The following is a 72,089-nucleotide window of genomic DNA, read 5'->3' as shown; positions in this document are numbered from 1 at the left end:
CGCTGTGAAACTGCCATGAGCCTATTGTTTGTTATGTTAGGCCTTTGATAGCCTGTCTGCGGTCCCTACTTTAAATACTCCTCCACTGACCAGACCACTGCTGCCCGTGTACCCCTGGAACCAATTATAAAGTGCCTACAGCCAGCCCATTTTCTTATGTTAGGCCTTTGAAGCCTGTCTGCGGTCCCTACTTTAAATACTCCTCCACTCACCACCACCAAGCTGCCTGCCCGTGTATCCATGTAACCGCTGTGAAACTGCCATGAGCCTATTGTTTGTTATTTTAGGCCTTTGATAGCCTGTCTGCGGTCCCTACTTTAAATACTCCTCCACTGACCACCAAGCTGCCTGCCCGTGTATCCATGTAACCGCTGTGAAACTGCCATGAGCCTATTGTTTGTTATGTTAGGCCTTTGATAGCCTGTCTGCGGTCCCTACTTTAAATACTCCTCCACTCACCACCACCAAGCTGCCTGCCCGTGTATCCATGTAACCGCTGTAAAACTGCCATGAGCCTATTGTTTGTTATTTTAGGCCTTTGATAGCCTGTCTGCGGCCCCTACTTGCAATACTCCTCCACTGACCACAATGCTGCCTGGAGTGCCTGCCTGTGTATCCATGTAACCGATGTAAAACTGCCATGACTGCCTACTGTTTGTTATTTTAGGCCTTTGATAGCCTGTCTGCAGCCCCTACTTGCAATACTCCTCCACTGACCACACCAATGCTGCCCGTGTACCCCTGGAACCTATTTAAAAGTTCATAGAGCCTAGTTATATATTTTATTTACTATTAATAAGGCCATGATGGACTACGCTGTACCACGCTACAAGCTAACCAGTCGACACTTCTTTTGCGAGAAAAGCCATCCCAACCCTCCACCAGCATGTAGAAGACCGCATTGTCCATGCACTCTGGCAATCTGTGAGTACAAAGGTGCACCTGACAACAGACGCATGGACCTGTAGGCATGGCCACGGAAGATTACGTGTCCATTACGGCGCAATGGGTTAATGTGGTGGATGCATGGTCCACAGGGGACAGCCTACTAAGTCTGTCTGCAGTCCCTAATTCAAATTGTCCTCCACTGTCTAAATCGGAACTTCCACCTTCTGGCTTTCGGCCTATAGTATCAGAAATTAAACTGCATTTGGCCTTCAACTTTGGTTAGGGCCTACTAACGGCTTCTGCCCCTCCCTGGTGTTGCCCTCAACTAAATAAAGCTGAGCTTCAACCTTCTGCTCCAAATTACCATTTTGAAAAATGCAATAGGCTTTTCAGGCCTACTAAAGGAGTCTGTCTGTGTGCCCCTGCCTGGTGTTGTCCTCAACTAAATAAAGCTGAGCTTCAACCTTCCGGCTCTCATTAAGTGGTTTTAAAAAAAAAATGGTGGTTAGGGCCTACTAACGGCTTCTGCCCCTCCCTGGTGTTGCCCTCAACTAAATAAAGCTGAGCTTCAACCTTCTGCTCCAAATTACCATTTTGAAAAATGCAATAGGCTTTTCAGGCCTACTAAAGGTGTCTGTCTGTGTGCCCCTCCCTGGTGTTGTCCTCAACTAAATAAAGCTGAGCTTCAACCTTCCGGCTCTCATTAAGTGGTTTTAAAAAAAAAAAATGGTGGTTAGGGCCTACTAACGGCTTCTGCCCCTCCCTGGTGTTGCCCTCAACTAAATAAAGCTGAGCTTCAACCTTCTGCTCCAAATTACCATTTTGAAAAATGCAATAGGCTTTTCAGGCCTACAAAAGGTGTCTGTCTGTGTGCCCCTCCCTGGTGTTGTCCTCAACTAAATAAAGCTGAGCTTCAACCTTCCGGCTCTCATTATGTGGTTTTAAAAAAAAAAATGGTGGTTAGGGCCTACTAACGGCTTCTGCCCCTCCCTGGTGTTGTCCTCAACTAAATAAAGCTGAGCTTCAACCTTCCGGCTCTCATTATGTGGTTTTAAAAAAAAAAATGGTGGTTAGGGCCTACTAACGGCTTCTGCCCCTCCCTGGTGTTGTCCTCAACTAAATAAAGCTGAGCTTCAACCTTCCGGCTCTCATTAAGTGGTTTTAAAAAAAAAATGGTGGTTAGGGCCTACTAACGGCTTCTGCCCCTCCCTGGTGTTGTCCTCAACTAAATAAAGCTGAGCTTCAACCTTCCGGCTCTCATTAAGTGGTTTTAAAAAAAAAATGGTGGTTAGGGCCTACTAACGGCTTCTGCCCCTCCCTGGTGTTGTCCTCAACTAAATAAAGCTGAGCTTCAACCTTCCGGCTCTCATTATGTGGTTTTAAAAAAAAAAATGGTGGTTAGGGCCTACTAACGGCTTCTGCCCCTCCCTGGTGTTGTCCTCAACTAAATAAAGCTGAGCTTCAACCTTCCGGCTCTCATTATGTGGTTTTAAAAAAAAAAATGGTGGTTAGGGCCTACTAACGGCTTCTGCCCCTCCCTGGTGTTGTCCTCAACTAAATAAAGCTGAGCTTCAACCTTCCGGCTCTCATTAAGTGGTTTTAAAAAAAAAATGGTGGTTAGGGCCTACTAACGGCTTCTGCCCCTCCCTGGTGTTGCCCTCAACTAAATAAAGCTGAGCTTCAACCTTCCGGCTCTCATTAAGTGGTTTTAAAAAAAAAATGGTGGTTAGGGCCTACTAACGGCTTCTGCCCCTCCCTGGTGTTGCCCTCAACTAAATAAAGCTGAGCTTCAACCTTCTGCTCCAAATTACCATTTTAAAAAATGCAATAGGCTTTTCCGGCCTACTAAAGGTGTCTGCCCCTCCCTGGTGTTGTCCTCAACTGAACAAAGCTGAGCTTCCACATTCTGGCTTTCGCCCTATACTATCAGATATTAAACTGCATTTGGCCTACTAGTGTGGTTAGGCCCTTGAAACAGTGTCTGCTGCTCTTGGGTTTGCTACTCCACTGAACAAAGCAATGCCGCCTGTTTAGTCCTGTTACCAATTTTGAACTGCATGTAGCCTACTTTATTCTTTGGCCCTATATCTGTTTCCTCCTCATCCTGCCCATTGCCCAGCCACTGCTAAATGAGTCTGCTGGTACATTGACCTAGACCACTACATTCCCCTTGTACTCTACACAGCCAGAATCTGTCCCTGCTGAAAGTAAGGTTCCCCTTCCCGCATGTTATACCACCTTACACAGGGACAAAGAGGAAGGTGCAGATGAAAGTGCAGGTTCCTTCATCAGGTGGGGGGGCATACTCGTTGGCGACGTCACTGGCACAGGGCCCCTCAGAGTACGCAAAAGTGTCGCTGCTGGTGGGAGGTGCCCCCGCCATGCAAACACACCGCCGTACTTTGAGGGGCCCTGTGCCAGTGGCAATGCGAACGAGTGGGCCCCCCCCCTGCTTGCTCAGGATCACAGCACTTGCAACTTTTAAATACTTACCTTTCCCTGCAACACCGCCGTGACGTAGTCCGCATTTCCTGGGCCCACGAAAAACTTGAGCCAGCCCTACTCCCCCCACAACTTTCCCCCAATTCCCTATGCCCAACTATTATTATACAGTTAATTAAGATTGGCAAGCTTCAGAAACAAGAATGGATGTTTTTGGCATTAAAATGGGCACTGTAGGTGTTTTCCTGGCCTCCACTCACTGCCGACTATGCTTCCCCATTGACTTGCATTGGGTTTCGTGTTTCGGTCGATCCCCGACTTTTAGCGATAATCGGCCGACTGCACTCGACTCGACTCTGGACAAAATCGGGTTTCCCAAAACCCTACTCGATCTTAAAAAAATGAAAGTCGCTCAACCCTAGTCTTTAGTGCTGCAGGTGGTGTACTAACTGACCGTCGCATGCGACTATCCCCCGATAACGTTGACCGGCTTACTTTTCTGAAAATGAACAAGGCCTGGATCTCGCAGGAATTTGCCACTCCTCCTCCTGATTAAATAATTAGGTCACTGTATACGTTATCCAGGTCTCCTGTTGTGTTCATCTTTCTACCACCTGAACTTAAATTCCTGGGCTCCAACACCGCCAGTTGAGGCTCAGACGTGCCGTCTGCACAGTCAAAACATACGACCCAGTGTTATTGGGTTTCAGTAACGTCAGCTGATCCCCAGCTGTGTAGCCGGCAATGTGTCATGCGACCGCCACGCTGACACAACAACTGAAATGTAAGGGAATCTGTCCCCCCCCCCCCAAGGCGTTTGTTACTGAAAGAGCCACCTTGTGCAGCAGTAATGCTGCACAAGGAAAAAGGTAGCTATTTTGGTTTTGCTCCTTGCACACGCAAAACTTAACACTTATAAAATGTGTCCACTGATACCGTAAAACCGTCCCGGAGGTGGGACTTTCCTTCGTAATATGACGCAGCACAGCCGTCATTCCTACCCCCCCGGCGCCGCGCCCCGGCTCCTCAGCGTTGTTTGATTCCGTCCCGGAGCCTGCGCTGTTATGTTATCCCGTGGCCAGGCACACTTAGCGCTGCCCGTCTTCTGGCATCATTTGGTGTCAGGCTGGCTGCGCCTGTGCGGCCACGCTGGCCGAGAGCCCGCCTCGCAGTGTCTTCTGATTTAATCCCACTGGGGGCCTGGGATCTATGGACATGCGCAGTGCATATCTGAACCTCCACCTCTCACTCATCTCCCTATGGCTTCTTCAGACTGTTCGGTGTCAGCTGGTCCCTAATAGCATGCCACGGCCGTGACACCGCACAGTCTGAAAAAGAAGCCGTAGGGAGGGGAGTGAGAGGCGAGGATATGCACTGCGCATGGCCATGGATCCCAGGCCCCCAGTGGGATTACATCAGAAGACACTGCGAGGCGGGCTCTCGGCCAGCGCGGCCGCACAGGCGCAGCCAGCCTGACACCAAATGATGTCAGAAGATGGGCAGCGCTAAGTGTGCCTGGCCACGGGATAACATAACAGCGCAGGCTCCGGGACGGAATCAAACAACGCTGAGGAGCCGGGGCACGGCGGCGGGGGGGTAGTAATGATGGCCGTGCTGCGTCATATTACGAAGGAAAGTCCCACCTCCGGGACGGTTTCACCGCTTCAGGGGACACATTTTATAAGTGTTTAGTTCTGTGTTTGCAAGGAGCATGATGAAAAGAGCCACCTTTTCCTTTTGCATCTTTTGTGCTGCACAAGCTGGCTCTTTCAGCTACAAACGCCTTGGGGGGGGGGGTTAAAGGTTCCCTTTCGACTTTCTCAGGCTTCGGCCTACATTGTGTTCCTCTGCTTTTCCACCTGCCCCTGGGCTCCAACACCGCTAGTTGCCGTCCAGAAGTGCTGTACGCACAGTCAACAGTCGCTCCTCTGTTATTGGGGTTCAGTAACGTCAGCTGTTCCCCTGCTGTGTGTGTGGCAATCCCTCCTACCTCCTCCAACCTCCTCCAACCTCCTCCTCCTCCACCTGTCCCTGGGCTCCAACACCGCCAGTTGCCGTCCAGAAGTGCTGTACGCACAGTCAACAGTCCCTCCTCTGTTATTGGGGTTCAGTAACGTCAGCTGTTCCCCTGCTGTGTGTGTGGCAATCCCTCCTACCTCCTCCAACCTCCTCCTCCTCCACCTGTCCCTGGGCTCCAACACTGCCAGTTGCCGTCCAGAAGTGCTGTACGCACAGTCAACAGTCCCTCCTCTGTTATTGGGGTTCAGTAACGTCAGCTGTTCCCCTGCTGTGTGTGTGGCAATCCCTCCTACCTCCTCCAACCTCCTCCTCCTCCACCTGTCCCTGGGCTCCAACACTGCCAGTTGCCGTCCAGAAGTGCTGTACGCACAGTCAACAGTCCCTCCTCTGTTATTGGGGTTCAGTAACGTCAGCTGTTCCCCTGCTGTGTGTGTGGCAATCCCTCCTACCTCCTCCAACCTCCTCCAACCTCCTCCTCCTCCACCTGTCCCTGGGCTCCAACACCGCCAGTTGCCGTCCAGAAGTGCTGTACGCACAGTCAACAGTCCCTCCTCTGTTATTGGGGTTCAGTAACGTCAGCTGTTCCCCTGCTGTGTGTGTGGCAATCCCTCCTACCTCCTCCAACCTCCTCCTCCTCCACCTGTCCCTGGGCTCCAACACCGCCAGTTGCCGTCCAGAAGTGCTGTACGCACAGTCAACAGTCCCTCCTCTGTTATTGGGGTTCAGTAACGTCAGCTGTTCCCCTGCTGTGTGTGTGGCAATCCCTCCTACCTCCTCCAACCTCCTCCTCCTCCACCTGTCCCTGGGCTCCAACACTGCCAGTTGCCGTCCAGAAGTGCTGTACGCACAGTCAACAGTCCCTCCTCTGTTATTGGGGTTCAGTAACGTCAGCTGTTCCCCTGCTGTGTGTGTGGCAATCCCTCCTACCTCCTCCAACCTCCTCCAACCTCCTCCTCCTCCACCTGTCCCTGGGCTCCAACACCGCCAGTTGCCGTCCAGAAGTGCTGTACGCACAGTCAACAGTCCCTCCTCTGTTATTGGGGTTCAGTAACGTCAGCTGTTCCCCTGCTGTGTGTGTGGCAATCCCTCCTACCTCCTCCAACCTCCTCCTCCTCCACCTGTCCCTGGGCTCCAACACTGCCAGTTGCCGTCCAGAAGTGCTGTACGCACAGTCAACAGTCCCTCCTCTGTTATTGGGGTTCAGTAACGTCAGCTGTTCCCCTGCTGTGTGTGTGGCAATCCCTCCTACCTCCTCCAACCTCCTCCACCTGTCCCTGGGCTCCAACACCGCCAGTTGCCGTCCAGAAGTGCTGTACGCACAGTCAACAGTCCCTCCTCTGTTATTGGGGTTCAGTAACGTCAGCTGTTCCCCTGCTGTGTGTGTGGCAATCCCTCCTACCTCCTCCAACCTCCTCCTCCTCCACCTGTCCCTGGGCTCCAACACTGCCAGTTGCCGTCCAGAAGTGCTGTACGCACAGTCAACAGTCCCTCCTCTGTTATTGGGGTTCAGTAACGTCAGCTGTTCCCCTGCTGTGTGTGTGGCAATCCCTCCTACCTCCTCCAACCTCCTCCAACCTCCTCCTCCTCCACCTGTCCCTGGGCTCCAACACCGCCAGTTGCCGTCCAGAAGTGCTGTACGCACAGTCAACAGTCCCTCCTCTGTTATTGGGGTTCAGTAACGTCAGCTGTTCCCCTGCTGTGTGTGTGGCAATCCCTCCTACCTCCTCCAACCTCCTCCTCCTCCACCTGTCCCTGGGCTCCAACACTGCCAGTTGCCGTCCAGAAGTGCTGTACGCACAGTCAACAGTCCCTCCTCTGTTATTGGGGTTCAGTAACGTCAGCTGTTCCCCTGCTGTGTGTGTGTGGCAATCCCTCCTACCTCCTCCAACCTCCTCCTCCTCCACCTGTCCCTGGGCTCCAACACTGCCAGTTGCCGTCCAGAAGTGCTGTACGCACAGTCAACAGTCCCTCCTCTGTTATTGGGGTTCAGTAACGTCAGCTGTTCCCCTGCTGTGTGTGTGGCAATCCCTCCTACCTCCTCCAACCTCCTCCAACCTCCTCCTCCTCCACCTGTCCCTGGGCTCCAACACTGCCAGTTGCCGTCCAGAAGTGCTGTACGCACAGTCAACAGTCCCTCCTCTGTTATTGGGGTTCAGTAACGTCAGCTGTTCCCCTGCTGTGTGTGTGGCAATCCCTCCTACCTCCTCCAACCTCCTCCTCCTCCACCTGTCCCTGGGCTCCAACACCGCCAGTTGCCGTCCAGAAGTGCTGTACGCACAGAGCCAAACACCTCGCCTATGTGTTAGTGGGGTTCAGCACCGCCAGCTGTTCCCCTGCTGTGTATACGGCAACGTGTACTGCGACCACCACGCAGGCACAACAAGTTAAATTTAAGGGAACCTGTCCCCCCCCCCCCCATGCGTTTGTTACTGAAGGAGCCACCTTGTGCAGCAGTAATGATGCAAAGGGAAAAAGTGCCTCTTTTCGTGGTGCTCCTTGCATATGCTGAACCTAACACTTATGAAATGTGTCCCCTCACAGCGTTCAACCGTCCGGTCGGTGGAACTTTCCTTTGTCATGTGACGCAGCACAGCCGTCATTTTTACCCCCTTGTCGCCGTGCGACGCCTCCTCAGCGTTGTTTGAATCTGTCCCGGAGCCTGCGCTGTTAGGTTACCCCTTGGCCATGCACACATTTTGCGCTGCCCGTCTTCTGACATCATTTGCTGTCAGGCTGGCTGCGCCTGTGCGGGTGCGCTGTCCGAGATTCAGCCTCGCGGTGTCGTCTAATGTAATCCCACCGCGGGCCTGGGATCCGTGTCCATGCGCAGTGCATATCCTCGCCTCTCACTCCCCTCCCTACGGCTTCTAAAGACTGTTCGGTGTCAGCTGGTCCCTAATAGCATGCCACGGCCGTGACACCGCACAGTCTTTAGAAGCCGTAGGGAGGGGAGTGAGAGGCGAGGATATGCACTGCGCATGGACACGGATCCCAGGCCCGCGGTGGGATTACATTAGACGACACCGCGAGGCTGAATCTCGGACAGCGCACCCGCACAGGCGCAGCCAGCCTGACAGCAAATGATGTCAGAAGACGGGCAGCGCAAAATGTGTGCATGGCCAAGGGGTAACCTAACAGCGCAGGCTCCGGGACAGATTCAAACAACGCTGAGGAGGCGGCGCACGGCGACAAGGGGGTAAAAATGACGGCTGTGCTGCGTCACATGACAAAGGAAAGTTCCACCGACCGGACGGTTGAACGCTGTGAGGGGACACATTTCATAAGTGTTAGGTTCAGCATCTGCAAGGACCATAATTAAAAGAGCTAAGTTTACCTTTTCCAGCATTAGTGCTGTACACGATGGCTCTTCCAGCTACAAACGCCTGGGGGGGGGGGTTAAAGGTTTCCTTTCAACTTGCTCCAGTGCAGGCTTCGGCCTACACTCCGCTCCCCCTGCTCCTCCTGCTGACCCTGGGCTCTAACACCGCCAGTTGGGGCCCAGATGTGCTGGCTGCACAGAGCCAAACACCTCGCCAATGTGTCAGTGGGGTCCAGCACCGCCAGCTGTTCCCCTGCTGTGTAGCCGGCAACGTGTCCTGCAAAAGCCACGCAGACACAACAGACCCAAAGCTGCCGCCAGTGCAGGCTTCGGCCTACACTCCCCTCCCCCTGCTCCTCCTCCTCCTGCTCCTCCTCCTGCTGACCCTGGGCTCTAACACACCGCCAGTTGGGGCCCAGATGTGCTAGCTGCACAGAGAAAAACACCAGCCAATGTGTCAGTGGGGTCCAGCACCGCCAGCTGTTCCCCTGCTGTGCAGCCGGCAACGTGTCCTGCAAAAGCCACGCAGACACAAGAACTGAAATTGAAGGGAACCTGTCCCCCCTCCCCCAGGCGTTTTTACGTTATCCAGCCACCTTGTACAGCGGTAATGCTGCATGTGTGCAAGGTGGCTCAGAAACGTATTCTCCTCGCACATGTGGAACTGAAAACACGTCTGAAATGTGTCCTCTGTGTGACCATTTAACCGTCCCGGTGGTGTGACTTTCCTTTGTAATGACACGCTGCAACCCCCTTGGTAGCGCTGCCCGTCTTCTGGCATCATTGTTTGGCTGGCTGCGCCTCTGCGGCCGCCCTGACCCACACAACGCCCCTCGGTGTCTTATTTATTGGGACTGCGAGGGTGTGATTCATGGGCAGGATCAGTGCATCAGTTCGCCTGTCCCTCCTCTCCTTCCGCCTTCTTCGGACTGTGCGGCTTCATGGCCGTGGCATGCGATAAGGGATCAGATGACGCCGCACAGTCTGAAGCGGGTGTAAGGACCCGAGTGTGAGAGGCCAACATATGTGCTGCGCCAGGCCCTGAATCCCAGCCCCGCAGTGTTTTAACAATGTTAAGACACTGCGGGGCTGGGATTCATGGTCATCGCGAACCGCACCGGCCGACATTACATGATGCCAGAAGATGGGCAGCGCTAACGGCGCTAGGCCAGGGGATAACACGACAGCGCAGACTCCTGTACAGCAAATAACAACGCTCGGGAGGCTGCACCCAGCACCAAGGTGGGATTCTTGACACCTGTGCTGCGTCTCATTACAAAGGGAACTCGCGCCTCCATTACACAGTTTGACTGTATAAAGGGCTGAATGTTATACGTGTTCCATTCAGCGTGTGCAAGGAGAAAAATTACAAGAGCAACCTTTGACTTGCGCAGCACTGCTGCTGCATAAGCTGTGGCTCTTCTACTTTGTAACCCCTGAGGGGGGGTTAAAGGTGACTTTTGAAATCGGTTCAATTAGGCTTCGGCCTACACTCTGCTCCACCTGCAGAGCCCGGGCTCCAACAACGCTAGTTGCTGTCCGGAAGTGCTGGCTGCACAGAGCCAAACACCTCGCCAATGTGTCAGTGGGGTCCAGCACCGCCAGCTGTTCCCCTGCTGTGTAGCCGGCAACGTGTCCTGCAAAAGCCACGCAGACACAACAGACCCAAAGCTGCCGCCAGTGCAGGCTTCGGCCTACACTCCCCTCCCCCTGCTCCTCCTCCTCCTGCTCCTCCTCCTGCTGACCCTGGGCTCTAACACACCGCCAGTTGGGGCCCAGATGTGCTAGCTGCACAGAGAAAAACACCAGCCAATGTGTCAGTGGGGTCCAGCACCGCCAGCTGTTCCCCTGCTGTGCAGCCGGCAACGTGTCCTGCAAAAGCCACGCAGACACAAGAACTGAAATTGAAGGGAACCTGTCCCCCCTCCCCCAGGCGTTTTTACGTTATCCAGCCACCTTGTACAGCGGTAATGCTGCATGTGTGCAAGGTGGCTCAGAAACGTATTCTCCTCGCACATGTGGAACTGAAAACACGTCTGAAATGTGTCCTCTGTGTGACCATTTAACCGTCCCGGTGGTGTGACTTTCCTTTGTAATGACACGCTGCAACCCCCTTGGTAGCGCTGCCCGTCTTCTGGCATCATTGTTTGGCTGGCTGCGCCTCTGCGGCCGCCCTGACCCACACAACGCCCCTCGGTGTCTTATTTATTGGGACTGCGAGGGTGTGATTCATGGGCAGGATCAGTGCATCAGTTCGCCTGTCCCTCCTCTCCTTCCGCCTTCTTCGGACTGTGCGGCTTCATGGCCGTGGCATGCGATAAGGGATCAGATGACGCCGCACAGTCTGAAGCGGGTGTAAGGACCCGAGTGTGAGAGGCCAACATATGTGCTGCGCCAGGCCCTGAATCCCAGCCCCGCAGTGTTTTAACAATGTTAAGACACTGCGGGGCTGGGATTCATGGTCATCGCGAACCGCACCGGCCGACATTACATGATGCCAGAAGATGGGCAGCGCTAACGGCGCTAGGCCAGGGGATAACACGACAGCGCAGACTCCTGTACAGCAAATAACAACGCTCGGGAGGCTGCACCCAGCACCAAGGTGGGATTCTTGACACCTGTGCTGCGTCTCATTACAAAGGGAACTCGCGCCTCCATTACACAGTTTGACTGTATAAAGGGCTGAATGTTATACGTGTTCCATTCAGCGTGTGCAAGGAGAAAAATTACAAGAGCAACCTTTGACTTGCGCAGCACTGCTGCTGCATAAGCTGTGGCTCTTCTACTTTGTAACCCCTGAGGGGGGGTTAAAGGTGACTTTTGAAATCGGTTCAATTAGGCTTCGGCCTACACTCTGCTCCACCTGCAGAGCCCGGGCTCCAACAACGCTAGTTGCTGTCCGGAAGTGCTGGCTGCACAGAGCCAAACACCTCGCCAATGTGTCAGTGGGGTCCAGCACCGCCAGCTGTTCCCCTGCTGTGTAGCCGGCAACGTGTCCTGCAAAAGCCACGCAGACACAACAGACCCAAAGCTGCCGCCAGTGCAGGCTTCGGCCTACACTCCCCTCCCCCTGCTCCTCCTCCTCCTGCTCCTCCTCCTGCTGACCCTGGGCTCTAACACACCGCCAGTTGGGGCCCAGATGTGCTAGCTGCACAGAGAAAAACACCAGCCAATGTGTCAGTGGGGTCCAGCACCGCCAGCTGTTCCCCTGCTGTGCAGCCGGCAACGTGTCCTGCAAAAGCCACGCAGACACAAGAACTGAAATTGAAGGGAACCTGTCCCCCCTCCCCCAGGCGTTTTTACGTTATCCAGCCACCTTGTACAGCGGTAATGCTGCATGTGTGCAAGGTGGCTCAGAAACGTATTCTCCTCGCACATGTGGAACTGAAAACACGTCTGAAATGTGTCCTCTGTGTGACCATTTAACCGTCCCGGTGGTGTGACTTTCCTTTGTAATGACACGCTGCAACCCCCTTGGTAGCGCTGCCCGTCTTCTGGCATCATTGTTTGGCTGGCTGCGCCTCTGCGGCCGCCCTGACCCACACAACGCCCCTCGGTGTCTTATTTATTGGGACTGCGAGGGTGTGATTCATGGGCAGGATCAGTGCATCAGTTCGCCTGTCCCTCCTCTCCTTCCGCCTTCTTCGGACTGTGCGGCTTCATGGCCGTGGCATGCGATAAGGGATCAGATGACGCCGCACAGTCTGAAGCGGGTGTAAGGACCCGAGTGTGAGAGGCCAACATATGTGCTGCGCCAGGCCCTGAATCCCAGCCCCGCAGTGTTTTAACAATGTTAAGACACTGCGGGGCTGGGATTCATGGTCATCGCGAACCGCACCGGCCGACATTACATGATGCCAGAAGATGGGCAGCGCTAACGGCGCTAGGCCAGGGGATAACACGACAGCGCAGACTCCTGTACAGCAAATAACAACGCTCGGGAGGCTGCACCCAGCACCAAGGTGGGATTCTTGACACCTGTGCTGCGTCTCATTACAAAGGGAACTCGCGCCTCCATTACACAGTTTGACTGTATAAAGGGCTGAATGTTATACGTGTTCCATTCAGCGTGTGCAAGGAGAAAAATTACAAGAGCAACCTTTGACTTGCGCAGCACTGCTGCTGCATAAGCTGTGGCTCTTCTACTTTGTAACCCCTGAGGGGGGGTTAAAGGTGACTTTTGAAATCGGTTCAATTAGGCTTCGGCCTACACTCTGCTCCACCTGCAGAGCCCGGGCTCCAACAACGCTAGTTGCTGTCCGGAAGTGCTGGCTGCACAGAGCCAAACACCTCGCCAATGTGTCAGTGGGGTCCAGCACCGCCAGCTGTTCCCCTGCTGTGTAGCCGGCAACGTGTCCTGCAAAAGCCACGCAGACACAACAGACCCAAAGCTGCCGCCAGTGCAGGCTTCGGCCTACACTCCCCTCCCCCTGCTCCTCCTCCTCCTGCTCCTCCTCCTGCTGACCCTGGGCTCTAACACACCGCCAGTTGGGGCCCAGATGTGCTAGCTGCACAGAGAAAAACACCAGCCAATGTGTCAGTGGGGTCCAGCACCGCCAGCTGTTCCCCTGCTGTGCAGCCGGCAACGTGTCCTGCAAAAGCCACGCAGACACAAGAACTGAAATTGAAGGGAACCTGTCCCCCCTCCCCCAGGCGTTTTTACGTTATCCAGCCACCTTGTACAGCGGTAATGCTGCATGTGTGCAAGGTGGCTCAGAAACGTATTCTCCTCGCACATGTGGAACTGAAAACACGTCTGAAATGTGTCCTCTGTGTGACCATTTAACCGTCCCGGTGGTGTGACTTTCCTTTGTAATGACACGCTGCAACCCCCTTGGTAGCGCTGCCCGTCTTCTGGCATCATTGTTTGGCTGGCTGCGCCTCTGCGGCCGCCCTGACCCACACAACGCCCCTCGGTGTCTTATTTATTGGGACTGCGAGGGTGTGATTCATGGGCAGGATCAGTGCATCAGTTCGCCTGTCCCTCCTCTCCTTCCGCCTTCTTCGGACTGTGCGGCTTCATGGCCGTGGCATGCGATAAGGGATCAGATGACGCCGCACAGTCTGAAGCGGGTGTAAGGACCCGAGTGTGAGAGGCCAACATATGTGCTGCGCCAGGCCCTGAATCCCAGCCCCGCAGTGTTTTAACAATGTTAAGACACTGCGGGGCTGGGATTCATGGTCATCGCGAACCGCACCGGCCGACATTACATGATGCCAGAAGATGGGCAGCGCTAACGGCGCTAGGCCAGGGGATAACACGACAGCGCAGACTCCTGTACAGCAAATAACAACGCTCGGGAGGCTGCACCCAGCACCAAGGTGGGATTCTTGACACCTGTGCTGCGTCTCATTACAAAGGGAACTCGCGCCTCCATTACACAGTTTGACTGTATAAAGGGCTGAATGTTATACGTGTTCCATTCAGCGTGTGCAAGGAGAAAAATTACAAGAGCAACCTTTGACTTGCGCAGCACTGCTGCTGCATAAGCTGTGGCTCTTCTACTTTGTAACCCCTGAGGGGGGGTTAAAGGTGACTTTTGAAATCGGTTCAATTAGGCTTCGGCCTACACTCTGCTCCACCTGCAGAGCCCGGGCTCCAACAACGCTAGTTGCTGTCCGGAAGTGCTGGCTGCACAGAGCCAAACACCTCGCCAATGTGTCAGTGGGGTCCAGCACCGCCAGCTGTTCCCCTGCTGTGTAGCCGGCAACGTGTCCTGCAAAAGCCACGCAGACACAACAGACCCAAAGCTGCCGCCAGTGCAGGCTTCGGCCTACACTCCCCTCCCCCTGCTCCTCCTCCTCCTGCTCCTCCTCCTGCTGACCCTGGGCTCTAACACACCGCCAGTTGGGGCCCAGATGTGCTAGCTGCACAGAGAAAAACACCAGCCAATGTGTCAGTGGGGTCCAGCACCGCCAGCTGTTCCCCTGCTGTGCAGCCGGCAACGTGTCCTGCAAAAGCCACGCAGACACAAGAACTGAAATTGAAGGGAACCTGTCCCCCCTCCCCCAGGCGTTTTTACGTTATCCAGCCACCTTGTACAGCGGTAATGCTGCATGTGTGCAAGGTGGCTCAGAAACGTATTCTCCTCGCACATGTGGAACTGAAAACACGTCTGAAATGTGTCCTCTGTGTGACCATTTAACCGTCCCGGTGGTGTGACTTTCCTTTGTAATGACACGCTGCAACCCCCTTGGTAGCGCTGCCCGTCTTCTGGCATCATTGTTTGGCTGGCTGCGCCTCTGCGGCCGCCCTGACCCACACAACGCCCCTCGGTGTCTTATTTATTGGGACTGCGAGGGTGTGATTCATGGGCAGGATCAGTGCATCAGTTCGCCTGTCCCTCCTCTCCTTCCGCCTTCTTCGGACTGTGCGGCTTCATGGCCGTGGCATGCGATAAGGGATCAGATGACGCCGCACAGTCTGAAGCGGGTGTAAGGACCCGAGTGTGAGAGGCCAACATATGTGCTGCGCCAGGCCCTGAATCCCAGCCCCGCAGTGTTTTAACAATGTTAAGACACTGCGGGGCTGGGATTCATGGTCATCGCGAACCGCACCGGCCGACATTACATGATGCCAGAAGATGGGCAGCGCTAACGGCGCTAGGCCAGGGGATAACACGACAGCGCAGACTCCTGTACAGCAAATAACAACGCTCGGGAGGCTGCACCCAGCACCAAGGTGGGATTCTTGACACCTGTGCTGCGTCTCATTACAAAGGGAACTCGCGCCTCCATTACACAGTTTGACTGTATAAAGAGCTGAATGTTATACGTGTTCCATTCAGCGTGTGCAAGGAGAAAAATTACAAGAGCAACCTTTGACTTGCGCAGCACTGCTGCTGCATAAGCTGTGGCTCTTCTACTTTGTAACCCCTGAGGGGGGGTTAAAGGTGACTTTTGAAATCGGTTCAATTAGGCTTCGGCCTACACTCTGCTCCACCTGCAGAGCCCGGGCTCCAACAACGCTAGTTGCTGTCCGGAAGTGCTGGCTGCACAGAGCCAAACACCTCGCCAATGTGTCAGTGGGGTCCAGCACCGCCAGCTGTTCCCCTGCTGTGTAGCCGGCAACGTGTCCTGCAAAAGCCACGCAGACACAACAGACCCAAAGCTGCCGCCAGTGCAGGCTTCGGCCTACACTCCCCTCCCCCTGCTCCTCCTCCTCCTGCTCCTCCTCCTGCTGACCCTGGGCTCTAACACACCGCCAGTTGGGGCCCAGATGTGCTAGCTGCACAGAGAAAAACACCAGCCAATGTGTCAGTGGGGTCCAGCACCGCCAGCTGTTCCCCTGCTGTGCAGCCGGCAACGTGTCCTGCAAAAGCCACGCAGACACAAGAACTGAAATTGAAGGGAACCTGTCCCCCCTCCCCCAGGCGTTTTTACGTTATCCAGCCACCTTGTACAGCGGTAATGCTGCATGTGTGCAAGGTGGCTCAGAAACGTATTCTCCTCGCACATGTGGAACTGAAAACACGTCTGAAATGTGTCCTCTGTGTGACCATTTAACCGTCCCGGTGGTGTGACTTTCCTTTGTAATGACACGCTGCAACCCCCTTGGTAGCGCTGCCCGTCTTCTGGCATCATTGTTTGGCTGGCTGCGCCTCTGCGGCCGCCCTGACCCACACAACGCCCCTCGGTGTCTTATTTATTGGGACTGCGAGGGTGTGATTCATGGGCAGGATCAGTGCATCAGTTCGCCTGTCCCTCCTCTCCTTCCGCCTTCTTCGGACTGTGCGGCTTCATGGCCGTGGCATGCGATAAGGGATCAGATGACGCCGCACAGTCTGAAGCGGGTGTAAGGACCCGAGTGTGAGAGGCCAACATATGTGCTGCGCCAGGCCCTGAATCCCAGCCCCGCAGTGTTTTAACAATGTTAAGACACTGCGGGGCTGGGATTCATGGTCATCGCGAACCGCACCGGCCGACATTACATGATGCCAGAAGATGGGCAGCGCTAACGGCGCTAGGCCAGGGGATAACACGACAGCGCAGACTCCTGTACAGCAAATAACAACGCTCGGGAGGCTGCACCCAGCACCAAGGTGGGATTCTTGACACCTGTGCTGCGTCTCATTACAAAGGGAACTCGCGCCTCCATTACACAGTTTGACTGTATAAAGGGCTGAATGTTATACGTGTTCCATTCAGCGTGTGCAAGGAGAAAAATTACAAGAGCAACCTTTGACTTGCGCAGCACTGCTGCTGCATAAGCTGTGGCTCTTCTACTTTGTAACCCCTGAGGGGGGGTTAAAGGTGACTTTTGAAATCGGTTCAATTAGGCTTCGGCCTACACTCTGCTCCACCTGCAGAGCCCGGGCTCCAACAACGCTAGTTGCTGTCCGGAAGTGCTGGCTGCACAGAGCCAAACACCTCGCCAATGTGTCAGTGGGGTCCAGCACCGCCAGCTGTTCCCCTGCTGTGTAGCCGGCAACGTGTCCTGCAAAAGCCACGCAGACACAACAGACCCAAAGCTGCCGCCAGTGCAGGCTTCGGCCTACACTCCCCTCCCCCTGCTCCTCCTCCTCCTGCTCCTCCTCCTGCTGACCCTGGGCTCTAACACACCGCCAGTTGGGGCCCAGATGTGCTAGCTGCACAGAGAAAAACACCAGCCAATGTGTCAGTGGGGTCCAGCACCGCCAGCTGTTCCCCTGCTGTGCAGCCGGCAACGTGTCCTGCAAAAGCCACGCAGACACAAGAACTGAAATTGAAGGGAACCTGTCCCCCCTCCCCCAGGCGTTTTTACGTTATCCAGCCACCTTGTACAGCGGTAATGCTGCATGTGTGCAAGGTGGCTCAGAAACGTATTCTCCTCGCACATGTGGAACTGAAAACACGTCTGAAATGTGTCCTCTGTGTGACCATTTAACCGTCCCGGTGGTGTGACTTTCCTTTGTAATGACACGCTGCAACCCCCTTGGTAGCGCTGCCCGTCTTCTGGCATCATTGTTTGGCTGGCTGCGCCTCTGCGGCCGCCCTGACCCACACAACGCCCCTCGGTGTCTTATTTATTGGGACTGCGAGGGTGTGATTCATGGGCAGGATCAGTGCATCAGTTCGCCTGTCCCTCCTCTCCTTCCGCCTTCTTCGGACTGTGCGGCTTCATGGCCGTGGCATGCGATAAGGGATCAGATGACGCCGCACAGTCTGAAGCGGGTGTAAGGACCCGAGTGTGAGAGGCCAACATATGTGCTGCGCCAGGCCCTGAATCCCAGCCCCGCAGTGTTTTAACAATGTTAAGACACTGCGGGGCTGGGATTCATGGTCATCGCGAACCGCACCGGCCGACATTACATGATGCCAGAAGATGGGCAGCGCTAACGGCGCTAGGCCAGGGGATAACACGACAGCGCAGACTCCTGTACAGCAAATAACAACGCTCGGGAGGCTGCACCCAGCACCAAGGTGGGATTCTTGACACCTGTGCTGCGTCTCATTACAAAGGGAACTCGCGCCTCCATTACACAGTTTGACTGTATAAAGGGCTGAATGTTATACGTGTTCCATTCAGCGTGTGCAAGGAGAAAAATTACAAGAGCAACCTTTGACTTGCGCAGCACTGCTGCTGCATAAGCTGTGGCTCTTCTACTTTGTAACCCCTGAGGGGGGGTTAAAGGTGACTTTTGAAATCGGTTCAATTAGGCTTCGGCCTACACTCTGCTCCACCTGCAGAGCCCGGGCTCCAACAACGCTAGTTGCTGTCCGGAAGTGCTGGCTGCACAGAGCCAAACACCTCGCCAATGTGTCAGTGGGGTCCAGCACCGCCAGCTGTTCCCCTGCTGTGTAGCCGGCAACGTGTCCTGCAAAAGCCACGCAGACACAACAGACCCAAAGCTGCCGCCAGTGCAGGCTTCGGCCTACACTCCCCTCCCCCTGCTCCTCCTCCTCCTGCTCCTCCTCCTGCTGACCCTGGGCTCTAACACACCGCCAGTTGGGGCCCAGATGTGCTAGCTGCACAGAGAAAAACACCAGCCAATGTGTCAGTGGGGTCCAGCACCGCCAGCTGTTCCCCTGCTGTGCAGCCGGCAACGTGTCCTGCAAAAGCCACGCAGACACAAGAACTGAAATTGAAGGGAACCTGTCCCCCCTCCCCCAGGCGTTTTTACGTTATCCAGCCACCTTGTACAGCGGTAATGCTGCATGTGTGCAAGGTGGCTCAGAAACGTATTCTCCTCGCACATGTGGAACTGAAAACACGTCTGAAATGTGTCCTCTGTGTGACCATTTAACCGTCCCGGTGGTGTGACTTTCCTTTGTAATGACACGCTGCAACCCCCTTGGTAGCGCTGCCCGTCTTCTGGCATCATTGTTTGGCTGGCTGCGCCTCTGCGGCCGCCCTGACCCACACAACGCCCCTCGGTGTCTTATTTATTGGGACTGCGAGGGTGTGATTCATGGGCAGGATCAGTGCATCAGTTCGCCTGTCCCTCCTCTCCTTCCGCCTTCTTCGGACTGTGCGGCTTCATGGCCGTGGCATGCGATAAGGGATCAGATGACGCCGCACAGTCTGAAGCGGGTGTAAGGACCCGAGTGTGAGAGGCCAACATATGTGCTGCGCCAGGCCCTGAATCCCAGCCCCGCAGTGTTTTAACAATGTTAAGACACTGCGGGGCTGGGATTCATGGTCATCGCGAACCGCACCGGCCGACATTACATGATGCCAGAAGATGGGCAGCGCTAACGGCGCTAGGCCAGGGGATAACACGACAGCGCAGACTCCTGTACAGCAAATAACAACGCTCGGGAGGCTGCACCCAGCACCAAGGTGGGATTCTTGACACCTGTGCTGCGTCTCATTACAAAGGGAACTCGCGCCTCCATTACACAGTTTGACTGTATAAAGAGCTGAATGTTATACGTGTTCCATTCAGCGTGTGCAAGGAGAAAAATTACAAGAGCAACCTTTGACTTGCGCAGCACTGCTGCTGCATAAGCTGTGGCTCTTCTACTTTGTAACCCCTGAGGGGGGGTTAAAGGTGACTTTTGAAATCGGTTCAATTAGGCTTCGGCCTACACTCTGCTCCACCTGCAGAGCCCGGGCTCCAACAACGCTAGTTGCTGTCCGGAAGTGCTGGCTGCACAGAGCCAAACACCTCGCCAATGTGTCAGTGGGGTCCAGCACCGCCAGCTGTTCCCCTGCTGTGTAGCCGGCAACGTGTCCTGCAAAAGCCACGCAGACACAACAGACCCAAAGCTGCCGCCAGTGCAGGCTTCGGCCTACACTCCCCTCCCCCTGCTCCTCCTCCTCCTGCTCCTCCTCCTGCTGACCCTGGGCTCTAACACACCGCCAGTTGGGGCCCAGATGTGCTAGCTGCACAGAGAAAAACACCAGCCAATGTGTCAGTGGGGTCCAGCACCGCCAGCTGTTCCCCTGCTGTGCAGCCGGCAACGTGTCCTGCAAAAGCCACGCAGACACAAGAACTGAAATTGAAGGGAACCTGTCCCCCCTCCCCCAGGCGTTTTTACGTTATCCAGCCACCTTGTACAGCGGTAATGCTGCATGTGTGCAAGGTGGCTCAGAAACGTATTCTCCTCGCACATGTGGAACTGAAAACACGTCTGAAATGTGTCCTCTGTGTGACCATTTAACCGTCCCGGTGGTGTGACTTTCCTTTGTAATGACACGCTGCAACCCCCTTGGTAGCGCTGCCCGTCTTCTGGCATCATTGTTTGGCTGGCTGCGCCTCTGCGGCCGCCCTGACCCACACAACGCCCCTCGGTGTCTTATTTATTGGGACTGCGAGGGTGTGATTCATGGGCAGGATCAGTGCATCAGTTCGCCTGTCCCTCCTCTCCTTCCGCCTTCTTCGGACTGTGCGGCTTCATGGCCGTGGCATGCGATAAGGGATCAGATGACGCCGCACAGTCTGAAGCGGGTGTAAGGACCCGAGTGTGAGAGGCCAACATATGTGCTGCGCCAGGCCCTGAATCCCAGCCCCGCAGTGTTTTAACAATGTTAAGACACTGCGGGGCTGGGATTCATGGTCATCGCGAACCGCACCGGCCGACATTACATGATGCCAGAAGATAGTGTTGAGCGATACTTTCCGATATCGGAAAGTATCGGTATCGGAAAGTATCGGCCGATACCGTCACAGTATCGGAATCCAATCCGATACCGATACCCGATCCCAATGCAAGTCAATGGGACGAAAATATCGGAATTAAAATAAACCCTTTATACACTTGTAGGTTCATTCTACATGAAGGAAAACAACTAAGAATATTGTAGGATGTATTGGGGGACGTGGTGGAGATATTAAAGGGACAGAGGTTTAGCCCAATGTAATAGAATAGCAGGATTTTTTATTTTTTTTTATGAAGTTCGGCGTTAGAAAGAATTTGACTATGTTTTTTTTTTTTTTTTTATGTCAGATATTGATGTTTCACTACTTCCACGCCCTTCACCTTCTTTTTTACTTCTCCCACGCTTTCTTCTTAATTATCCTCATCATCAGCTTCTTTGACATCAACTTCTTCACCTTATTCATCTTCTTCTTCATCTTCTACCTATTATTTTTTGGGTTACATTGTTCATATTCTTTTTATTTTACTATTATCTTCATCATATTCAACTTCTTCATCATATTCTTATTTGTGACAGGCATTCCCGTAGTTGTTATCTATAAAAGTTTGAAGATTACACCTTCCGTTCTGCCTGTCACAAAACAGTTACATTTGTCCGCGTTCAGTTTGGCCTGCAGCATCAGGCTTTATCCAGGGGCACCACGAGGAGGAACGGACTCACCCCCATACACTGCTTAGTCTTCTTCTGCTTATAATTTAGATAATATTTTTTGCTCTGATATTTAGTGTTATGCTTAATGTTCTTCTGCTCTTTGTTCTGCAGCCTCTTGTTCTTCTGCTTCTCGGTCTTCCAGGTCGTCGTCGTCTCCAGGGTCGTCGTCTCCGGGGTCGTCGTCATCGGGGTGGTCTTCAGGGTCGTCGTCTCCGGGGTCGTCGTCATCGGGGTGGTCTTCGGGGTCATCGTCTCCAGGGTCGTCGTCATCACGGTGGTTGTCGTCTCTGGTGTCGTCGTCATCTTAGGGGTGGTCTTCCGGGTCATCGTGTTTAGTCTCTTGAACTTGGAAATGTAGCAGAAGGTACAAGAAGGCTGAGAAAATGCCGAGAACCAGCTGATGGAACTGGAACTCGGATGTCTACCCGAAGGTCCAAGAGCCAATGGAACTACCGAGGACCAGCTGACGTTACTGGAACCCGGTTACTAAGCAGGAGGTACCCATGCCTGAAAGCACTACCAAGGACCACCTGACGTTGGTGGAACTCGGATACCCAGAGGGAGGCACCTAAGCCAAAGGCTCTGCCCGGAACCAGCTGACGGTACTGGAACCAGGATGGGGAGCAGAAGGTACAAGAGCAAAAGACACTGCCGAGAACCAGCTGACGGTGCTGGAACCCGGATGGGTAGCCGAAGGTCCAAGAGCCAATGGAACTACCGAGGACCAGCTGACGTTACTGGAACCCGGTTACTAAGCAGGAGGTACCCGTGCCTGAAAGCACTACCAAGGACCACCTGACGTTGGTGGAACTCGGATACCAAAGGGAGGCACCTAAGCCAAAGGCTCTGCCCGGAACCAGCTGACGGTACTGGAACCAGGATGGGGAGCAGAAGGTACAAGAGCAAGTGTCTGCGTGGCTTTTGCAGGACACGATGCCGGCTGCACAGCAGGGGAACAGCTGGCGGTGCTGGACCCCACTGACACATTGGCGAGGTGTTTTTCTCTGTGCAGCTAGCACATCTGGGCCCCAACTGGCGGTTTGTTAGAGCCCAGGGTCAGCAGGAGGAGGAGCAGGAGGAGGAGGAGCAGGGGGAGGGGAGTGTAGGCCGAAGCCTGCACTGGCGGCAGCTTTGGGTCTGTTGTGTCTGCGTGGCTTTTGCAGGACACGTTGCCGGCTACACAGCAGGGGAACAGCTGGCGGTGCTGGACCCCACTGACACATTGGCGAGGTGTTTGGCTCTGTGCAGCCAGCACTTCCGGACAGCAACTAGCGTTGTTGGAGCCCGGGCTCTGCAGGTGGAGCAGAGTGTAGGCCGAAGCCTAATTGAACCGATTTCAAAAGTCACCTTTAACCCCCCCTCAGGGGTTACAAAGTAGAAGAGCCACAGCTTATGCAGCAGCAGTGCTGCGCAAGTCAAAGGTTGCTCTTGTAATTTTTCTCCTTGCACACGCTGAATGGAACACGTATAACATTCAGCCCTTTATACAGTCAAACTGTGTAATGGAGGCGCGAGTTCCCTTTGTAATGAGACGCAGCACAGGTGTCAAGAATCCCACCTTGGTGCTGGGTGCAGCCTCCCGAGCGTTGTTATTTGCTGTACAGGAGTCTGCGCTGTCGTGTTATCCCCTGGCCTAGCGCCGTTAGCGCTGCCCATCTTCTGGCATCATGTAATGTCGGCCGGTGCGGTTCGCGATGACCATGAATCCCAGCCCCGCAGTGTCTTAACATTGTTAAAACACTGCGGGGCTGGGATTCAGGGCCTGGCGCAGCACATATGTTGGCCTCTCACACTCGGGTCCTTACACCCGCTTCAGACTGTGCGGCGTCATCTGATCCCTTATCGCATGCCACGGCCATGAAGCCGCACAGTCCGAAGAAGGCGGAAGGAGAGGAGGGACAGGCGAACTGATGCACTGATCCTGCCCATGAATCACACCCTCGCAGTCCCAATAAATAAGACACCGAGGGGCGTTGTGTGGGTCAGGGCGGCCGCAGAGGCGCAGCCAGCCAAACAATGATGCCAGAAGACGGGCAGCGCTACCAAGGGGGTTGCAGCGTGTCATTACAAAGGAAAGTCACACCACCGGGACGGTTAAATGGTCACACAGAGGACACATTTCAGACGTGTTTTCAGTTCCACATGTGCGAGGAGAATACGTTTCTGAGCCACCTTGCACACATGCAGCATTACCGCTGTACAAGGTGGCTGGATAACGTAAAAACGCCTGGGGGAGGGGGGACAGGTTCCCTTCAATTTCAGTTCTTGTGTCTGCGTGGCTTTTGCAGGACACGTTGCCGGCTGCACAGCAGGGGAACAGCTGGCGGTGCTGGACCCCACTGACACATTGGCTGGTGTTTTTCTCTGTGCAGCTAGCACATCTGGGCCCCAACTGGCGGTGTGTTAGAGCCCAGGGTCAGCAGGAGGAGGAGCAGGAGGAGGAGGAGCAGGGGGAGGGGAGTGTAGGCCGAAGCCTGCACTGGCGGCAGCTTTGGGTCTGTTGTGTCTGCGTGGCTTTTGCAGGACACGTTGCCGGCTACACAGCAGGGGAACAGCTGGCGGTGCTGGACCCCACTGACACATTGGCGAGGTGTTTGGCTCTGTGCAGCCAGCACTTCCGGACAGCAACTAGCGTTGTTGGAGCCCGGGCTCTGCAGGTGGAGCAGAGTGTAGGCCGAAGCCTAATTGAACCGATTTCAAAAGTCACCTTTAACCCCCCCTCAGGGGTTACAAAGTAGAAGAGCCACAGCTTATGCAGCAGCAGTGCTGCGCAAGTCAAAGGTTGCTCTTGTAATTTTTCTCCTTGCACACGCTGAATGGAACACGTATAACATTCAGCCCTTTATACAGTCAAACTGTGTAATGGAGGCGCGAGTTCCCTTTGTAATGAGACGCAGCACAGGTGTCAAGAATCCCACCTTGGTGCTGGGTGCAGCCTCCCGAGCGTTGTTATTTGCTGTACAGGAGTCTGCGCTGTCGTGTTATCCCCTGGCCTAGCGCCGTTAGCGCTGCCCATCTTCTGGCATCATGTAATGTCGGCCGGTGCGGTTCGCGATGACCATGAATCCCAGCCCCGCAGTGTCTTAACATTGTTAAAACACTGCGGGGCTGGGATTCAGGGCCTGGCGCAGCACATATGTTGGCCTCTCACACTCGGGTCCTTACACCCGCTTCAGACTGTGCGGCGTCATCTGATCCCTTATCGCATGCCACGGCCATGAAGCCGCACAGTCCGAAGAAGGCGGAAGGAGAGGAGGGACAGGCGAACTGATGCACTGATCCTGCCCATGAATCACACCCTCGCAGTCCCAATAAATAAGACACCGAGGGGCGTTGTGTGGGTCAGGGCGGCCGCAGAGGCGCAGCCAGCCAAACAATGATGCCAGAAGACGGGCAGCGCTACCAAGGGGGTTTCAGCGTGTCATTACAAAGGAAAGTCACACCACCGGGACGGTTAAATGGTCACACAGAGGACACATTTCAGACGTGTTTTCAGTTCCACATGTGCGAGGAGAATACGTTTCTGAGCCACCTTGCACACATGCAGCATTACCGCTGTACAAGGTGGCTGGATAACGTAAAAACGCCTGGGGGAGGGGGGACAGGTTCCCTTCAATTTCAGTTCTTGTGTCTGCGTGGCTTTTGCAGGACACGTTGCCGGCTGCACAGCAGGGGAACAGCTGGCGGTGCTGGACCCCACTGACACATTGGCTGGTGTTTTTCTCTGTGCAGCTAGCACATCTGGGCCCCAACTGGCGGTGTGTTAGAGCCCAGGGTCAGCAGGAGGAGGAGCAGGAGGAGGAGGAGCAGGGGGAGGGGAGTGTAGGCCGAAGCCTGCACTGGCGGCAGCTTTGGGTCTGTTGTGTCTGCGTGGCTTTTGCAGGACACGTTGCCGGCTACACAGCAGGGGAACAGCTGGCGGTGCTGGACCCCACTGACACATTGGCGAGGTGTTTGGCTCTGTGCAGCCAGCACTTCCGGACAGCAACTAGCGTTGTTGGAGCCCGGGCTCTGCAGGTGGAGCAGAGTGTAGGCCGAAGCCTAATTGAACCGATTTCAAAAGTCACCTTTAACCCCCCCTCAGGGGTTACAAAGTAGAAGAGCCACAGCTTATGCAGCAGCAGTGCTGCGCAAGTCAAAGGTTGCTCTTGTAATTTTTCTCCTTGCACACGTTGAATGGAACACGTATAACATTCAGCCCTTTATACAGTCAAACTGTGTAATGGAGGCGCGAGTTCCCTTTGAAATGAGACGCAGCACAGGTGTCAAGAATCCCACCTTGGTGCTGGGTGCAGCCTCCCGAGCGTTGTTATTTGCTGTACAGGAGTCTGCGCTGTCGTGTTATCCCCTGGCCTAGCGCCGTTAGCGCTGCCCATCTTCTGGCATCATGTAATGTCGGCCGGTGCGGTTCGCGATGACCATGAATCCCAGCCCCGCAGTGTCTTAACATTGTTAAAACACTGCGGGGCTGGGATTCAGGGCCTGGCGCAGCACATATGTTGGCCTCTCACACTCGGGTCCTTACACCCGCTTCAGACTGTGCGGCGTCATCTGATCCCTTATCGCATGCCACGGCCATGAAGCCGCACAGTCCGAAGAAGGCGGAAGGAGAGGAGGGACAGGCGAACTGATGCACTGATCCTGCCCATGAATCACACCCTCGCAGTCCCAATAAATAAGACACCGAGGGGCGTTGTGTGGGTCAGGGCGGCCGCAGAGGCGCAGCCAGCCAAACAATGATGCCAGAAGATGGGCAGCGCTACCAAGGGGGTTGCAGCGTGTCATTACAAAGGAAAGTCACACCACCGGGACGGTTAAATGGTCACACAGAGGACACATTTCAGACGTGTTTTCAGTTCCACATGTGCGAGGAGAATACGTTTCTGAGCCACCTTGCACACATGCAGCATTACCGCTGTACAAGGTGGCTGGATAACGTAAAAACGCCTGGGGGAGGGGGGACAGGTTCCCTTCAATTTCAGTTCTTGTGTCTGCGTGGCTTTTGCAGGACACGTTGCCGGCTGCACAGCAGGGGAACAGCTGGCGGTGCTGGACCCCACTGACACATTGGCTGGTGTTTTTCTCTGTGCAGCTAGCACATCTGGGCCCCAACTGGCGGTGTGTTAGAGCCCAGGGTCAGCAGGAGGAGGAGCAGGAGGAGGAGGAGCAGGGGGAGGGGAGTGTAGGCCGAAGCCTGCACTGGCGGCAGCTTTGGGTCTGTTGTGTCTGCGTGGCTTTTGCAGGACACGTTGCCGGCTACACAGCAGGGGAACAGCTGGCGGTGCTGGACCCCACTGACACATTGGCGAGGTGTTTGGCTCTGTGCAGCCAGCACTTCCGGACAGCAACTAGCGTTGTTGGAGCCCGGGCTCTGCAGGTGGAGCAGAGTGTAGGCCGAAGCCTAATTGAACCGATTTCAAAAGTCACCTTTAACCCCCCCTCAGGGGTTACAAAGTAGAAGAGCCACAGCTTATGCAGCAGCAGTGCTGCGCAAGTCAAAGGTTGCTCTTGTAATTTTTCTCCTTGCACACGCTGAATGGAACACGTATAACATTCAGCCCTTTATACAGTCAAACTGTGTAATGGAGGCGCGAGTTCCCTTTGTAATGAGACGCAGCACAGGTGTCAAGAATCCCACCTTGGTGCTGGGTGCAGCCTCCCGAGCGTTGTTATTTGCTGTACAGGAGTCTGCGCTGTCGTGTTATCCCCTGGCCTAGCGCCGTTAGCGCTGCCCATCTTCTGGCATCATGTAATGTCGGCCGGTGCGGTTCGCGATGACCATGAATCCCAGCCCCGCAGTGTCTTAACATTGTTAAAACACTGCGGGGCTGGGATTCAGGGCCTGGCGCAGCACATATGTTGGCCTCTCACACTCGGGTCCTTACACCCGCTTCAGACTGTGCGGCGTCATCTGATCCCTTATCGCATGCCACGGCCATGAAGCCGCACAGTCCGAAGAAGGCGGAAGGAGAGGAGGGACAGGCGAACTGATGCACTGATCCTGCCCATGAATCACACCCTCGCAGTCCCAATAAATAAGACACCGAGGGGCGTTGTGTGGGTCAGGGCGGCCGCAGAGGCGCAGCCAGCCAAACAATGATGCCAGAAGACGGGCAGCGCTACCAAGGGGGTTGCAGCGTGTCATTACAAAGGAAAGTCACACCACCGGGACGGTTAAATGGTCACACAGAGGACACATTTCAGACGTGTTTTCAGTTCCACATGTGCGAGGAGAATACGTTTCTGAGCCACCTTGCACACATGCAGCATTACCGCTGTACAAGGTGGCTGGATAACGTAAAAACGCCTGGGGGAGGGGGGACAGGTTCCCTTCAATTTCAGTTCTTGTGTCTGCGTGGCTTTTGCAGGACACGTTGCCGGCTGCACAGCAGGGGAACAGCTGGCGGTGCTGGACCCCACTGACACATTGGCTGGTGTTTTTCTCTGTGCAGCTAGCACATCTGGGCCCCAACTGGCGGTGTGAGAGCCCAGGGTCAGCAGGAGGAGGAGCAGGAGGAGGAGGAGCAGGGGGAGGGGAGTGTAGGCCGAAGCCTGCACTGGCGGCAGCTTTGGGTCTGTTGTGTCTGCGTGGCTTTTGCAGGACACGTTGCCGGCTACACAGCAGGGGAACAGCTGGCGGTGCTGGACCCCACTGACACATTGGCGAGGTGTTTGGCTCTGTGCAGCCAGCACATCTGGGCCCCAACTGGCGGTGTTAGAGCCCAGGGTCAGCAGGAGGAGCAGGGGGAGCGGAGTGTAGGCCGAAGCCTGCACTGGAGCAAGTTGAAAGGAAACCTTTAACCCCCCCCCCCAGGCGTTTGTAGCTGGAAGAGCCATCGTGTACAGCACTAATGCTGGAAAAGGTAAACTTAGCTCTTTTAATTATGGTCCTTGCAGATGCTGAACCTAACACTTATGAAATGTGTCCCCTCACAGCGTTCAACCGTCCGGTCGGTGGAACTTTCCTTTGTCATGTGACGCAGCACAGCCGTCATTTTTACCCCCTTGTCGCCGTGCGCCGCCTCCTCAGCGTTGTTTGAATCTGTCCCGGAGCCTGCGCTGTTAGGTTACCCCTTGGCCATGCACACATTTTGCGCTGCCCGTCTTCTGACATCATTTGCTGTCAGGCTGGCTGCGCCTGTGCGGGTGCGCTGTCCGAGATTCAGCCTCGCGGTGTCGTCTAATGTAATCCCACCGCGGGCCTGGGATCCGTGTCCATGCGCAGTGCATATCCTCGCCTCTCACTCCCCTCCCTACGGCTTCTAAAGACTGTGCGGTGTCACGGCCGTGGCATGCTATTAGGGACCAGCTGACACCGAACAGTCTTTAGAAGCCGTAGGGAGGGGAGTGAGAGGCGAGGATATGCACTGCGCATGGACACGGATCCCAGGCCCGCGGTGGGATTACATTAGACGACACCGCGAGGCTGAATCTCGGACAGCGCACCCGCACAGGCGCAGCCAGCCTGACAGCAAATGATGTCAGAAGACGGGCAGCGCAAAATGTGTGCATGGCCAAGGGGTAACCTAACAGCGCAGGCTCCGGGACAGATTCAAACAACGCTGAGGAGGCGTCGCACGGCGACAAGGGGGTAAAAATGACGGCTGTGCTGCGTCACATGACAAAGGAAAGTTCCACCGACCGGACGGTTGAACACTGTGAGGGGACACATTTCATAAGTGTTAGGTTCAGCATATGCAAGGAGCACCACGAAAAGAGGCACTTTTTCCCTTTGCATCATTACTGCTGCACAAGGTGGCTCCTTCAGTAACAAACGCATGGGGGGGGGGGGGACAGGTTCCCTTAAATTTAACTTGTTGTGCCTGCGTGGTGGTCGCAGTACACGTTGCCGTATACACAGCAGGGGAACAGCTGGCGGTGCTGAACCCCACTAACACATAGGCGAGGTGTTTGGCTCTGTGCGTACAGCACTTCTGGACGGCAACTGGCGGTGTTGGAGCCCAGGGACAGGTGGAGGAGGAGGAGGTTGGAGGAGGTAGGAGGGATTGCCACACACACAGCAGGGGAACAGCTGACGTTACTGAACCCCAATAACAGAGGAGGGACTGTTGACTGTGCGTACAGCACTTCTGGACGGCAACTGGCAGTGTTGGAGCCCAGGGACAGGTGGAGTTGGAGGAGGTTGGAGGAGGTAGGAGGGATTGCCACACACACAGCAGGGGAACAGCTGACGTTACTGAACCCCAATAACAGAGAAGGGACTGTTGACTGTGCGTACAGCACTTCTGGACGGCAACTGGCAGTGTTGGAGCCCAGGGACAGGTGGAGGAGGAGGAGGTTGGAGGAGGTAGGAGGGATTGCCACACACACAGCAGGGGAACAGCTGACGTTACTGAACCCCAATAACAGAGGAGGGACTGTTGACTGTGCGTACAGCACTTCTGGACGGCAACTGGCAGTGTTGGAGCCCAGGGACAGGTGGAGGAGGAGGAGGTTGGAGGAGGTAGGAGGGATTGCCACACACACAGCAGGGGAACAGCTGACGTTACTGAACCCCAATAACAGAGGAGGGACTGTTGACTGTGCGTACAGCACTTCTGGACGGCAACTGGCGGTGTTGGAGCCCAGGGACAGGTGGAGGAGGAGGAGGTTGGAGGAGGTAGGAGGGATTGCCACACACACAGCAGGGGAACAGCTGACGTTACTGAACCCCAATAACAGAGGAGGGACTGTTGACTGTGCGTACAGCACTTCTGGACGGCAACTGGCAGTGTTGGAGCCCAGGGACAGGTGGAGGAGGAGGAGGTTGGAGGAGGTAGGAGGGATTGCCACACACACAGCAGGGGAACAGCTGACGTTACTGAACCCCAATAACAGAGGAGGGACTGTTGACTGTGCGTACAGCACTTCTGGACGGCAACTGGCGGTGTTGGAGCCCAGGGACAGGTGGAGGAGGAGGAGGTTGGAGGAGGTAGGAGGGATTGCCACACACACAGCAGGGGAACAGCTGACGTTACTGAACCCCAATAACAGAGGAGGGACTGTTGACTGTGCGTACAGCACTTCTGGACGGCAACTGGCAGTGTTGGAGCCCAGGGACAGGTGGAGGAGGAGGAGGTTGGAGGAGGTAGGAGGGATTGCCACACACACAGCAGGGGAACAGCTGACGTTACTGAACCCCAATAACAGAGGAGGGACTGTTGACTGTGCGTACAGCACTTCTGGACGGCAACTGGCGGTGTTGGAGCCCAGGGACAGGTGGAGGAGGAGGAGGTTGGAGGAGGTAGGAGGGATTGCCACACACACAGCAGGGGAACAGCTGACGTTACTGAACCCCAATAACAGAGGAGGGACTGTTGACTGTGCGTACAGCACTTCTGGACGGCAACTGGCGGTGTTGGAGCCCAGGGACAGGTGGAGGAGGAGGAGGTTGGAGGAGGTTGGAGGAGGTAGGAGGGATTGCCACACACACAGCAGGGGAACAGCTGACGTTACTGAACCCCAATAACAGAGGAGGGACTGTTGACTGTGCGTACAGCACTTCTGGACGGCAACTGGCAGTGTTGGAGCCCAGGGACAGGTGGAGGAGGAGGAGGTTGGAGGAGGTAGGAGGGATTGCCACACACACAGCAGGGGAACAGCTGACGTTACTGAACCCCAATAACAGAGGAGGGACTGTTGACTGTGCGTACAGCACTTCTGGACGGCAACTGGCAGTGTTGGAGCCCAGGGACAGGTGGAGGAGGAGGAGGTTGGAGGAGGTAGGAGGGATTGCCACACACACAGCAGGGGAACAGCTGACGTTACTGAACCCCAATAACAGAGGAGGGACTGTTGACTGTGCGTACAGCACTTCTGGACGGCAACTGGCGGTGTTGGAGCCCAGGGACAGGTGGAGGAGGAGGAGGTTGGAGGAGGTTGGAGGAGGTAGGAGGGATTGCCACACACACAGCAGGGGAACAGCTGACGTTACTGAACCCCAATAACAGAGGAGCGACTGTTGACTGTGCGTACAGCACTTCTGGACGGCAACTAGCGGTGTTGGAGCCCAGGGGCAGGTGGAAAAGCAGAGGAACACAATGTAGGCCGAAGCCTGAGAAAGTCGAAAGGGAACCTTTAACCCCCCCCCCAAGGCGTTTGTAGCTGAAAGAGCCAGCTTGTGCAGCACAAAAGATGCAAAAGGAAAAGGTGGCTCTTTTCATCATGCTCCTTGCAAACACAGAACTAAACACTTATAAAATGTGTCCCCTGAAGCCGTGAAACCGTCCCGGAGGTGGGACTTTCCTTCGTAATATGACGCAGCACAGCCATCATTACTACCCCCCCGCCGCCGTGCCCCGGCTCCTCAGCGTTGTTTGATTCCGTCCCGGAGCCTGCGCTGTTATGTTATCCCGTGGCCAGGCACACTTAGCGCTGCCCATCTTCTGACATCATTTGGTGTCAGGCTGGCTGCGCCTGTGCGGCCGCGCTGGCCGAGAGCCCGCCTCGCAGTGTCTTCTGATGTAATCCCACTGGGGGCCTGGGATCCATGGCCATGCGCAGTGCATATCCTCGCCTCTCACTCCCCTCCCTACGGCTTCTTTTTCAGACTGTGCGGTGTCACGGCCGTGGCATGCTATTAGGGACCAGCTGACACCGAACAGTCTGAAGAAGCCATAGGGAGATGAGTGAGAGGTGGAGGTTCAGATATGCACTGCGCATGTCCATAGATCCCAGGCCCCCAGTGGGATTAAATCAGAAGACACTGCGAGGCGGGCTCTCGGCCAGCGTGGCCGCACAGGCGCAGCCAGCCTGACACCAAATGATGCCAGAAGACGGGCAGCGCTAAGTGTGCCTGGCCACGGGATAACATAACAGCGCAGGCTCCGGGACGGAATCAAACAACGCTGAGGAGCCGGGGCGCGGCGCCGGGGGGGTAGGAATGACGGCTGTGCTGCGTCATATTACGAAGGAAAGTCCCACCTCCGGGACGGTTTTACGGTATCAGTGGACACATTTTATAAGTGTTAAGTTTTGCGTGTGCAAGGAGCAAAACCAAAATAGCTACCTTTTTCCTTGTGCAGCATTACTGCTGCACAAGGTGGCTCTTTCAGTAACAAACGCCTTGGGGGGGGGGGGGACAGATTCCCTTACATTTCAGTTGTTGTGTCAGCGTGGCGGTCGCATGACACATTGCCGGCTACACAGCTGGGGATCAGCTGACGTTACTGAAACCCAATAACACTGGGTCGTATGTTTTGACTGTGCAGACGGCACGTCTGAGCCTCAACTGGCGGTGTTGGAGCCCAGGAATTTAAGTTCAGGTGGTAGAAAGATGAACACAACAGGAGACCTGGATAACGTATACAGTGACCTAATTATTTAATCAGGAGGAGGAGTGGCAAATTCCTGCGAGATCCAGGCCTTGTTCATTTTCAGAAAAGTAAGCCGGTCAACGTTATCGGGGGATAGTCGCATGCGACGGTCAGTTAGTACACCACCTGCAGCACTAAAGACACGTTCCGATAATACACTGGCCGCAGGGCAAGACAGCACCTCCAATGCATACTGGCTTAGCTCTGGCCATGTATCCAGCTTTGAGACCCAAAACTTGAAAGGGGAAGAGCCGTCTGGGAGTACAGCAAGAGGGCAAGACATGTAGTCTGTCACCATCTGACGGAACCGTTGCCTCCTGCTGACTGGAGCCGTCTGTGATGGTGTAGACTTTTGTGGGGGGCACACAAAACTGTGCCACAGTTGGGCCATACTGGTCTTGCCTTGGGCAGAGGCACTGCTTCTGCTCCCTCTTTGTGCAGAGCCTCCACCACTGCCTGGACGCACTGAGCTGCTTTGGAATGCAGTAGCAGCACTTCTCTCAGTTGGAATGGAGAAGATGATGGAACTGACCAGTGTGTCTTGGTACTCCCGCATTTTTCGCTCCCGGTTCAACGGTGTGATGAGGCTTTCTACGTTGTCCCGGTAGCGAGGATCGAGGAGGGTGAACACCCAATAATCAGACATGTTGAGAATGTGGTCGATGCGGCGGTCGTTTCTCAGGCACTGCAGCATGTAATCCACCATGTGCTGCAGACTGCCAACTGCCCAAGAAACGCTGTCCCCAGCTGGAGGCGTGATCTCTGCCCGCTCGTCATCACCCCACCCTCGCTGTACACACTGAGTACTGGACAATTGTGTAACTCCCTCCTCTGGACGGATGTCTTCCTCCTCCATTGACTCCTCCTCATCCTCCTCACAAACTGTCCCCTGCCTACGCGTTTGTGAGGAACCACGTGGCGCTGACTGTCCAGAAGATGATGGAAGTGGTGAATCCTCATCCTCCACCTCTTCCACAACATCATCCCTTAGCGCTTGCAGTGATTTTTCAAGCAGGCAGATAAGGGGGACAGTCATGCTGACTAGTGCATCATCTGCACTCGCCATCCACGTGGAATAATCAAAGGGACGCAAAACCTGGCAGACATCCTTCATAGTGGCCCACTCTGTGGTTGTGAAGTCTGTACGGCGCTGACTGCGACTTTTTTGCGCCTGATACAGCTGGTACTCCATTACAGCTTGCTGCTGCTCACACAACCGCTCCAACATATGTAACGTGGAATTCCACCTGGTAGGTAGGTCACATATGATGCGATGTTCCGGCAGGCGGTGTCGGCGCTGCAGAGCCGCAATGCGCGCTTTTGCCGTGCTGGAACGCCGCAAGTGAGCACACTCTAGGCGGACCTTGTGCAGCAGTGCATCAAGATCCGGATAGTCCCTCAAAAAACTCTGCACGACCAAATTGAGCACATGTGCCAGACATGGGATGTGAGTGAGGTTGCCGAGGCCCAGGGCTGCCACCAGATTTCGGCCATTATCACACACTACCATGCCTGGCTGGAGATTCGCTGGCTCAAACCACACATCGCTCTCCTGCTTGATGGCATTCCAGAGCTCCTGCGCTGTGTGGCTACGATTCCCCAAAAAAATTAATTTCAAGACGGCCTGTTGACGTTTGGCCACGGCTGTGCTCATGTCGGTCGTAACAGGTACACGTTCATCACGGGTCCATGTGGAGGTGGACTGTGACGGCTCCTGCAGCGATGATTCTGAGGAACTGGTGTAAGAGGAGGAGTCAATGCGTACAGAATGGATTCCTGCAATCCTTGGAGTGGGCAGGACACGTCCTGCGCCACTCGCACGGTCTGTACCCGGCTCAACAACATTAACCCAATGGGCAGTGAGGGAAAGGTATCGCCCCTGTCCATGTTGACTGGTCCACGCATCGGTGGTGAGGTGGACCTTGCTACTGACGGCGTTCAGTAGCGCGTGTTTTATGTGTCCCTCCACATGCTTGTGCAGGGCAGGGACGGCTTGCCTGCTGAAGTAAAAGCGGCTGGGCACATTGTACTGTGGGACTGCCAATGACATCAAGTCACGGAAGCTGTCAGTCTCCACCAGCCTGAATGACAGCATTTCCAGTGACAGAAGTTTGGCAATGCCTGCAGTCAGAGCCTGTGCTCGTGGGTGGTTTGACGAGAAAGGCCGCCTTTTCTCCCATGCCTGTACTACCGATGGCTGTAGACTGGGCTGGGAGTGTGTGGATGACTGGGAAAGTGGTGCTGCGGGTGGAATGACAGCGGGTCTCTGGACAACAGGGCCAGAGGTTCTTCCACGGCGATCCTGGGAGGAAGCCGAACCAGCTGCGTGTGAGCTAGAGGAAGAGGCAACACGAGCTGAAGAGGTGGTAGCTGCCGCTGTTGGTTGGCCTAGCTCTTCAGTGTGTTTGTCTAACTCCGCCGGGTGCCTGTTGCGCACATGTTTCCACATGTTGGAGGTATTGAGGTTGGCGACTTTTTGACCTCTTTTGATTTTTTGATGACACACCTTGCATCTGACATAGCAAATGTCATCTGCAACTGGGTCAAAAAAGGACCAGGCACTGCAAGTCTTGGGAGCCCCCCTTTTGACTTTTGGAAGAGACATGCTCCTTACGGGTGCCAAAGCGGAGGCTGCAGGATCCGCAGTCTTCCCCCTCCCTCTCCCTCTTTGGGCCGTACGGGGAATCTCTTCCTCAGAGCTGCTCCCACCACCTTCCTGTCCCTGACGCCAAGATGGGTCAAGGACCTCATCATCTACACTACCCTCTGCCCCCAACTGCTCCTCCTGGGTAGTCTCAGCAGCAGAGCACGCACCAGTAAGTGGCACCTGAGTGTCATCATCAGCTGATGCGGCCTGCGAGGTGGTGACCGGAGCCACTGGCCCACCCGCCTCTTCAGAGGAAGACAGAAAAAGCGGTTGGGCATCACTGCACCCTGCCTCTTCTTCCATTTCTCCAATGCTGCTTGGCTGGCCCCCTGTTTCCAAGCCAAGAGATGATTCAGAGAACAGAAGTAGAGACTGCTCCTGTCCTGGGATCTCTGTCTGCCTGGGCAATTTTGCAGGTGGTGAAGAGACAGATGGCTGCTCTCCAGTGCTCTGTGTCTGAGAGGATGTGGCACTAATGGAAGTTGATGCATTAGCTGCCATCCATCCCACAACGGCTTCAATTTGGTCTTCACGCAGCAGCGGTGTACGGCGCTCGGCGACAAAGCTGCGCATGAACGACTGTTCCCTTGTGAAAGTGGGTGCTGATGACTCACCGGTGCCCGCAGCAGGCACAGAATCCCCACGTCCCCTCCCTGCTCCGCGCCCACGCCCACGCCCACGTGCCTTACTCACTGCCTTCTTCATCTTGGTTGACTGATAAAGATAAGCAGAAAAGTACTAACGGCTTTGTGTGCTTATTCCTGAGCAACTCCTCCTAACAGGTATAAGACACACTAATTTTCTAAAGTGTGGACTAGACTTGAATATGAGCTAATGTGGCCTACACAAATGTAAAGTGGTGTGTAACTGGTGTGTTTGGTGAACTTTATTATTTATTTATTTTTTTTGGGCTGAACTGACAACGGATAGAGCTGCAATCACACGGAGACCGTGCAGACAGCCGTAAACGGCGCTGCAAGGCCCAAAAACCCTCCTCTACTTTATCCTATGTAGTGTTTTTCCACAAATTAGCTGGAGACGGGTGGAAAGACACTAATAGGATTTTTTAAAATAAATTAGCAGCAGACTACACTACTTTGAAAAAAAAGAAAATTGATTTGGCGGTATGACGCAGTGAAAAACCCTGAGCTGCAGACAACCAGGCTACGGCTGCTCACAGACTACAGGGCGAGCTGCAGTCACACGGAGACCGTGCAGACAGCCGTAAACGGCGCTGCAAGGCCCAAAAACCCTCCTCTACTTTATCCTATGTAGTGTTTTTCCACAAATTAGCTGGAGACGGGTGGAAAGACACTAATAGGATTTTTTAAAATAAATTAGCAGCAGACTACACTACTTTGAAAAAAAAGAAAATTGATTTGGCGGTATGACGCAGTGAAAAACCCTGAGCTGGAGACAACCAGGCTATAGCTGCTCACAGATTACAGGGCGAGCTGCAGTCACACGGAGACCGTGCAGACAGCCGTAAACGGCGCTGCAAGGCCCAAAAACCCTCCTCTACTTTATCCTATGTAGTGTTTTTCCACAAATTAGCTGGAGACGGGTGGAAAGACACTAATAGGAATTTTTGGAAAAAATGTGCAGCAGCCTGCACTACTTCAAAAAAAAAAAAAAAAAGGACAGTATGAGGCAATGAACCACCCTCCCTGAACTGAATACAACCAGCTATGGATGGCCTATGTGGCTGCACTCAGACTAGAGAGTGGGCTGCACTCACACACACACACACAGAGAGACCTTGCAGATCGCTGTGAAAACAGCGCTACAAGGCAAAAGGAAGGTGAATAGTAGGTGAACACAGCGGTTGCTAAATTAGCCTTTGGAAAGCACAAAGAAGCAAATCGCTATCTCTAAACTGTCCCTCAGTCAGCAAACAGCGTCCTGTCACTAACTGAATTCACAGCAGAGTGATCGCAAAATGGCGCCAGCGACTTTTAAACTGCATCATGACATCATTTCAGCAGCCAATCACAGCCTTGCCAGTAGTTTCATGCCCTCCATGCTAAACAGGATGTGCCCACACTTGGAATCATTCTCATTGGCTGAATTTCTGCATTTTGAATCTGGGAACTTCCGATTCCGGTATCCGATACGCGGCAAGTATCGGAATCCCGGTATCGGAATTCCGATACCGCTAGTATCGGCCGATACCCGATACTTGCGGTATCGGAATGCTCAACACTACTCAACACTAGTCTTCACACATCTGAAAGGCCTCATCCCCAACCATAACAAATGGCATCGGTGGACCTTGAGTGTTGGAGAGAGGTTGTGGCGGGGGAAAATTGAAACTTTTGCCATACACACAGCGACCCATATCCGAGTTCTTGAAAGTCTGGGAATCGTTGCCACGGCCAAAAGCTCCAATGTCCACGGCAATGAAGCGACAGTCCACATCAGCTATTGCCATGAGCACAAAAGAAAAATATTTTTTGTAATTGAAGAACTCCGATCCTGTTCTGGCAGGTTTGATAATGTGGATGTGCTTTCCATCCACAGCTCCTAAACAGTTGGGGAAATCACACACACTCCAGAATTTTTCTGCAATTTCAAGCCACATGTCCAAGGTGGGTAGGGGCATAAACTCATCCCGGAGTACATTCCACAAAGCCCGGCAGGTGTCCACAACTATTCCGGACAGGGTGGATATTCCAAGCCGGTATTGGAAGTGGAGGGATGATAAACTCTCTCCGGTTGCCAGAAATCTGTAAGAAAAACAAACCCAACAAAAATTACAATCTATTCTATTAATGGTGTGGTTACACTAAAGACAGAAAGGAAAATACCCAAAAAATACATGTCACAACACCCAAAATTTGGACTGTCATTGGTTTAGATTTGGAACGTACCTTAATGTAACCAGCAGACGTTCCTCAGGTGAAATCGCTCTACGGAGCTGGGTGTCCTGTCTCCGTATGGCTCCTTGGACACGAGCAAGCAAATCCCGGAACGAGTCTTGCGACATCCTTGTGTATTCCTGGAATTTCTCCGGGTTGGCATTAAGCTCGCCATATAGCATGTGATAGGCTCCACGGCTCTCACGTAGTTCGATAATGGGTTGTCTCCAAAAATGCCTACGTTGTCTCCTTCTCCATCTTTTGCGATTTCTGTCTTGCTCCCAAGCAAAAGCACAGGCAAGAAACAGCTTGATGCTTAAATCCAGGTTGAAATAAAAGCTCTCCATGCGAAGATCCATCATGACACAGGATACAGGAGCAAAATCTGAAGAGTCCAGCTGTTCAGGGATCTATATAAAGAAATCCCATAATACACGCCCTCTGTAGTCCCATTGGCGGTGTCTGGTTGTCTAGATTTTTCTCTTGTGAAATTTCACATCATGCGCATTTAAAACGCAAATGCAGGAAAAAACGCATATAAACGCATACAAACGCGGCGTTTTTTTAACCGCATGCGCTACCGCATGCGTCTAAAAAACGCCGCGTTTGTACGCATTTACATGCGTTTTTTCCACCACATGCAGATGCGTTTTAAACACTGCATATTTAAATGCTAATGTGAAAGTAGCCTTACACTAAGCTGCAGCAGTGAAGAAATATAGGGCAAGGACTTGTGATATTCACAGCTAATGACACATGCCCTTGCTTGTGTGCATCACATGCACTTTGCTGTGTGTGTGTGTGCACTGCTGATAGGCTGAGAGACTGCACCTCCCCACTGTAAATGAGGGAAAGAGAAAAAAAAAGGAGATCAGCATCATTTCAGCACAGATCTATCCGCCGCCCAATCCCCCCCCCCCCCCCACCCCCCGGTAGAAACAGTCTATTAACATTGATAAACAGTTTTAATGTGCAAATCAAGCTAGGCTTTTGGTGAATGAACAGTTATCGAACAGAAACTTGAACAGCGGAATTTTAAGCAAATTGTTCGAGTTCGTCGAACGACTCGAACACCGCTCAAAACAGTTCGAATTCGAAATTGGTGAACAGTTCGACTCGAACACTGCTCATCTCTATTAGTGACAGAGCCAATTTGGTACTTAATGACCAAGCCAATTTTTACAATTCAATTTCTGTGGTCATAACTCTGGAACGCTTTAACAGATCCCGCTGATTTTGAAACTGTTTTTTCCGTGTCATATTGTACTTCATGTTAGTGGTAAAATTTCTTCGATATGACGTGCGTTTAATTATGAAAAAAATGGAAATATGGCAAAAATTTTGAAAATTTAGCAATTTTCAAACTTTGAATTTTTATGCCCTTAAATCAGAGAGATTTGTCACACAAACTACTTAATAAATAACATTTCCCACATGTCTACTTTACATCAGCACAATTTTGGAAACAACATTTTTTATTTGTTAGGAAGTTATAAGGGTTAAAAGTTGACCAGCGATTTCTCATTTTTCTAACACAATTTACAAAACCATTTGTTTCAGGAACCACATAACATTTGAAGTGAGTTTTGGGGGTCAATATAACGGAAAATACCCAAAAGTGACACTATTCCAAAAACTGCAGCCCTCAAGGTGAGCAAAATTACATTCATGAAGTTTATTAACCCTTCAGGTGCTTTACGAGAACTAAAGCAATGTGGAAGGAAAAAATTGAACATTTTACTTTTTTCACCAAAAATTTACATTAGAACTAATTTTTTTTATTTTCGCAAGGGTATCAGGAGAAAATGGACCACAAAATTTGTTGTGCAATTTCTTCTGAGTACGCCAATACCCCATATGTGGGGAAAAGCCACATTTGGGCGCATGGCAGGGCTCAAAATGGAGGGAGCACCGTTTGACTTTTTTGATCGCAAAATTGTCTGGAATCAATGGTGGTGCCATGTCTCGTTTGGAGACCCCCTGATGTACCTAAACAGTGGAAACTCCACAATTCTAACTCCAACCCTAACACCAACACACCCCTACCCCTAATCCCAATCCTACCATAACCCTAACCCCAACACACCCTTAACCCCATTCCTAACCATAACCCTAACCACAAACCTTACCCTAACACACCCCTAACCCTAATCCCAACCCTAACCATAACCCTAACCACAACTCTAACCCCAACACACTGCTAACCCTAATCCCAACCCTAACCATAACCCTAACCACAAATCTAACCCCAACACACCCCTAACCCTAATCCCAACCCTAACCTTAACCTTATCCACAAACCTAATTCCAAAACACCACTAACACTAATCCCAACCCTAATCTTAACAATAGCCCTAACCCTAACTGTATCCCAACTCACTTTAGCCCAACTCGAACTCTATTGGAAATATAGAAATACATTTTTTTTTATTTCATTATTTTTCCCTACTGGAGGTATGGAATCACCGGCCTTGGAGGATGTTTATTCAGTTGTTTAATTTTGTTGAAAAAAAGCAGATCACAGACATGGCACAAAACTAAAGTAATTTCAAATGGCAACATTCTGGCTTTAAGAAACACTAAAAGAAATCAAGAACAAAAAATGTGGTAGTCATTAATGGTTACTTTTTTAACCAAGCATAGGGGAAAAATTATGGAATCACTCAATTTTGAGGAAAAAATTATGGAATCACTGTGTAAATTTTCATACCCTAAAATAACACCTGCATCAAATTAGGTCTGTGTGTGCCGTCCGATGTTTAAGCACTGGGAATTAGAACAAAGCAAGACAAGGCTGAACAAGCAGGCGCTGGTCTGGGACCTAAGAACGGCAACTTAGAACAATGCACAAAGTTGCCCAGGCATCTCACAAAGGAAGTGAAGACTTCAAGTATAGGCAGGCCTCTCAGCGATTGGCTGAGAGGTGATAACAGGAAAAGGGTGCACTGGCCCTTTAAATCATTTGTCAGTGGCACGTGCACACCCTATGCTTGCTCCTCCGCGAGCCGGAAGAGAGGAGGCAGAGGCGACACTTCGGGAAGACACCGCAGCCCAAGGGAACATCGCTGGAGTGCAGACAGGGTAAGTTACATTGTGGGGAATAGGGGAATGCCTGTGGCCAGACAGGGCCCATTCTCCGAGTATCCTGGACATGGATCCAACCGACCGGGTCCTTACAGTACCCCCTCCCTTATGCCCCCTCCTTTTCAAGCCAGCCAGGAACCTCTGCATGAGACGTGGAGCATTAATATTCTTTCTTGGTTCCCAAGACCGCTCCTCTGGACCAAAACCCTTCCAGTGGACCAAAAACAGCGTTTTGTTCCCTCTCCATTTTGCATCATGGCCTTGACCTCGAAGACATCACCAGCAGAGACAGGGGAGGAAAGAATGCCAGGATCCCGGAAGTAGCGTCCGAGGATGACAGGTTTAAGGAGGGAGACATGAAAAGAGTTGTGGATCTGCAAAGAGGGAGGCAATTTCAACCAGTAGCATACTTCATTGATTCTCCAAAGCACCTCAAATGGACTGATGAACCAAGGAGAAAATATGTTTGAGGGAACCTTGAGGCGAATGTGCCTAGAAGAGAGCCATACCTTGTCCCCAGGTTGGAATGGAGGGGAATCCAAACGTCTCTTGTCTGCGTGATCTTTCATCTGCATGGTTGCCCGTTCCAAGGAAGCTTTGGTCTCGGACCAGATCTTGGAGAAGTCTGTAGCCAGATCCTCGGCTGCTGGATTACTGGAAGAGGTGTTCAATTGAGTCAGAGTCCTAGGTTGGCACCCATACACTACAAAGAACAGAGAATTAGAAGAAGACTCACAGACATGGTTGTTGTAAGAGAACTCCGCCCATGGCAACAAGACAACCCAGTCACTGTGGTGTGCATTGACAAAGTGACGCAGATGGTTGGTGAGTACCTGGTTCGCCCATTCCACCTGGCCATTGGATTGCTGGTGATATGCTGAGGATAAGTCCAGAGAGACATCCAGCTGCTTGCAGAGGGATTGCCAGAACTGAGACACGAACTGCACTCCCCTGTCGGACACGATATGAAGCGGTAAACCATGTATACGAAGATGTTGCACAAACAACTCCGCCAGCTTGGGTGTGAAGGAAAGAACGGACAAAGGGATGAAGTGACCCATCTTGGAGAATCGATCCACCACGACCCATATCAAGGTAGAACCAGAAGGCACTGGCAAGTCGGTGATGAAATCCATCGCGATGTTCCTCCAAGGAGCAGATGGTATGGAGAGAGGCAGAAGAAGACCAGTGGGAACCAATCTGGGGCTCTTATTGCGAGCACATGAGGAACTAGCGATGACAAAACGCTGACATCTAGATGCATCTTGGGCCACCAGTAGTGCCATGAAATCAGCTGCAAGGTCCTCTTTAGCCCCGCATGACCAGCAAGCTTAGACGAATGTCCCCACAGAAGTACACGTTTCCTGTCCATGACAGGGACGAACGTCTTACCTGGCGGCGGTCGCAACAGCCAGACCGGTGCTATGGTGAACGTTTTAGATGGATCAATGAGGTTCCTCATCTTGGTCATCGGAAATTAAAAAAAACCTGCATAAAGCATCAGCTTTAATGTTCTTTTTAGCTGGATGGAAATGGAGACAAAAGTCAAACCAGGTGAAGAATAACGCCCATCGAGCTTGAAGAGGGTTAAGCTTCTGAGCCGACTGAAGGTAGGACAAGTTCTTATGATCGGTGTAGATAATAACCGGATGAACTGTACCCTCCAGAAGGTAAAGCCATTCCTCAAAGGCCAATTTGACTGCCAACAACTCCCTGTCACCAATGGAGTAGTTGCGTTCACAGGGCGAGAATGCCTTGGAGAAGAACCCACAGGTCACCATCCTCCCAGAAGTAATTTTCTGTGTAAGTGCGACTTCAGCTACAGAAGAGGAAGCATCCACCTCCACAAAGAACTGCTTATTGACCATTGGCCTATGGAGAGTGGGAGCAGTAGAGAAGGCTTGTTTGAGAGACAAAAAGGAAGACTCTGCTTCTTGAGGCCACTCCTTAGGATTGGATCCCTTTCGAGGCAGAGCGGTGAGAGGCTTGGTCAGATCCGAGAAGTGCGGGATAAACTACCAGTAGTAGGTGGTAAACTCTAGGAATAGCCTTGACTCTAACAGGACGTGGCAACTTGAGAACGGAAGATACCTTTTCAGGATCAATTTCGAGACCCATGTCAGAGATGATGTAACCCAGGAAGGGCAGAGAGCTCTGCTCAAAGAGGCACTTCTCAAATTTGGCATACAGACAATTCTCTCTCAACTGTTGGAGCACCTGGCGGACATTTCTTCTATGAGTAGGAAGGTACAGAGAAAACACCAGGATATCATACAGATATACTGTACAACTACACAGACATAGAGAAGGTCAGGAAAGATGTCATTGTCATACTCCTGAAATCCATCTGGCTCATTACTTAGCCCAAAAGGCATTACCTGGTATTCGTTGAAGGTGGTCTTCCACTTGTCCCCGGAATGAATCTTAACAAGATTGTAGGCTCCTAAGAGGTCCAATTTGGTGAAGATCCTGGATCCATGAAGGCGATCGAAGCGCTCTGGAATAAGAGGCAGAGGATACTTATTCTTCACCTTGATAGCATTGAGACCTCGATAGTCAAAGCATGGACGCAAACACCCGTCCTTCTTTTTCACAAAGAAGAACCCCGCACCAGCTGGGGAGGAGGATTTCTGGTTGAACCCCCGAGCCAGGTTTTCTTTGATGTAGTCAGACATAGCTTGTGTCTCTACAGGTGACAGATGGTAAATCCGGCCTCTGGGAGAAGTAGATCCTGGAATGAGATCAATGGGGCAGTCATACAAAATGTATGGTGGTAGAGTCTCTGCCTCAAGTTTGTCGAACACATCTGCAAATATCAGTAGGCTGATGGTTACCCTGGCAGGGCCGAAGGAGGTCGCGGAGAGTGACCTGGTTGCACAGGTGTGAGACAGTGATGATGACATGACTGACCCCAACGAAGGACGTCTCCTGTCCACCAATCCAGGACTGGCTCATGGGTACAAAGCCAAGGAAGACCTAACAGAAAAGGGGGAGAAAGGTTTGGTAGTACATAGAAGGCGATCTTCTCTTTATGGAGAGCCCCAATCTAAAGTTCCACGTCCTCTGTGATGCCCATGATGGAATCTTGCAATGGTCTTCCATCCATGAGGTGATGAGATGAGGATGCTGCAAAGGAAGAACAGAAATCCCAAACTGTTGAACCACAGCTTGCTGCACAAAGTTACCTGCTGAACCAGAATCCAAGTACGTCATCTCAGAATATCGCCTGCCACCAGCCGACACCTGTGTAGACACAGTAAGGAGTAGAGAGGATTTACTCTCACCTAGGAAGGTCTCTCTTTCCAGACCTAGGCGGAGAAGTTTTCCAGCCTCTTGGGACATTGGCGGTGAAAATGGGTTGCACTTCAACAATAAAGACACAGCCTCCTAGCAAACTTTTCCTCAAGTTCTCGTTCACCCAACTTGATGTGGTTGACCTCCATAGGCTCAGGAACCAAGGTTGGAGCTGGATCAGCCGAGATGAGAGGTCTTTGGAAATATGGGGCTTTACAGGGAAATCGCCTCTCATGGGTTCTTTTCTTGGTCCATTCCTGAAGGAGGAGATCGATTCGGATGATGAGAGAGATGAAGTCATCCAGGGTATCGGGTAGATCCCGAATAGCCAATTCATCCTTAAGCCTCCCGGATAACCCATGTTGGAAGACTGCAATCAAGGGTTCGTCAGACTATTGTAACTCAGAAGCCAGGGTACGGAACTGGATGGCATAATGACCGACAGAGAGAGAACCTTGTTGAAGATTGAAGAGAGCCTCCATTGGCGACGCCTCTCCTCATGGCTCATCGAAGATCTTCCGAAAGGTGTCCAGGAAATTTTGGAGAAGGGACACAATGGGATCGTTCCCCTCCAGTAAGGGATTAAACCATGTGAAGGCCTCTCCCTCTAAGTGGGAAGCAAGGAATGCCACTTTAGCTACATCCGTTGGATACTGATGGGGCAACAACTGAAAATGCAGCTGACACTGGTTAAGAAATCACCCGTACAACTTGGGATCACCAGAATACCGAGTCTGTTTTCAGAGATGAAGAGAAGGGCTGGATGCCACGCCAACCCCCAGATCGAGGAGGAGCGGTCGCCATTTGCATGCTGGCTATTCGTTCATCCACAGAAGTCATGTAATTCAACATCCAGGTTTGGATCCCATGTTGCCGGTCAAGTTCTTGATGTAAATCCGCAAGTTGTGTAGCATTGGTGGGTTCGGCAGCCTGAAGAGAACTGAGATGGACATCCAAGGTCTGCATGAAAGTCACCAGTTGGTCCTGACTTTGTCGAAGACCAGCTAGTTCCCTTTGGGCGGAGGATCGGGAATCAGCGGGATACATGGCCTGGCCACATGAGACCTGATCTCCCAGTATCCTGGAGACGGATCCCGTCAACCGGGTCATTACAACTATTTTGAGCATGAACTTAAGGGTTTTGTTGAAGCGCTCAACTAATCTGTCGGTCTGGGGGATGATACACCAATGGGCGCAGCTGCTTTATGTTGAGTAGCTTTCACACTTCCTTCGTCACCATGGACATGAAAGAAGTCCCCTGATCAGTGAGGATCTCTCATGTGGTAGCCCAAGGTGACAAAACTTGCAAACAATTTCCTGGCGATATGTTTAGCCAAGGTGTGCCGATGTGGAATGGCCTACGGGTACCGGGTGGTGTAGTCAGGGCTGCCACTAGATATTTCGGGGCCCCATACTGGCAAACTTTTCGGGGCCCCCTTGAGACTCCACCCAGCCTTCACCCCAGCCCCGTCTCTACCCCTCGAACAGTCCACAGTCCCACCGCTCTCTCTTGGAAAAACTCTACTTCTCACCTATCACCCATTAACAGTTCCCATCACCAGATCACACATATAGCCGGCAGCTGTTGTTTTGGCCAAAAGATTTTTTAAGCCACCACCATAACACGGTAGACTCTTTTGGCTACTCTACTGTAACCTATTAAATATTTGTTAAAATATGCAATACAATTTAGGTATAATTTTATTTATTTTTCAATTTTTAAAATGTCCTGTGTCTCGCATTCTGCCCCCGTCTCCAGCATTCTGCCCCTCATGTCCAGCATTTTGCCCCTCGTCTCCAGCATTCTTCCCCGTGTCTCACAGTCTGCCCCCTTGTCCAGCATTCTGCCCCCCTTGTCCTGCATTCTGCCCCCCATGTCCAGCATTCTGCCCGTGTCCAGCATTCCACCCATATCCAGCATTCTGCCCCTGTGTCCAGCATTCTGCCCCTGTGTCCAGCATTCTGCCCCTGTGTCTCACAGTCTGCCCCTGTGTCTCACAGTCTGCCCCTGTGTCCAGCATTCTGCCCTGTGTCTCACAGTCTGCCCCCCATGTCCAGCATTCTGCCCCCCCTTGTCCAGCATTCTGCCCCCCCTTGTCCAGCATTCTGCCCCCCATGTCCAACATTCTGCCCCTGTGTCCAGCATTCTGCCCCTGTGTCCAGCATTCTGCCCCCCGTGTGTCTCATTCCTGGCTTCAGCCATATGTTCTCCCATCCTGCCCTCATGAGTATCCATTCTGCCCCCATGTCTCACAGTCTGCCCCCGTGTCCAGCATTCTGCCCCCCGTGTCCAGCATTCTGCCCCCCCATGTCCAGCATTCTGCCCCCCCGTGTCCAGCATTCTGACCCCCATGTCCAGCATTCTGACCCCTGTGTCCAGCATTCTGCCCGTGTCCAGCATTCTCTTCCCCGTGTCCAGCATTCTGCCCCCGTGTCTCAGTCTGCCCCTCATGTCCAGCAATCTGCCTCTGTGTGCAGCATTCTGCCTCGTGTCTCACAGTCTGCCCCTTGTGTCCAGCATTCTGCCCCCGTGTCCAGCATTCTGCCCCCGTGTCTCACAGTCTGCCCCTTGTGTCCAGCATTCTTGCCCCTGTGTCCAGCATTGTGCCCCCGTGTCCAGCATTCTGCCCCTGTGTCTCACAGTCTGCCTCGGGCCCCCCGGATCGTGCTCTAAATATATAAAAAAGAAGTTCTTCTTACCCAGCCGCGCTCCTGCGGTGAAGCTCCCTCCATGCAGCTGAAGCGCGCACTGCGGCTGACGTCAGCTGCCAGCCTCCGATTGGCTGGCAGCTGTTAACTATTGACTTGCGGGTGCAGGCCTGCACACGCATGTCAATAGCGTTAAATTGCCGCAGCGCCGCTTAGGGCCCGGTTTAGCCTGCCGGTAGGCGCCCGGTGAGCACGAGACGGGGCCTGATGTGGGCCCCCTCTGTCCACCAGACTCCATACGCCAGGCCCAAAAAAGCTGCAATATGCGCCCCTGTGTCTTTTACCCAAGTGCCCTCCCAGCATATGGGTGTGTCATTTTGACCACCGCACAAAGTTAGATTGGGGCACTACCAGTTGTTCTACCACCTCATCCCAGATTTTATCAACCCTGTATAATAACTCCTGGTTGATCGCCATACGTGGGAAGACCGTCTCTGCACCTGGTTGTTGAGCCACCCCATTTGCCTCGATTACTCTTACCCATGCCTGGTTCAGAGTGGGATCTTGGAGCTGAGCTGTCCCAAATATACCAGGAGACACTTCCAGCTCGGGAATCAATGGGGTCTCCTCAACCTCTCCTGCCAATACCTTTAGGGGAAACCTATCGGAGTTACACTCTGTCCTTAGGTTGGCAACCACTACGGAAGGTATCGCTGACTCGGGATCTTCGGGTTCCGTGCCCGGAATAACATTTACCCTGGGAGGGTTCATTTTATTTTTCCATAGAGACCAGAAGAGGGGCAAATCCCTTCCCAGGACAACCCCATAAGGAAGGGTCTTCACTACCCCCACCACATGTTTAATTTTCCCACAGGGCGTAACAAATGAGACCTCCACAGTCGGATACTCACAGAGTTCACAATGAGTGTATACAACAACCCCCGTGGGTTCTAAGCCCGAGATTAATGACCCATGCACAAGTGTCACTAGGCTCCCTGAGTCCAGGAGGGCCTCGGCCTGGTGTCTGTTGACGTGCACCTGGCACAGATGCGCTTCACCCGCTGGGAAGAACGGGTCCACGGTGAAAATGGCCGGGTGTAGACCGACATATGGCGATTATACCTGCAGTCCATGTGTTCAGCTGTCAGGAGGCATTTGGCAGCCACATGTCCTGGCTAGGGTTGAGCGACTTTCATTTTTTTAAGGTCGAGTCGGGTTTTGTGAAACCCGACTTTGTCCAGAGTCGAGTCGAGTGCAGTCGGCCGATTATCGCTAAAAGTCGGGGATCGACCGAAACACGAAACCCAATGCAAGTCAATGGGGAAGCATAGTCGGCAGTGAGTGGAGGCCAGGAAAACAACTACAGTGCCCATTTTAATGCCAAAAACATCCACTCTTGTTTCTGAAGCTTGTCAATCTTAATTAACTTTATAATAATAGTTGGGCATTGGAACTTGGGGGTCATTTGGCAAAAGTTGTGGAGGGTAGGGCTGGTTCAAGCTTGTAGTGGGCCCAGGAAACGTGGACTACGTCACGGCGGTGGAGCAGTGAGAGGTAAGTATGTCAAGTTTGCAAGTGCTGTGATCCTAAGCAAGCAGGGAGGCCCCCTCGTTGGCATTGGCACTGGCACAGGGCCCCTCAAAGTACAGCGGTGTGTTTGCACGGCGGGGGCGCCTCCCACCAGCAGCGACACTTTTGCGTACTCTGAGGGGCCCTGTGCCAGTGACGTCGCCAATGAGTATGCCCCCCCACCTGATGAAGGAACCTGCACTTTCATCTGCACCTTCCTCTTTGTCCCTGTGTAAGGTGGTATAACATGCGGGAAGGGGAACCTTACTTTCAGCAGGGTCAGATTCTGGCTGTGTAGAGTGCAAGGGGAATGTAGTGGTCTAGGTCAATGTACCAGCAGACTCATCTAGCAGTGGCTGGGGAATGGGCAGGATGAGGAGGAAACAGATATAGGGCCAAAGAATAAAGTAGGCTAAATGCAGTTCAAAATTGGTAACAGGACTAAACAGGCGGCATTGCTTTGTTGAGTGGAGTAGCAAACCCAGGAGCAGCAGACACTGTTTTAAGGGCCCAAACACACTAATAGGCCAAATGCAGTTTAATATTTGCTACTGTAGGCCAAAAGCCAGAAGGTAGAAGCTCAGCTTTATTCAGTTGAGGACAACACCAGGGAGGGGCAGACACCGTTAGTAGGCCGGAACCACCAATTTTTAAAAAAACAGCACTTAATGAGAGCCAGAAGGTAGAAGCTCAGCTTTATTCAGTAGAGGACAACACCAGGCAGGGGCAGACACCGTTAGTAGGCCCATAACCACCTATTTTTAAAAACACAGCACTTAAAGAGAGCCAGAAGGTGGAAGCTCAGCTTTGTTCAGTTGAGGACAACACCAGGCAGGGGCAGACACCGTTAGTAGGCCGGAACCACCAATCTTTTAAAAAACAGCACTTAATGAGAGCCAGAAGGTAGAAGCTCAGCTTTATTCAGTTGAGGACAACACCAGGCAGGGGCAGACACCGTTAGTAGGCCGGAACCACCAATCTTTTAAAAAACAGCACTTAATGAGAGCCAGAAGGTAGAAGCTCAGCTTTATTCAGTTGAGGACAACACCAGGCAGGGGCAGACACCGTTAGTAGGCCGGAACCACCAATCTTTTAAAAAACAGCACTTAATGAGAGCCAGAAGGTAGAAGCTCAGCTTTATTCAGTTAAGGACAACACCAGGCAGGGGCAGACACCGTTAGTAGGCCGGAACCACCAATCTTTTAAAAAACAGCACTTAATGAGAGCCAGAAGGTAGAAGCTCAGCTTTATTCAGTTGAGGACAAACACCAGGGAGCAGCAAACAGAGGTATTAGGCCCCATCCAGCAATTTAAAAAAAAAAAAAAAAAAAAAGCTTAATCAGAGCCAGAAGGTAGAAGCTCAGCTTTATTCAGTTGAGGACAACACCAGGCAGGGGCAGACACCGTTAGTAGGCCGGAACCACCAATCTTTTAAAAAACAGCACTTAATGAGAGGTAGAAGCTCAGCTTTATTCAGTTGAGGACAACACCAGGCAGGGGCAGACACCGTTAGTAGGCCGGAACCACCAATCTTTTAAAAAACAGCACTTAATGAGAGCCAGAAGGTGGAAGCTCATATTTATTCATTTGAGGACAACTTGAATTAGGGACTGCAGACAGACTTACCAGGCTGTCCCCTGTGTGGACCATGCATCCAATACATTAACCCATTGCGCCACAAAGGACACGTAACCTTCCGTGGCCATGCCTACCGCTCCATGTGTCTGTTGTCAGGTGTACCTTTGGACTCACAGATTGTCAGAATGAAAGGACAATGTGGTCTTTAACATGCTGGTGGAGGGGTGGGATGGCTTTTCTCGCAAAAGAATTGTCAACTGGGTAGCTCATAGCATGGTACAGCGTAGTCCATCATGGCTTTATTAATATTAAATAAAATAAAAAAATAGGCTCTATGCACTGTAAAATAGGTTCCAGGGGTACAAGGGCAGCAGTGGTCTGGTCATTGGAGGCCTAGTGGAAGGAGGGACCGCAGACAGGCTTCCGAGGCCTAACATAATAAAATGGGCTGGCTGTAGGCACTTTATAATTGGTTCCAGGGGTACACGGGCAGCAGTGGTCTGGTCATTGGAGGCCTAGTGGAAGGAGGGACCGCAGACAGGCTTCGAAGGCCTAACATAATAAAATGGGCTGGCTGTAGGCACTTTATAATTGGTTCCAGGGGTACACAGGCAGCAGTGGTCAGGTCAGTGGAGGCCTAGTGGAAGGAGGGACCGCAGACAGGCTTCCAAGGCCTGACATAATAAAATGGGCTGGCTGTAGGCACTTTATAATTGGTTCCAGGGGTACACGGGCAGCAGTGGTCTGGTCATTGGAGGCCTAGTGGAAGGAGGGACCGCAGACAGGCTTCCAAGGCCTAACATAATAAAATGGGCTGGCTGTAGGCACTTTATAATTGGTTCCAGGGGTACACGGGCAGCAGTGGTCAGGTCAGTGGAGGCCTAGTGGAAGGAGGGACCGCAGACAGGCTTCCAAGGCCTAACATAATAAAATGGGCTGGCTGTAGGAACTTTATAATTGGTTCCAGGGGTACACGGGCAGCAGTGGTCTGGTCAACGGAGGCCGATTGTAATGAGTGTCTGCCAGTTAGTAGTCCAAAACAACAAATAAATGTGAATGTCTCGCATTAAAACAAAAACACTAAAGGGTGCAATCATTAGGTTCAGGGGTGGGATCCTCTGCGTTGTTTCAGACCTACTAATTTAGCGCAAAGTATTTACTGTGGTAAATAGAGGACACTGCCCCTGACTATGTTAAGTACCATCATACATGTCAACACAATGGTATTGTCAGTGGCAGGTATGGAAGGATGTCAGCGCATAGACTAAACATTGGTGGAAGTGTGAGAGATAACTGTGGAAGTGGTAGAGCAATGTTTGACCTGGGGGTGGGTGAACTCTATTGTGGCCGGCGGTACAGGCCCAGGGCCCCTCATGTTACAACAGTGTGTCTGACGTTGGGTGCGCACCACCACCGCCAGAGACACTTTATTGTACTATGAGGGACCCAGTAGCAATGCCGTCGACCAAAAGCGAGCACACCCACCTCTTCAGACAAACAGCAGTCTCACGGGTGCTTGCGCCAAGTCGCGATACCACGGCCCCGTGTGAGGAGTTTGGCCATTTAGGGAGGTGTAAACATGTCGTATGCTGGACAATAAGCTGCAGCAAATTAGACATTAGAAAAGTAATTCACAGTAGTCCACAGGCAAGAGCTTTTCATAGGAAAGCTAGGTGTCGGCCGGGCAAGGTGGGGCAAAAGATTTCGAAATCCAGTTGTGGTTCATTTTAATGAATGTTAGATCATCAACATTTTGGGTAGCCAGACGAGTCCTTTTTTCGGTTAATATTGAACCTGCAGCACTGAATACTCTTTCTGATAGGACACTTGCTGCCGGGCAAGCAAGCTCCTGCAATGCATATTCTGCCAATTCTGGCCAGGTGTCTAATTTTGATGCCCAGTAATCAAATGGGAATGACGGTTGAGGGAGAACATCGATAAGGGATGAAAAATAGTTAGTAACCATACTGGACAAATGTTGTCTCCTGTCACTTTCAATTGATGCAGCAGTACCTGTCCTGTCTGCGGTCATAGCAAAATCACTCCACAACCTGGTCAGAAAACCCCTCTGTCCAACGCCACTTCTGATGTGTGCACCCCTAACACTCCTAGTCTGCTGCCCCCTGGAGCTCGTGTGAGAACGATCACGTGCGCTGTGTGCTGGGAATGCCTGAAGCAAACGGTCAACAAGAGTTGATTGTTTGGTTGCTAATATTAGTTCCAAGTTCTCATGTGGCATAATATTTTGCAATTTGCCTTTATAGCGTGGATCAAGGAGGCAGGCCAACCAGTAATCGTCATCGTTCATCATTTTCGTAATGCGTGTGTCCCTTTTTAGGATACGTCAGGCATAATCCGCCATGTGGGCCAAAGTTCCAGTTGTCAAATCTCCGGTTGTGATTGGTTGAGGGGCAGTTTCAGGCAAATCTACGTCACTTGTGTCCCTCAAAAAACCAGAACCCGGCCTTGCCACGCAACCTATTTCCAGTGCCCCCGGGAAAGCTTCCGCATTAAAAATATACTCATCCCCATCATCCTCCTCGTCCTCCACCTCCTGTTTGCCCGCTACCTCGTCCTGTACACTGCCCTGACCAGACAATGGCTGACTGTCATCAAGGCTTTCCTCTTCCTCTGGTGCAGACGCCTGATCCTTTATGTGCGTCAAACTTTGCATCAGCAGACACATTAGGGGGATGCTCATGCTTATTATGGCGTTGTCTGCACTAACCAGCCATGTGCATTCCTCAAAACACTGAAGGACTTGACACATGTCTTGTATCTTCGACCACTGCACACCAGACAACTCCATGTCTGCCATCCTACTGCCTGCCCGTGTATGTGTATCTTCCCACAAAAACATAACAGCCCGCCTCTGTTGGCACAGTCTCTGAAGCATGTGCAGTGTTGAGTTCCACCTTGTTGCAACGTCTATGATTAGGCGATGCTGGGGAAGGTTCAAAGACCGCTGATAGGTCTGCATACGGCTGGAGTGTACAGGCGAACGTCGGATATGTGAGCAAAGTCCACGCACTTTGAGGAGCAGGTCGGAGAACCCAGGATAAGTTTTCAATAAGCACTGCACCACCAGGTTTAAGGTGTGAGCCAGGCAAGGAATGTGTTTCAGTTGGGAAAGGGAGATGGCAGCCATGAAATTCCTTCCGTTATCACTCACTACCTTGCCTGCCTCAAGATCTACTGTGCCCAGCCACGACTGCGTTTCTTGTTGCAAGAACTCGGACAGAACTTCCGCGGTGTGTCTGTTGTCGCCCAAACACTTCATAGCCAATACAGCCTGCTGACGCTTGCCAGTAGCTGGCCCATAATGGGACAACTGGTGTGCAACAGTGTCATCTGCCGATGGAGTGGTTGGCCGACTGCGGTCTGTGGAAGAGCTGTCGCTTCTGCAGGAGGAGGAGGAGGAGGGGGTGCGAACGCCTACAGCCAACTGTTTCCTAGACCGTGGGCTAGGCACAACTGTCCCGAAATTGATGTCCCCTGTGGACCCTGCATCCACCACATTCACCCAGTGTGCCGTGATGGACACATAACGTCCCTGGCCATGCCTACTGGTCCATGCATCTGTAGTCAGGTGCACCTTTGTACTCACAGATTGCCTGAGTGCATGGACGATGCGCTGTTTAACATGCTGGTGCAGGGCTGGGATGGCTTTTCTGGAAAAAAAGTGTCGACTGGGTAGCTCGTATCGTGGTTCAGCGTACTCCATCAGGGCTTTGAAAGCTTCGCTTTCAACTAAACGGTAGGGCATCATCTCTAACGAGTTTAGTCTAGCTATGTGGGCGTTAAAACCCTGTGTACGCGGATGCGAGGATAAGTACTTCCTTTTTCTAACCAGAGTCTCATGTAGGGTGAGCTGGACTGGAGAGCTGGAGATCGTGGAACTTTCGGGTGTGCCGGTGGACATGGCAGACAGAGACGGTTGGAGACGGTATTGTTTCTGCCGGTGCCCTAGATGCAATATTTCCTCCTACAAAACTGGTGATTCCCTGACCCTGACTGCTTTTGGCTGGCAAAGAAACCTGCACAGATACTGCCAGTGGTGCGGAAAATGGTGGCCTTAGAGTGACGGAAGGGATGTTGCGTTGCTGACTAGCTTCATTGGCCGAGGGTGCTACAACCTTAAGGGACGTTTGGTAGTTAGTCCAGGCTTGAAAATGCATGGTGGTTAAGTGTCTATGCATGCAACTAGTATTGAGACTTTTCAGATTCTGACCTCTGCTTAAGCTAGTTGAACATTTTTGACAGATAACTTTGCGCTGATCAATTGGATGTTGTTTAAAAAAAATGCCAGACTGCACTCTTCCTAGCATCAGATCCCTTTTCAGGGATTGCAGACTGAGCTTCAACCGGATGGCCACGCTGTCCTCCAACAGGTTTTGGCTTTGACACGTGTTTTGGCCCAGATACGGGACCGGCAGATGGAACCTGTTGCGATGTTGATGCCTGCTGCGGCCCCTCCTCCACCTCCGCTTCTGAACTACTGCCGCCTGCACCCTGTTCCCCCAATGGCTGCCAATCGGGGTCAACAACTGGGTCATCTATTACCTCCTCTTCGAGCTTGTGTGCAACTTCGTCTGTGTCACCGTGTCGGTCGGTGGTATAGCATTCGTGGCGGGGCAACATAGTCTCATCAGGGTCTGATTGTGGATCAGTACCCTGAGAGGGCAATGTTGTGGTCTGAGTCAAAGGAGCAGCATAGTACTCTGGCTGTGGCTGTGCATCAGTACACTCCATGTCAGAATCTACTTGTAATGGGCATGGCCTGTTAAGTGTTTCACTTTCTAAGCCAGGGACGGTATGTGTAAAGAGCTCCATGGAGTAACCCGTTGTGTCGCCTGCTGCATCCTTCTCTCTTGTTGTTGTTTTTGCTGAAGAGGACAAGGAAGCGACTTGTCCCTGACCGTGAACATCCACAAGCGACGCGCTGTTTTTACATTTACCAGTTTCAGAAGAGGAGGCAAAAGAGCTAGAGGCTAAGTCTGCAAGGTAAGCCAAAACTTGCTGTTGCTGCTCCGGCTTTAAAAGCGGTTTTCCTACTCCCAGAAAAGAGAGCGTTCGAGGCCTTGTGTAGCCAGACAACGAACCTGGCTCCACAGCTCCAGACTTAGGTGGAATATTTTTATCCCCTCGACCACCTGATGCTCCACTACCACTACCATCATTACCAGCTGACAATGAACGCCCACGGCCACGACCTCTTGCACCAGACTTCCTCATTGTTTTAAAAACTTAACCTAAGTAACTTTATTTGTTGCTGTCAAACAACTTACACGGTGAGCTATAACTTCAGTATGATTTCAATATCCCTTTACAGGTTGGTGAGACCAGAAGGAAAATCAGGCCCAATGTTACACACTCTGTTTTCTGTGGCACCAAATCACAGAGATGCCACACACGCAGGACTGTCACTCAAGCACAAATGTCAATATTAATCTCCCACCTATTTTATTTATTTATTTTTTTCAGGGAGACTTTAGAAACCAAATAAGATAAAATGATTTTTTCAGGGACAATTTAGAAACCAAATAATAATAATAAAAAAAAGGCTTTCTATGGCCCACTGAGTGAGAGATGGCACACACAGGAGTCAGGAGTGGCACACAAGCCCTGAGGCCAATATTTTTCTCCCACGGATTGATGTAGTGATTTTTTTTCAGGTAGATTTTAGAACCCAAATCAAGCAAAAAAATGAATAGGCTTTCTATGGCCCACTGAGTGAGAGATGGCACACACAGGAGTCAGGAGTGGCACACAAGCCCTGAGGCCAATATTTTTCTCCCACGGATTGATGTAGTGATTTTTTTTCAGGTAGATTTTAGAACCCAAATCAAGCAAAAAAATTAATAGGCTTTCTATGGCCCACTGAGTGAGAGATGGCACACACAGGAGTCAGGAGTGGCACACAAGCCCTGAGGCCAATATTTTTCTCCCACGGATTGATGTAGTGATTTTTTTTCAGGTAGATTTTAGAACCCAAATCAAGCAAAAAAATTAATAGGCTTTCTATGGCCCACTGAGTGAGAGATGGCACACACAGGAGTCAGGAGTGGCACACAAGCCCTGAGGCCAATATTTTTCTCCCACGGATTGATGTAGTGATTTTTTTCAGGTAGATTTTAGAACCCAAACCAAGCAAAAAAATTAATAGGCTTTCTATGGCCCACTGAGTGAGAGATTGCACACACAGGAGTCAGGAGTGGCACACAAGCCCTGAGGCCAATATTTTTCTCCCACGGATTGATGTAGTGATTTTTTTTCAGGTAGATTTTAGAACCCAAACCAAGCAAAAAAATTAATAGGCTTTCTATGGCCCACTGAGTGAGAGATGGCACACACAGGAGTCAGGAGTGGCACACAAGCCCTGAGGCCAATATTTTTCTCCCACTGATTGATGTAGTGATTTTTTTTCAGGTAGATTTTAGAACCCAAATCAAGCAAAAAAATTAATAGGCTTTCTATGGCCCACTGAGTGAGAGATGGCACACACAGGGATGGCACTCTAGCAGAAATGCCAATCTTAATCTCCCACAAAAAAAAAAAAACAGGGACTGTCCTACAATTACTATCTCCCTGCAGTAATCTCAGCCAGGTATGGCAGGCAGCAATAAGGAGTGGACTGATGCACAAATTAAATAAAAAGTGTGGACAAACAAAAAAGATAGCTGTGCAGAAAGGAAGGAACAAGAGGATTTGTGCTTTGAAAAAAGCAGTTGGTTTGCACAGTGGCGTACACACAGCAATGCAGCTATCATGGAGCCTTCTAGGGCAGCCCAATGAGCTACAGCGCTGAGGAAAAAAAAAAAATGTAGCTTCCACTGTCCCTGCACACCGAAGGTGGTGTTGGACAGTGGAAATCGCTACAGCACAAGCGGTTTGGTGGTTAATGGACCCTGCCTAACGCTATCCCTGCTTCTGACGGAGCGGCAGCAACCTCTCCCTAAGCTCAGATCAGCAGCAGTGAGATGGCGGTCGGCGGGAACGCCCCTTTATAGCCCCTGTGATGCCGCAGACAGCAAGCCAATCACTGCAATGCCCTTCTCTAAGATGGTGGGGACCAGGACCTATGTCATCACGCTGCCCACACTCTGCGTTCACCTTCATTGGCTGAGAAATGGCGCTTTTCGCGTCATTGAAACGCGACTTTGGCGCGAAAGTCGCGTACCGCATGGCCGACCCCGCACAGGGGTCGGATCGGGTTTCATGAAACCCGACTTTGCCAAAAGTCGGCGACTTTTGAAAATGAACGACCCGTTTCGCTCAACCCAAGTCCTGGCCCTTGGCACCGTCAACACTTAATAGTTGCAGCACGACTGCACCTCGGGGAGATTTAGGGGAACCGGGTCTCTTGTCACTCTTACTCCGGGGTATCCGTTCAGTATGGGCTTGGTCCTGATTGGCCCCAGCAGAGGGTCATGGACCTTTCCTAGGCTCCTGGCCTGATGTGTAAACTGAAGCAGAGCAGAGTCCCATATAAAGTCCTGAGTGGCCATATACCACTCAATCAGGCTGACCACCTGGTCTAAGGTGCCAGGATCTCCTTGGCCCATCCAACACTGAATAGCGGCTGGCAGAGTTCTTACTAGCCGGTCGACCACCACGCTTTCCACCATCTGGCAAGGAGTTAAAGTCTCAGGCTTGAGCCATTTTTTTAACAAGTGTAATAAATCATATGCCTGAGACCTGGTGAGGCAAGACTCCGCAAAGGACCAATGAAACACCTGTAAGAAGAAGGACCGGACCAGGCGTACCTGTCTTTTGCCGGGTCCACAACTGTCAGTGCTGTCTCCTCTGTTGTCCAGGGGAAACTTAGATTCCCTGACCAACCTTTTGCATGACAGAGCAGGGGGTGTGGCTTCTAAGAAAAAGCCTGAGCGCGCACATAATCAGACAGACTTGGTGGGAAGAGATAGCATGCGGCAGGGACAAGAGAGTGTTCTGACTACTGAGCACTGGAATAGCGCAGGCCCACGTCTGTTGTGAATTCTGCTCTTGGGCTCCCTCCGGTGGTTATAAGTGGTAGCGCTGCTGCCTTTGGATCGCAGCATTCATCAGCTGTGTTCACTTATTGCAATCCTGACTGGGCTATTTAGTCTTGCTTGACCCTTTAGTCAGTGCCAGTTGTCCATTGTTCCTGGAGGATTCACATCCCATCCTGGTCTCTCCTGCTTTGCTGTTCATTTCAACAAAGATAAGTTCTGGCTTGGTTTTTTGCAGTCCACATGCTGTGGGCCTTATAGTTCTGTTCATTTCCATGTTTTGTCTTGTCCAGCTTGGTCTGTATATGGATTTGTTCAGCCAAGCTGGTATCTCTGGAGATGCAGATATACCCTCCATATCTTTAGTTAGATGTGGAGATTTTGTATTTTCTGTGGTGGATATTTTCTAGTGTTTTAATACTGACCGCATAGTACTCTGTCCTATCCTTTATTTAGCTAGAAGTGGCCTCCTTTGCTAAATCCTGATTTCAGTCTGCATATGTAATTTCCCTCTCCTCTCACAGTCAATATTTGTGGGGGGCTGTCTATCCTTTGGGGATTTTCTCTGAGGCAAGATAGTTTTCCCTTTTCAATCTCTAGGGGTATTTAGTCCTTCGGCTGTGTCGAGATGTCTAGGGAGTGTTAGGTACATCCCACGGCTACTTCTAGTTGCGGTGTTAACCCCTTCATGACCCAGCCTATTTTGGCCTTAATGACCTTGCCGTTTTTTGCAATTCTGACCAGTGTCCCTTTATGAGGTAATAACTCAGGAACTCTTCAACGGATCCTAGCGATTCTGAGACTGTTTTTTTGTGACATATTGGGCTTCATGTTAGTGGTAAATTTAGGTCGATAATTTCTGAGTTTATTTGTGAAAAAAACGGAAATTTGGCAAAAATTTTGAAAATTTCGCAATTTTCACATTTTGAATATTTATTCTGTTAAACCAGAGAGTTATGTGATACAAAATAGTTAATAAATAACATTTCCCACATGTCTACTTTACATCAGCACAATTTTGGAAACAAATTTTTTTTTTGCTAGGAAGTTATAAGGGTTAAAATTTGACCAGTGATTTCTAATTTTTACAACAAAATTTACAAAACCATTTTTTTTAGGGACCACATCACATTTGAAGTCAGTTTGAGGGTTCTATATGGCTGAAAATACCCAAAAGTGACACCATTCTAAAAACTGCACCCCTCAAGGTGCTCAAAACCACATTCAAGAAGTTTATTAACCCTTCAAGTGTTTCATAGCAGCAGAAGCAACATGGAAGTAAAAAATGAACATTTAACTTTTTAGTCACAAAAATGATCTTTTAGCGAAAATTTTTTTATTTTCCCAAGGGTAAAAGGAGAAACTGGACCACGAACATTGTTGTCCAATTTGTCCTGAGTACGCTGATACCTCATATGTGGGGGTAAACCACTGTTTGGGCGCACGGCAGGGCTCGGAAGGGAAGGAGCGCCATTTGACTTTTTCAATGAAAAATTGGCTCCAATCTTTAGCGGACACCATGTCGCGTTTGGAGAGCCCCCGTGTGCCTAAACATTGGAGCTCCCCCACAAGTGACCCCATTTTGGAAACTAGACGCCCCAAGGAACTTATCTAGAAGCATAGTGAGCACTTTAAACCCCCAGGTGCTTCACAAATTGATCCGTAAAAATGAAAAAGTACTTTTTTCTCACACAAAATTTCTTTTAGCCTCAATTTTTTCATTTTCACATGGGCAACAGGATAAAATGGATCCTAAAATTTGTTGGACAATTTCTCCTGAGTACACAGATACCTCACATGTGGGGGTAAACTACTGTTTGGGCACATGGTAAGGCTCGGAAGGGAAGGAGAACCATTTGACTTTTTGAATGAAAAATTATCTCCATCGCTAGCAGACACAATGTCACGTTTGGAGAGCCCCTGTGTGCCTAAACATTGGAGCTCCCCCACAAGTGACCCCATTTTGGAAACTAGACCCCCCAAGGAACTTATCTAGAAGCATAGTGAGCACTTTAAACCCCCAGGTGCTTCACAAATTGATCCGTAAAAATGAAAAAGTACTTTTTTTTCACACAAAATTTCTTTTAGCCTCAATTTTTTCATTTTCACATGGGCAACAGGATAAAGTGGATCCTAAAATTTGTTGGGCAATTTCTCCTGAGTACGCCGATACCTCATATGTGGGGGTAAACCACTGTTTGGGTGCACGGCAAGGCTCGAAATGGGAGGCGTGTCATTTGACTTTTTGAATGGAAAATTAGCTCCAATCGTTAGCGGACACCATGTCGCGTTTGGAGAGCCCCTGTGTGCCTAAACATTGGAGCTCCCCTACAAGTGACCCCATTTTGGAAACTAGACACCCAAAGGAACTTATCTAGATGCATAGTGAGCACTTATAACCCCCAGGTGCTTCACAGAAGTTTCTAACGCAGAGCCGTCAAAATAAAAAATAATTTTTCTTTCCTCAAAAATGATTTTTAGCCCAGAATTTTTAATTTTCCCAAGGGTAATAGGAGAAATTGGACCCCAAATGTTGTTGTCCAGTTTGTCCTGAGTACGATGATACCCCATATGTGGGGGTAAACCACTGTTTGGGCGCACCGCAGGGCTCGGAAGGGAAGGCACGCCATTTGGCTTTTTGAATGGAAAATTAGCTCCAATCATTAGCGGACACCATGTCGCGTTTGGAGAGCCCCTGTGTGCCTAAACATTGGAGCTCCTGCACAAGTGACCCCATTTTGGAAACTAGACCCCCCAAGGAACTTATCTAGAAGCATAGTGAGCACTTTGAACCCCCTAGTGCTTCACAGAAGTTTATAACGCAGAGCCATGAAAATAAAAAATAATTTTTCTTTTCTCAAAAATGATATTTTAGCCCACAATTTTTTATTTTCCCAAGGGTAACAGGAGAAATTGGACCCCAAAAGTTGTTGTCCAGTTTCTCCTAAGTACGCTGATACCCCATATGTGGGGGTAAACCACTGTTTTGGCACACGTCGGGGTTTGGAAGGGAAGTAGTGACGTTTTGAAATGCAGACTTTGATGGAATGCTCTGCGGGCGTCAGGTTGCGTTTGCAGAGCCCCTGATGTGCCTAAACAGTAGGAACTCCCCACAAGTGACTCCATTTTGGAAACTAGACCCCCAAGGGAACTTATCTAGATGTGTAGTGAGCACTTTGAACCCCCAAGTGCTTCACAGAAGTTTATAACGCAGAGCCGTGAAAATAATAAATGTGTTTCCTTTCCTCAAAAATATTTTTTTATCCCAGAATTTTTTATTTTTGCAAGGGTAACAGGAGAAATTTGACCCCAAAAGTTGTTGTCCAGTTTCTTCTGAGTACGCTGATACCCCATATGTGGGGGTAAACCACTGTTTGGGCACATGCCGGGGCTCGGAAGGGAAGTAGTGACGTTTTGGAATGCAGACTTTGATGGAATGGTCTGCGGGCATCATGTTACGTCTGCAGAGCCCCTGATATGCCTAAACAGCAGAAACCCCCCACAAGTGACCCCATTTTGGAAACTAGACCCCCCAAGGAACTTATCTAGATGTGTGGTGAGCACGTTCAACCCCCAAGAGCTTCACAGAAGTTTACAACGCAGGGCCGTGAAAATAAAAAATCATTTTTCTTTCCTCAAAAAAGATGTTTTAGCAAGCAATTTTTTATTTTCACAAGGGTAACTGGAGAAATTGGGCCCCAATATTTGTTGCCCAGTTTGTTGTGAGTGTGCTGCTACCGCATATGTGGGGGTAAACCACTGTTTGGGCGCACGGCAGGGCTCGGAAGGGAAGTAGTGACATTTGAAATGCAGACTTTGATGGAATGGTCTGCGGGCATCACGTTGCATTTGCAGAGCCCCTGATGTGCCTAAATAGTAGAAACAACCCACAAGTGACCCCATTTTGGAAACTAGACCGCCGAAGGAACTTATCTAGATGTGTGGTGAGCACTTTTAACCCCCAAGTGCTTCACAGAAGTTAATAACGCAGAGCCGTGAAAATAAAAAATAATTGTTATTTCCTCAAAAATTATGTTTTAGCAAGTAATTTTTTATTTTTGCAAGGGTAACAGGAGAAATTGGACTGCAACAGTTGTTGCCCAGTTTGTCCTGAGTACGCCGGTACCCCAAATGTGGGGGTACACCACTGTTTGGGTGCACGTCGGGGCTTGGAAGGGAGGGAGCACCATTTGACTTTTTGAACGCAAGATTGGCTGGAATCAATGGTGGCGCCATGTTGCGTTTGGAGACCCCTGATGTGCCTAAACAGTGGAAACCCCTCAATTCTAACCAACACTAACCCCAACACACCCCTAATCCTAATCCCAACTGGAGGCATAACCCTAATCACAACCCTAACCCCAACACACCCCTAACCACAACCCTAACCCCAACACACCCGTAACCCTAATTCCAACCCTAATCCTAACCCTAATCCCAACCCTAACCCTAATCCCAACCCTAACCACAACTGTAACTCCAACACACCCCTAACCCTATCCGTAACCCTAACCACAAGCCTAATCTTAACCCTATTTCCAACCCTAGCCCTAATTCCAACCCTAACCCTAAGGCTATGTGCCCACGTTGCGGATTCGTGTGAGATTTTTCTGCACGATTTTTGAAAAATCTGCAGGTAAATGGCACTGCGTTTTACCTGCGGATTTACAGCAGATTTCCAGTGTTTTTTTGTGCGGATTTCACCTGCGGATTCCTATTGAGGAACAGGTGTAAAACGCTGCGGAATCCTCACAAAGAATTGACATGCTGCGGAAAATACAACGCAGCGTTTCTGCACGGAATTTTCCGCACCATGGGCACAGCGGATTTGGTTTTCCATAGGTGTACATGGTACTGTAAACCTGATGGAAAACTGCTACGAATTCGCAGCGGCCAATCCGCTGCGGATCCGCGGCCAAATCCGCACTGTGTGCACATGCCATAACCCTAACCCTACCCCCTAACCCTAACCCTAGTTCTAACCCTAACCCTAGTGGAAAAAGATTAAAAAAATATTTTCTTTATTTTATTATTGTCCCTACCTATGGGGGTGATAAAGGGGGGGGGGGGGTTTATTTATTATTTTTTTATTTTGATCGCTGTGATAGAACCTACCACAGCAATCAAAATGTACTTTGTAATGAATCTGCCGGCCGGCAGATTCGGCGGGCGCACTGCGCATGCGCCAGCCATTTTGGAAGATGGCGGCACCCAGGGAGAAGATGGACCGACTTCGGGAGGCTCGGTAAGTATGAGGGGGTGGTGGGGGGGTGGATCGGAGCACAGGGGGGGGGGGATTGGAGGATGGGGGGAGCGGACAGGAGCACGGGGGAGCGGACAGGGGGACGGAGGGGGGTACCGGACAGAACGGAGGACTGGGGAGGAGATCGGGGGCGGTGGGGGGGCAGAACATGATTTCCAGCCATGGCAGATGCTATTGCAGCATCGGCCATGGCTGGATTGCAATATTTCACCATTTTCATAGGTGAAATATTGCAAATTGCTCTGATTGGCTGTTGAAAGTGCAACAGCCAATCAGAGCGATCGTAGCCACGTGGGGGCAAAGCCACCCCCCCTGGGCTGAAGTACAACTCCCCCTGTCCCTGCAGATCGGGTGAAATAGGAGTTAACCCTTTCACCCGATCTGCAGGGACGCGATCATTCCATGACGCCACATAGGCGTCATGGGTCGGATTGGCACCGACTTTCATGACGCCTACGTGGCGTCAAAGGTCGGGAAGGGGTTAAGTTCAGGGTCTGCGGTCAGTACAGGTACCACCTTCTCCAGAGTACGTCTCATGCTGCTCCTAGGCCACCAGATCATAACACACGTCGTGCTTCCCTGCGGTAACTCACAAAGACTGTGACCAAGATCTTGCCGTGTGCCCGCTGGTTCCTGCAACCTGAGATGCCAGATGCTCCGGGTCTGTAAAGATGCCGAGGACAAGCCGCTGCCTTCGACTCAAGAACACCTACAGGATGACACCGGATTCATCCCACGCTCACCGCGCTGATGCCACTATACCTATTGTGGACTCTTCATTCAGGAAGCCATCAGACTGGTAAGTTAACTCTTGAGAACTGTTGCTATCCCTATTATATTTACCCCATCCTGTATATCAAACTGTTAAACCCCAGTTTTACCCTACCTCCTCCCTGTGTGGAGAATACCCATGTTTCAGTAAACCAAGTTAACTCTTGCTCTGTCTCCTGTCCGTCACTGCATCCCACAACCTGCTTACACACCCATTGCGCCCTCACATATGTATTAACCCCCTGTTGGGCAAGGATCTCAACTCTAAATTTCTCAAAGTCCAGGGCATCCTCCCAACTGAGGTCCAAGTAGCCCTTTGGGGCATCTCTCATCAGGAAGGGGGCCACCACTTCAACCCACTGGGACATCGGGAAGCGATGCTGCTCTCCTGTAAGCTGGAACACTGTGACAAAAGCCTCCAAATTATCCTCAGCACTCATCTTCCTCAGCATTGAATGAACCTTGTATCGGGCCTCAGAATGAATCGGCATCGCTAGTGAGGGCACCTCTTGCAGGGCTGCAATCTGTTGCAGAATTAGCTCATTAGTTTTCTTCTGCTGTTGATACAGCAACTGCTGCTGGTGATTGTGCTGCTGCAATTGGAGCTGCTTCTGCTGCAATTGCTGCTGCTCCTGCTGCCTTTGCTCTTGTTGTTGCCGCTGAAACTGCAGCTGCTGTTCCAGCTGCCGTTGCTGCTGCTCCTGCTGCCCCTGAAGCGGCTAGTGTTTCTCTTCATGTTGCCGCTGAAACTACAGCTGCTGCTCTTGCTGTTGCCCCTGGAACTGCAGCTGCTGCATGAGGGCCAACTGCTTGACTATTTCCTCCATCTTATCAGCAGGCTTGAGCTGTAGCATTGCAGGCTTAATTACTGACATGCAGCGGGCTTTGGGTATGCCTCAGTTCACACTGCCACCCATATGTAGTGCAGCGGGGTTGGTGAAGTGTGACAGACAGGCAGTGAAAGATCAAACAAAGTGTCTTTAATGTCCAACGTACTCACATGCGGAAAACAAATGTTATCCTCCTGATTGCAGCCGGGAATCAATACAGTCCGTATCCAAGACCGGTTGCCGTAGGCAACTGCACCACCATGTCATGCTGAGGGGTGCCAAGGCCTTTTGGCTTTGCTTGGCTCCGTGTTATTTCACACAGGCTGAACCAGGCAGAGCCACCTGCTCTGCAGTTTTCAAACCCAGAATAAATCACCCAACCCTTTGCTACTGGGTTTTTAAATTGAATCTGTCACCATGGGCCACTTATAAGACCGGGCCTGGAGGGAGGGAACTGACCCACTACCATCCTGTAGTTCGCTCCAAAAATAAAAGCCCATGCCGGGTTTTCTTAAATCTGCCTTGGGCAAATAGCTTGTCCAAGACCACACTTACTTTTATTTTGCATTGTAACCACAGCTGTATCTGTGACCAGGGCCGGACTGGCCATAGGGCACTTCTGGCAAATGCCAGAAGGGCCGGTGCCAGTGGTGGGCCGCTCAATCCGCCGCCCCCGCCGTCGCATTCAACTATACCGGCGTATAGACGCCGGTACAGTTGAATGCAATGATGGAGGAGAGAGCGTCTACAGACGCTCCTCTCCCATCATTCCCCGCTCTGCCTCTGACACTGTGGGTGCGCGATGATGTCATATCATCGCGCACCTGCTGTGTCCCGGGCAGACTGCAGCCGCCGAGACAGGAGCAGGAACCAGGAAGCAACGCTGGGCACGAGGAGAGGTGAGGAGAGTTTTTTTTTTTTCTGGACTGTGGGGCCATTCTCGGAGGAGGTGAGGGGAGGAAGAGAAGAGATGAGATGTGGGCTGTATATAGTTCTCTGTGGGCTGTGCTCTGTGCTGTATACTGCTGTGGGCTGTATATAGTACTCTGTGGGCTGTGCTCTGTGCTGTATACTACTGTGGGCTGTAAAAAGTTCTCTGTGGGCTGTGCTCTGTGCTGTATACTACTGTGGGCTGTATATAGTACTCTGTGGGCTGTGCTCTGTGCTGTATACTGCTGTGGGCTGTATATAGCTCTCTGTGGGCTGTGCTCTGTGCTGTATACTACTGTGGGCTCTGTGCTATATATAGTTCTCTGTGGGCTGTGCTCTGTGCTGTATACTGCTGTGGGCTGTATATAGTTCTCTGTGGGCTGTGCTCTGTGCTGTATACTGCTGTGGGCTGTATATAGTTCTCTGTGGGCTGTGCTCTGTGCTGTATACTACTGTGGGCTGTATATAGCTCTCTGTGGGCTGTGCTCTGTGCTGTATACTGCTGTGGGCTGTATATAGCTCTCTGTGGGCTGTGCTCTGTGCTGTATACTACTGTGTGCTCTGTGCTATATATAGTTCTCTGTGGGCTGTGCTCTGTGCTGTATACTGCTGTGGGCTGTATATAGTTCTCTGTGGGCTGTGCTCTGTACTGCTGTGGGCTGTATATAGTTCTCTGTGGGCTGTGCTCTGTGCTGTATACTACTGTGGGCTGTATATAGTTCTCTGTGGGCTGTGCTCTGTGCTGTATACTGCTGTGGGCTGTATATAGCTCTCTGTGGGCTGTGCTCTGTGCTGTATACTGCTGTGGGCTGTATATAGTTCTCTGTGGGCTGTGCTCTGTGCTGTATACTACTGTGGGCTGTATATAGTTCTCTGTGGGCTGTGCTCTGTGCTGTATACTGCTGTGGGCTGTATATAGCTCTCTGTGGGCTGTGCTCTGTGCTGTATATAGTTCTCTGTGGGCTGTGCTCTGTGCTGTATACTGCTGTGGGCTGTATATAGTTCTCTGTGGGCTGTGCTCTGTGCTGTGTACTGCTGTGGGCTGTATATAGCTCTCTGTGGGCTGTGCTCTGTGCTGTATACTGCTGTGGGCTGTATATAGTTCTCTGTGGGCTGTGCTCTGTGCTGTATACTACTGTGGGCTGTGCTCTGTGCTGTGTACTGCTGTGGGCTGTATATAGCTCTCTGTGGGCTGTGCTCTGTGCTGTATACTGCTGTGGGCTGTATATAGTTCTCTGTGGGCTGTGCTCTGTGCTGTATACTACTGTGGGCTGTATATAGCTCTCTGTGGGCTGTGCTCTGTGCTGTATACTGCTGTGGGCTGTATATAGCTCTCTGTGGGCTGTGCTCTGTGCTGTATACTACTGTGTGCTCTGTGCTATATATAGTTCTCTGTGGGCTGTGCTCTGTGCTGTATACTGCTGTGGGCTGTATATAGTTCTCTGTGGGCTGTGCTCTGTGCTGTATACTGCTGTGGGCTGTATATAGCTCTCTGTGGGCTGTGCTCTGTGCTGTATACTACTGTGTGCTCTGTGCTATATATAGTTCTCTGTGGGCTGTGCTCTGTGCTGTATACTGCTGTGGGCTGTATATAGTTCTCTGTGGGCTGTGCTCTGTGCTGTATACTACTGTGTGCTGTATATAGTTCTCTGTGGGCTGTGCTGTATATAGTACTCTGTGGGCTGTGCTGTATATAGTACTCTGTGGGCTGTGCTGTATATAGTACTCTGTGGGCTGTGCTGTATATAGTACTCTGTGGGCTGTGCTGTGTATAGTACTCTGTGGGCTGTGCTGTATATAGTACTCTGTGGGCTGTGCTGTATATAGTACTCTCTGGGCTGTGCTGTATATAGTACTCTCTGGGCTGTGCTGTATATAGTACTCTCTGGGCTGTGCTGTATATAGTACTCTCTGGGCTGTGCTTTATATAGTACTCTGGGCTGTGCTGTATATAGTACTCTGGGCTGTGCTTTATATAGTTCTCTGTGGGCTGTGCTTTATATAGTTCTCTGTGGGCTGTGCTGTATATAGTTCTCTGTGGGCTGTGCTGTATATAGTTCTCTGTGGGCTGTGCTGTATATATTACTTTGTGGGCTGTGCTGTATATATTACTTTGTGGGCTGTGCTGTATATATTACTTTGTGGGCTGTGCTGTATATATTACTTTGTGGGCTGTGCTGTATATATTACTCTGTGGGCTGTGCTGTATACTACTGTGTGGACTGTGCTGTATACTTCTACGTGGGCTGTGCTGTATACTACTGTGTGGTCTGTGCTGAATACTGCTGTGTGGGCTGTGTTATCTACTACGCGAGCTGTGCTATAGTATGCAGGCTGTGCTGTATACTATGCGGTTTGTGCTATATAATATGCGGGCTTTGCTATATACTATGGGGAGTATATTATATTCTATGGGGGAGGCCATGTTATGTACTATGTGGCTGTGTTATATACTATTGTGGGGGTATATTATATTCTATGGGGGAGGCTGCGTTATATACTATGGGGGGCTGCATTATATTCTATGGGGGGCTACATTATATATTATGGGGAGGTGGGCTGTATTATATTCTATGGGGGTTACATACTCTGGGGTGGCTGCATTATACTCTGTGGGGTGGCTGCATTATACTCTGGGGTGGCTGCATTATACTCTGGGGTGGCTGCATTATACTCTGGGGTGGCTGCATTATACTATATGTGGGCTGCATTATACTGTATCGAGGACTATGGGGAATACATTATACTATATGAAGAACTATGGGGTGCATTATACTATGGGAAGTGAATTGTACTACATGGATGACTGTGGCGGTGCATTATACTATATGGAGCACTATGAGGATTGTATTATGCTATATGGAGGACTATGAGGATTGTATTATGCTATATGGAGGACTATGAGGAGTGTATTATACTATGTGGAGGACTGAGCAGTGTATTTTAATATATGGAGGACTATAGGGAGTGTATTATACTATATGGAGGACTATGGAGCACATTATAATATATGGAGGACTATGGGGTGTATTTTACTAAACAAGTAAAATGCTGCATATTCGGATTGTTTTTGCTGGAACAAAAAGCCTTGTTGTCAGCAGCACATTGCCAGTGTAAACTGTAGATGTGCTGCTGAAAACATGATACTGTATGGTGATCTATTAGTGATCGTTCTGTCTCATCATTATTCCTCAGCTGGTGGAAAGAGGCCGGGAAACAAGCGTTGAACAACTTCAGTATTGTCGATCAAACTCGTTTAGCGGCCTGAACTCAGCGCACGTAAATACAACAGAAAGGCTTCTGTGTGATGTGCAATATGTTAGCATTTGGGGACCCATTTTAAACTTTGCCTAGGGCCCCACTTTGCCTAAAACCGGCCCTGCCTACAAGTGTACAAAGATATTATACAGTCACCATGTGACAAGTGGGCCTGTGTAACTTCAAATGCCAGGGCTGAATTTTAGTCCCAGTCCGGCCCTGTCTGTGACTGTAATGCACTCCAGCAGCCTTAATATGCTTCTATGCGCATCCTGGGGGACACATAGGGACCCTCGCATATAACACCTGTTACTGTCTCACACTACATAAATACAACCAAATTTTCTACCAATCCAAAATTTAGTAAGCAGCAAGGTAGATGTGGTACCAAACTAAGTAAAATGTAGCTTTTAATAATAATATTTTAAAACCTTTTTGACAAAAACGACAAGACAGACACGAATTAATGATACTACAAATAATACTAATAAAACTAATAAATGCACCCAGACCATATGTCTATTTCTCATAGGTGTGTCCAAAATTACTCAAATGCATTCCATGGTCTGGGTGCATTTATTAGTATTATTTGTAGTATCATTAATTCGTGTCTGTTCTGTCCATCTTAATGTGCAGAAAGTTAATTATCATGTTATTCAAGTTGTGGCCACTGGAGGTAATCAGTTACCTACTTTTCATGTTGTTTACCAACTTTTCCCTCAGAAGAGCAATGTCTTCTGGGTGAGTTCCGCCCTCATTCTTCTTGTGGAAGACAAGCTTCAGTAGCCTTTTTTCCTCAGGTCTGAAGAGAGGCACATGTGCTCCTGTCTCACTTACTTTCCTACCCCTGTCCTAATGGATCTCGTTTTTCACCAGTCATCCACTATGATTATTCACTGAACATCCACTTTGTACATCAACATCATTCACTATTCGATCATCTACTATGAATACTATCCACCATTGTTGTTCAACGTTATAGTTTATGTTACATTCACCCTAATAAATAAGACTTAAGGTACCTTCACACTAAACTACTTTGCAGCGATAACGATAGCGATCCGTGATGTTGCAGCGTCCTGGATAGTGATATCGTTGTGTTTGACACGCAGCAGCGATCTGGATCCTGCTGTGATATCGCTGGTCGTTGCTGAAAGTTCAGAACTTTATTTGGTCGTCAGATCGGCGTGTATCGTCGTGTTTGACAGCCAAAGCAACGATGCCAGCGATGTTTTACAGTGGTAACTAGGGTAAATATCGGGTTACTAAGCGCAGGGCAGCGCTTAGTAACCCGACATTTACCCTGGTTACCATTGTAAAAGTAAAAAAAAACAAACAGTACATACTCACCTTCTGCTGTCTGTCACACGTCCCTCGCCGTCTGCTTCCCGCACTGACTGAGTGCCGGCCGTAAAGTAAAAGCAGAGGACAGCGGTGACATCACCGCTGTGCTCTGTACTGCCGGCGCTTACACAGTGCAGGGAAGAGGACGCCGGGGGACGCGAATGTAAGTATGTAGTGTTTGTTTTTTTACATTTCCACTGGTAACCAGGGTAAACATCGGGTTACTAAGCGCGGCCCTGCGCTTAGCAACCCGATGTTTACCCTGGTTACCCGGGGACTTCGGTATCGTTGGTCGCTGGAGAGCTGTCTGTGTGACAGCTCTCCAGCGACCAAACAGCGACGCTGCAGCGATCGGCATCGTTGTCGATATCGCTGCAGCGTCGCTTAGTGTGAAGGTACCTTTAAGCATCAACACAGTCTGTTTACTAGGATGTGGATGAAGGTTTAGCCGTATGTTGGAATCCACACAGCATCCTACATGGAGGAAGGCAGAACAGTGTCTGTCTTGTCGTTTTTGTCAAAAATGTTTTAAAATATTATTATTAAAAGCTAAATTTTACTTAGTTTGGTACCACATCTACCTTGCTGCTTACTCACACTACATAAAGAGCGCCTGTGTATAATTTGGTGAGCACTGTATTACCTGTACACTGACAGTATACACAGAGCTCCTGTGTATAAAATCACTGGTGATCCCTGCATTACCTGTTCACTGACAATATACACTGTATGTACAGAGCTTTTGTGTATAATGTCACTGGTGATCACTGTATTATCTGTACACTGACATAATATAAAGAGCTCCTGTGTATAATGTCACCAGTGATTACTATATTACCTGTACACTGACACTACATACAGATCTCCTGTATATAATGTCACCAGTGATTACTGTATTACCTGTACACTGACACTATATACAGAGTTTCTGTGTATAATGTCACTGGTGATTACTGTATTACCTGAACACTGACACTATATACAGAGCTCCAGTGTATAATGCCACTGGGGATCACTATATTATCTACCTTTACACTGACACTATATGCAGAGCTCCTGTGTATGTCACTGGTGATCACTGTATTACCTGTACACTATATGGTATATACAAAGCTCCAGTGTACAATGTCACTGGTGATCTCTGTATTACCTGTACACTAACAATCCTGACACTATACACTGTGTACTTTGTACAAGACACCATGTATAATGACATCGGTGATCATTGTCTTACCTGTACACTGACACTATACACTGTATACTATGCAAAGAGCTCCTGTGTATAATGGCACTTAAGGTAA

This window comes from Ranitomeya variabilis, chromosome 5 (genome assembly GCF_051348905.1).
Source record: "Ranitomeya variabilis isolate aRanVar5 chromosome 5, aRanVar5.hap1, whole genome shotgun sequence".
Lineage (NCBI taxonomy): Eukaryota > Metazoa > Chordata > Amphibia > Anura > Dendrobatidae > Ranitomeya > Ranitomeya variabilis.
The sequence above is the reverse complement of the archived record's forward strand: the minus strand, read 5'-3'. Positions refer to the sequence as shown.